We start from the raw sequence: 72,089 nt of genomic DNA, 5'->3' as shown, positions 1-72,089 counted from the left end.
ACACACATCCAACAAAGGCATTTATTTAATGCACACCAAAAAAGTTAAATACTACATAAAATGCACATTTTGCAATTCAGTTCAATGCCATCCATGCCCTAAATGATGTTTAAACTCAACTGACACCACATAAACAGTTGTTTCATTTCATGCACTCATGAGTAGCTCTTGGCCTACTGGATGAAAGGCCTATTGGGAGACTAGGCCACAAGCTTGCAGGTCTATGGCAAAAGCACATTGGCTGGCTCCACAAAATGGCTGCCAGCCACATGGCCAGGCCGCCCACAGCAACAAGAAAGGAAAGACAGACAATGCAGGCCAATGGCAAAAGCAAACTAACTGGCTTCAAAATGGCCACCAGTCACATGGCCAGTCTCACAACAACAAGAAGCCTAGGCCAAAAGGAACAAAGGAAACACATGCAGGACTATATGGCAAACAGCACACTTCTAAACTACCACCACAAAATGGCCACCAGCCACATGGTCACTCACAACAAGCAGGAGGCCTGGAAAACAATGAACTGAAAGAGAGGCATGCTAAACAACACAGCTTTAATACAATAAAATGCAAAAACAAAATTCCACAGGGCTAAACAAGGTGTGCAAGTTTCACAACAACCACACCACACACAACAAAGACATTTATTTAACACACACCAAAAATTTGAAATATCCCAAAAAATACACATTTTACAATTCAATCCAATGCCATCCATGCTCTAAATTATGTTTACATTCAACAGACAACACAGAAACAGTTGTTTCATGCACCCATGACTAGCTCTGGGCCTACTGGCTACCCACAATAAAAAATTTAAAAAAATGATAAAAAGTACAAAAGTTGTAGTTGCAGCAACTGCAATGCCCCGATCAAACAAACAACACCAACTTACTTAATTCTCAAATCTAAAAGTCCTCAAATCTAAAAGTTCTCTAATCCAATGATATATGATGCCGCAGACACAAAGGGTGATCCTTCCAGCTCCAAATCCAAATGAATAGTGAACAGGACATGCACATAGCACTGGGAGGAGCTTGTTAGACAGGAACAGGAAGTTGGAGAATCTGGTGCACTTCCTTCCTCTTCAAAAAAAAGTAAAAAAAATAAAAAGGACTCCTTGCACAAAAAAGTACAACCAAATGTCAATCTGAGGAGTTTTTTTAATCCAAATCATAGTTTTTGAGAAAGTTTTATGCTGCTCGAGAGATATTCTATTCCATATTGCAAATTTTGCGTGTTCAGCATCGCAAGCTTCACCAAACTTCCGCCGGATGTCCGATGGCGCATCCGAATGACATGTTCGCGATCACACACTCTAGCGGGATCGCGTGACCGGCTACCAAAATTTCGTGGCGCACCCAAACGGATATGGCCTTCTTTTTTCAGAAAGTCTTGAGCAATAATTTTAATGCAGTGTGCCAAACACAGGACCCTGAAATAGCCACCATCACATCACCCATGGCCTTAACTATATTACTGCCATTGTCTGTGGCAACAAAACCAATGTTAAGCCCTCTTGGGTGCAGCCATTCAAAGACCTTGCTGTTAAACTCCTCCAAAATGTTTGCAGCAGTATGAGATTTCTCCATGGCGAACATGGCTACAGTTGCATGTTTCCGAGTAGCATTAAAAATCTCAGCAGTCTCAACAACACCTGCTTCAGATATCTTTTCTCTAACCCCCACAAAAGAGAGCCAGTGTGGAGTGATGCACATGTAATCAGTGGCTTGGCAACTGGTCCACATGTCTGTTATCAGGTGGATATTGTGAACAGCACTCTGCTGCAAAGCTTGTCCAAGTAATTCCTGTACATCGTGATGTATTGCGAAAACAGCAACTATGGCGAAATAGGACCGGCTGGGAACCTTCCACTTTGGGCAGATGGCTGTCACAAATTCAAGGTAACCCACCCCTTCCACAAAAAAAAGGGAGACGGTCCAGCGCTAACATTTTAGCCAGCTTCGCATTGTACAAATGTGCCATTGGATGGTTGCGTTCCTACTGCCCCTCCGACCTAAGCATGCTGACAATGGAAGGCTGGATTTTTTTCCTTTCTGGTGCAGCTGATGCAGGTGACTTCTTGAACCCAGTTAGGCTCAACCGCGCACTTTTTTTCATTGCAGTACTCTGTTGCCTTGGTGTCTTAGCCTGATTCTTACTACGGTGCCACTGAGATGTTGCTGAGGATGTGGGCCAAACCACTACACTGCTGGGGACAGGGCTACTTTGTGTACCGGAGAAAATGTCTCCCTTTTGTTCACCTTCCACCGCTATCATATCTTCTTCTACTTCTTCATCCCCACCAACAGCAATGGGTGCATTTTTACTTTTTTATAGGCTAAGTAGGTGGACCTCCCACTGGATCATGTGGTGTTTTTTCAGATGGGTTGTTTGGCCTCCAGTACCATAGTTTGTACTAAGCTTACCCCGACCAACACCATGTTGACAAATTGAGCATATAGCAATGTTCTCCTCCTTACTGCTGACCGCAAATAAGCCCAAAACTGGGGAGGTGAACTTTCTTGTGCTGCTGGAGGTGCCACTTACAATGCCGGATGAATTGCAGGGTGTGCCTGGAATTTGACTGTGCAGTGCCAGTACCACTACCTACTGAGGTGGTGGTTGTACTGGATATAGGTCCCTACTGGGCCTTTGCAAATGCAAATATGGAAGTTGAAGGTCGTATTGGTGTTACCTGTGTTGCTAGTATCCGTGCCACATCCCTCACAGCAATTTGGGATGGGGTAATAATAATATCGGTCTCCATCTCCACTGGGGCGGGAGTGATCTTCATGATGTCTGGCTCGTCATCATCCTCCTCTTCTACATCTTCCTCCATAACTCTAAGGCTTTCTAGAACCTTCCTTTATCTAGGCCAAGTCGCGTGGCGTGCCTCACTCTCAGCCTGATCTGGTGGGTTCAAAGTGGTATCTAGATCATCAGAAGGGGGGCTTGAAGAAGAAGTTGATGGAGTAACCCTCCTTTTACTTGCTGGGGATCTGGAAGACAATGGATCTTCTGAAACAGTGGTTTGCTCTTCTTCCTCTGCAGGGAGCTAGATTTCCTGAACTGCCCCTACTTCGGGAGAACCAACTACTATTTTGGGCTGTTGTTGCGGCTGTTGTTCTGGCCATTGTTCCGGCTATAGTTGTGGCTGTTGTTCCGGCTATTTTTGCGGCTGTTGTTCCGGCTGTTGTTACCCACTTATCTGCTGAGTGTCCGCCTGCGTTGGTTGGGTATTACTTTGCTATAATGACATTTCAACATCACTGCCTGTTGGCGTTTGTGCAAGTAGACTGGCTACCTCTGCGACACTCATGGGCTTAGGTTGGTGGGGTGGGCCCGCTGATGCGGAGGTGCTGCTCCCAGCTTGGTCCCTGGCCACCGCTGATGCAGGCATAATTTTTTGTTGCCCAAAAAACATTTATTTCCCGGAACACCAGTCTTGGTAAGTGGCAGTGCCAATTCCTTCTCCTGTTCCTTCTTCTCACTGGCAACTTTCTTGGTCCTGGAAGACCTGGTATACCTTTCTTTGGGGCCATCTTCTTCCTTCCGATGTCAGCAGGACGCAGGTGCACAAGTTGCCGAGATGTTGTGGTCGCATGTGGACGTGACGTGGTGCGCAGCAGCTGGACTTCTGTCTGGCAGCACAACGGGTGATGATGACACCTCCTCCTCAGTCTTTTTGTGCACCTAAAAGCAAAGAAGCCAGGAGAAGAACATCAGTGAAATGTTGCATTTGTTGTTGTGGTTCAATTACTACTAGTACAAACAAACACATATATATATATAACTTAGTGTGTGGTGGTCACACTTGTTAGTGTTATATTATTACATTTTATTAACTCAGTTTAAATTATTTAAAAAAAACATAACAGTGTAGCCATTTGTGAGACTTTGACAACAAGGGCGTTCATGGTATACTGTGTACACTCAGGAAGGATAGGAAAGAAGAAGAACAAAAACAAAAATACAAATGTAATGGAAGTGGAAACTGTTTGGCATTCATTTGCTCAGCACGTCATTCAGGGAGCTGCAGCTGGCAAAGGGAATGGAAGCAGTAAGCCAAGAGGAACAAAGGAAAGACATGCAGGCCTATATGGCAAAAGCAGCACACTACTAAACTACAACCACAAAATGGACACCAGCCACATGGTCACTCACAGCCACAACAAGCAGGAGGCCTGGAAAACAATAAACTCATGCTGGCCTATATGGCCAGACAAAGGAGGCATGCTAAACAACACAGCTTTAATGCAAAAACAAAAATCCACAGGGCTAAAAAAGGTTGGAAAGTTACGCAACAACTACACCACACACACACACATCCAACAAAGGCATTTATTTAACACACACCAAAAACATGAAATACCACCCAAAAACACATTTAGCAAATCAGTCCAATGCCATCCATGCCCTAAATGATGTTTAAATTCAACAGACACCACAAAGACAGTTGTTTGATGCACCCATGAGTAGCTCTGGGCCTACTGGATGAAAGACATATTGGCAGACTAGGCCACAAGCTTGCAAGCCTATGGCAAAAGCACACTGGCTGGCTCCACAAAATGGCCGCCAACCACATGGCCAGGACACCCACAACAACAAGAAAGGGAAGACAGACAATGCAGATCTATGGCAAAAGCACACTGCCTGGCATCAAAATGGCCGCCAGCCACATGGCTAGGCCCATATCAACAAGAAGCCTAGGTCATGAGGAACAAAGAAAAGACATGCAGGCCCTCTATGGCAAATGCAGCACACTACTACACGACCACCACAAAATGTCCACCAGCCACATGGTCACTCACAGTCACAACAAGCAGGAGGCCTGGAAAACAATGAACTTAAGCAGGCCTATAGGGTCAGACAAAGGAGGCATGCTAAACAACACAGCTTTAATGCAAAAATGCAAAAACGAAACTCCACAGGGCTAAACAAGGTTTGCAAGTTACACAGCAACCACACCACACACACACACATCCAACAAAGGCATTTATTTAATGCACACCAAAAAAGTTAAATACTACATAAAATGCACATTTTGCAATTCAGTTCAATGCCATCCATGCCCTAAATGATGTTTAAACTCAACTGACACCACATAAACAGTTGTTTCATTTCATGCACTCATGAGTAGCTCTTGGCCTACTGGATGAAAGGCCCATTGGCAGACTAGGCCACAAGCTTGCAGGTCTATGGCAAAAGCACATTGGCTGGCTCCACAAAATGGCTGCCAGCCACATGGCCAGGCTGCCCACAGCAACAAGAAAGGAAAGACAGATAATGCAGGCCAATGGCAAAAGCAAACTAACTGGCTTCAAAATGGCCACCAGCCACATGGCCAGGCCCATAACAACAAGACAGGGAAGACAGACAATGCAGGCCTATGGCAAAAGCAAACTGCCTGGCTTCAAAATGGCCACCAGCCACATGGTCAGGCCCACAACAAGTAAGGGAAGACAGACAATGCAGGCCTATGACAAAAGCCCACTGCCTGGCTTCAAAATGGCCACCAGTCACATGGCCAGTCTCACAACAACAAGAAGCCTAGGCCAAAAGGAACAAAGGAAACACATGCAGGACTATATGGCAAACATCACACTTCTAAACTACCACCACAAAATGGCCACCAGCCACATGGTCACTCACAACAAGCAGGAGGCCTGGAAAACAATGAACTGAAAGAGAGGCATGCTAAACAACACAGCTTTAATACAATAAAATGCAAAAACAAAATTCCACAGGGCTAAACAAGGTGTGCAAGTTTCACAACAACCACACCACACACAACAAAGACATTTATTTAACACACACCAAAAATTTGAAATATCCCAAAAAATACACATTTTACAATTCAATCCAATGCCATCCATGCCCTATATTATGTTTACTTTCAACAGACACCACAGAAACAGTTGTTTCATGCACCCATGACTAGCTCTGGGCCTACTGGCTACCCACAATAAAACATTTAAAAAATGATAAAAAGTACAAAAGTTGTAGTTGCAGCAACTGCAATGCCCCGATCAAACAAACAACACCAACTTACTTGTAAAAATTCTCAAATCTAAAAGTCCTCAAATCTAAAAGTCCTCTAATCCAATGATATATGATGCCGCAGACACAAAGGGCGATCCTTCGAGCTCCAAATCGAAATGAATAGTGAACAGGACATGCACATAGCACTGGGAGGAGCCTGTTAGACAGGAACAGGAAGTTGGAGAATCTGGTGCACTTCCTTCCTCTTCAAAAAAAAGTAAAAAAATAAAAAGGACTCCTTGCACAAAAAAGTACAACCAAATGTCAATCTGAGGAGTTTTGTTAATCCAAATCATAGTTTTTGAGAAAGTTTTATGCTGCTCGAAAGATATTCTATTCCATATTGCAAATTTTGCGTGTTCAGCATCGCAAGCTTCACCAAACTTCCGCCGGATGTCCGATGGCGCATCCGAATGACATGTTCGCGATCACACACTCTAGCGGGATCGCGTGACCGGCTACCAAAATTTCGTGGCGCATCCAAACGGATAGGACAACTCGTCGGCGAATGCAGGGATCCCAGTAAGTCACTACCACGCACACAAAAAAGCATTTTTAAAGCGAGAACAAGGGAAACACTCCGCTACGCCGCGAATCGCGGAGTTTTCGGTAACTCCATGTTCTATGTGGAACGCGGGGTTACCAAAAATCCACAAACTCCACGAGGGGAGCGGATTTTACCACCCAGGGTTACATTAGATGCTTTGATACGCATGTGGACAACTTGTACTGTTAGTTTGTCATAACACATATATATAGTATGATCTCTTGGCAATATACGTTTAATGTATTAAACCACCAATTTTTCTGTGTTTACAATACACAAGCAGAGTCTAGGATGGATTGATGACACAGACATCTAGATTTTCAACCCAGGTCTTCAATGAAATGCCATACAGATCACCCGGTATGGATTGCTACTGTTTTTTAGGGGACCTTTGATGTGTTTAAATATCTCCAACATTGAAACTCAATTGCAAATATTTGTAAAACTACATTATGTATACGTGCCACAGTAAGGCATTGGTTTGGCGTAGATATTTGCTGTGGTCCCAAGAATGCATTAAATCCAGCGGGTCAGCACTCCAGTTGTTGGGAAGTTTGGGCTGCATGGTCAATATTCCTATCTTGATGGACTCTTCTTCCCACAAATTTCACTTGGAAAGCTGAAGAGCAGTTGGCAAGTATTTCGCTGGGCTCTCTCTCCCACTAGTGAAAATGGGTTACAAATACAGGTGATTTATTGCTGACTTGCGTTGAAAATATTGCTACTTTGTGTTGTTTACTGCAGCTGTGAAATAATACCCTACTACAATGAAATTGAGTCTGGTTTAATGACAGCTTTGGTTCCAAAATGAGTACATTCATTAATGCTGTTGTTATTTTATGAAAAAAATTGTGAATGAGTTGCTGATACCAGCTCAGAGCGCTCGTGTTGCCATGACTGTGCGTGCCGTGTCGTGCCTTGCATTAAATAGGAGATTGTTCAGGTGATAGTTTATTTTGAATATAATAACACTCTGATATTTGGCACTGTCTGAAAGGGGTGAGTAAGAGAACATCATCTGAAAAATGGTGTTGTTCTCTCTTTGTTTATTGTTCCAAGATTGGCCACCTATTATCACCCTGTATCTTTCACGTGCAGACTATGCTTTAAACTGAGAATTGTTTAATGATGGTTCCAAAGCGATTTATATTCTTGAGGACAGTTGTTATTCCCTATAGCAAACTCCTGATGTCTTGAGAAGGCGAAGGGCCAAATGAACAAACAGGAACTGCTACGAGGGGGTGAGATCTATTAAACGTGAGCTCTACCCAAAATAGAAAGCAAAAATAGGTTTGGGAAGAGTGAAAGAATGCTGCGATTACTTATCAGTAATGGCATTACTTTTTCTTCGCCGTGAGGAATCACTGCGTGAGGCCCCTGTGTCTCACTTCCCAATCCTCTATAAGCTGTAAAAGCCTCCTCCTTACTTCCTGTTCTGTACCATGCCCATGATATCACACCTAGACTGGCAGACAGGGTGGGAGGGAGGGATTGATTCATCAGGGTGAGTAAAACCATTACCAGTTGTTATCGCAGCAGTACATCCTCGTCCCTCTCGCCATGATAAATCACTATGTGAGATGTACCCAAGCCACAAACCAGACCTAGACAACTGCACAGCATGTGCAAAAACCAAGTTTAATCAATAGAAGAACAAACTGTTACAACACAGATGCCAACACCTTGGAACCCAGAAGATCCGGCACCTCCATGCCCTGTACCACCAGATAATGGTTAATGGAGGTAGAAGGAACTGCCCAAGTGGGCATCCAACGAATCTGCTGCAAAAAGGAACCCTGAACCTCAGCAATATAAGCAGACACATCCCTAGCAGACCTCCCCTGGATCCCCAGAGGAGATGAGACATCCATCTGCTTGTATACCAGCAGAATAACAGATCTGATCCACCTGCTCAAGGTTTGAGTAGAATGCTTACCCCTCTTATGATAGTGACCAAAATTAACAAATAAAGTAGAGGCAACCCCAAAATCCTTCTTTCTGCTTTAGATGGACCATAGACTTCACCTTTGGGATAAACACAGGACCCAACCAAAGGAAAATCCTGTCATCAAAGACCCGAAAAAAAGGAGGGAGAAAAGACAGGGAATCCAATTCCCCTAAGTACCGAACCGAAGTCAGAAGTCGAATCTCCACAGATGACAAAGTTTCAAATGGGATATTTGAGAGCCTGTAAAACCAACTGCAAATCCCAGGGGGGACACACCACCTGCAGAACAGGACAGAGATTCCAAAACACTTTACAAATCCTGGAGACCGCCCCTGATCATCCACCAGACAACCCCATGGAGACCGAAAAGCTTTAACGGCCACCGACTGAACTTTAAGAGTGGCAGGACTGAGGGTCAACTGGAATCCATCCTGAAGAAACTCAAGGACCTGGGGCAGAGACACAGAAAGGGGAAGCAGGTGCTTCCGATCACACTATCGTTGAAAAATCTTGCGGTGGACTGGTGAACAAGCTCCTGGAAGCCTGGACAGAGAAAGATACAGATTCTGAAAGACCTTAAAAAATCAATACCACCTGCTCAGTCTCAAAGAAGTCAACTTGATTTTTGCCAGAGTCTTGACCTGGAGAACCAGAAAAATCAGAGGAGAAGACATCACGGGGAGCTGCTACTTTTGATCCGTCCTCATTGTCATCAGAAGAGGAAACCAGATAGAGCAGGGCCATGCCTGTGCCACCAGAATGACCTGAGCCCTCTCTCTCCAAACCAGAATCAGAAACGTCTGGATTAAAGGAAACGGAGGAAAACCAAACATCAAGCCAAACTGCCAAGGACCTGTTAGAGCACCCACTCCTGATATCAACTCCTCCCATCCCCTGGAAAAAAGTGGGGGGAAGGGCATTGCAAAGACTTTCAAACAAATACACCAGGGGCAATCCCACAGTTGACACACCCTGACAAGTATCTGGAGAGAGAGACAAAAGTCCTGAGAGGAAGGAATCTCCTTGCTCAGGCAATCAGCTTGAGAATTCAGAACTCCCTGAATGTAAATGGTTCGGAGAGATTCCACATGGGGCTGAGCCCACAAACACTTCTGATACACAATTTGTGACAATGACCGGGCTCTTGTATTTTCCTGCTGAATGGCATATGACTTGGCAGTTGTACTGTCTGTATGAATGACAACGTCCTTGCCCAACAGAAGGTGAGAAAAGTGAAGGAGGACTAGATGAATAACCGCTATTTCTCTCCAAAAGGATGACTGAGAACTCTGGTTAACATCTCATAACCTGACCTGAGTGGGCTCCTGAAAATTCCCCTCAACCACTTTCGCTGGCATGCATTGTGATGACCGAAGGAATACCCTTCAAGATGTTGGAAAGAATGAGCCACCACTCTAGTTACCGTTGGAACACAATTGTCACTGTAAGCAGACACAACATATCCTGTACATTGGAAACCCAAGGACTCAAGATGAGTCTCACGAAGACTTTGAGGTGCCACCTGGCCTGGGGAACCGAAAACATAGTGGCAGTCAAATTGCCCTGAATCTTCATTCAGAGCAAGACCAACTAAGAAGGAGCCGACAACTTGTCACACAAATGAGAGTGAATCTTGACAACCCTCGATTGAACAGTGACCATTCACAGATATGTCAGGAACCAGGCTTCTATAAAGAGATGATCCTGCACCGGAGTCAGATGAACTTTCTTTGCAGTCACCAAAGACCCATGATAAGACAGAAGATCCAGTACAGTGGCCACATCAGAAGAGGTCATATGAGGAGAAGCTACCTGGACTAGGCAGTCATCGAGGTAGGGAAAGATGGAAATCCCCTGTAGTTGAAGAATAGCCATCAAAGGAGCTACCACCTTCATAAAGAAACAAGGTACTGACTTCAGCCCGAAGGGTAGCAATTGGAACTGAAAATGTGCTGTACCCATAGCAAACCTCAGAAACCGCTGATGAGTCAGGTGGATAGGAACATGTAGGTATACATCCTGAAGGCCGATGGTCACCACAAACTCTTCTGGATACATCAGAAGAATTAGATGCTGCAACAGCAACATCTTGAAAGAGATGGTAGCCACCCAGTGATTGAAACACATCAGGCCCACACAGGCCAAAACTCTCGCAACATTTTCTACACTAGGAAGAGAATCGAATACACCCCCTGACCGGTCTATCCTGAGACAGAGAGAGAATTGCGTTTTCTGCTGCAAGGCTACAACACCACCCAACAGGGCTTTCCTCCTTTCCAGATTCATTGGAACAGGAGTAGGGATCTAACTCGTATATGGAGGAGGTGACACAAAATCAATAAGATAACCGCTCCAAATGATACTCAGTACCACAAGCATCTGTAATGGAGAGAGCCCATGCTAGAAGAAAACCTCCTGTCCTGCCTCCCACAGGACCCAGATTTGATGAATTGCAAAAGTGAGGACCACTGATTCAAAGCTCCCTCTTTAGCATCAACATCCTGTTGTTTGTTCCTCCTGGGATGAAATCTCCTTAAACTGAATGAATAAGAGTGGGTATCCTTTGTAGAAGAGTCCCCAGTGTCCATCGGATTCCGAGGCTTTGCCAATTTCCTAGCAGATGCCCAATAAGACCAGGTATGTTTCTTGTCTTGTTGATGGGCATACCAAAGGGCTGTTTGGTAAGTCCATCCAGGCGCTCATCAAACAATCTGCTACCCTCAAATTGAACTTTCAAAAAAAGAGGATTTCTCCACTAGATCCACTCTCCCGTCCTGAAACCAGAGATTCCTCCTGGCTAATATTGCAGAAGAATAAGCCATGATGCCTCCGTGATAATGTCTGCAGACACACCTGCCAGGAACTCTGACTGCTGTTTCATGTGCAGCAAAATGTCAGCCACCTCCGCACCTTCCTGCATGGCTCCAGCCAGAGCCTCAAAGTCTTTAACCAAGTCTCCAGCAGTAGCAGCTTAGTGCTCAGATTTAAAGAGCGCAAGAATGAACTTGCTTGTTTGTGATCAAGGCTAGATTGGACAGCCAAAACGCGTCAGAAAAGAGTGTGCCCTTTGATTTTCCAATTAAACGCCTGGTTTCCTTTGAATTGACTTTGGCACTTCTGTTGGATATATAGATACTAATTTCATTATAAGACAGGCGGACAAGGGTGGCAACGTGGTCTTATGGCCACGTCAGCTGTACATGGAAGAAGCTGGACTACAACTAGCCAACACTGCGTGTTACAGAAAAAGTAATATCCACATTGTAAATACAGCATGGGATGAACATCATCGTAAACTTCTTGCTTGGAAAAGTGGGGGACTGATAACAAACGAAGAGTACAGTTTCTTAAAGAAAGAACATCCAGTTATCCCCACGTTCTATCCAATACAAAGGTGCACAAAAATACTGTTAAACCACCTGGCAGACCGATTATTTCTGCCATCAATAGCGCTATGGAGAACATTTCCAAATATGTTGATTTTTTCCTTCAGGATTGAGTTAGGGGATTAACATCTTATGTACAAGACACGTCGGACTTCTTGCGTAAAATTGAACATGTAGCGTAGAATGCAGATATGTTATTAATGACATCGCTCTACACTTCAATAAGACATTGTGATGGTTTAAAGGCAGTGGAACACTTTTTAAATCTGCGACCAATTAATTGTGCGTCGTATAATAGAATGCTGATATCAATGGTATCTGCATGTCTTGAACAAAATTTCTTCCTCTTTACAATCAGATTTACCATCAAATTAGAGGCGTTGCTATGGGGGCCTGCTTCTCCCCTAGTTACTCATGTTTGCATATGGGACTATGGGAGGAGCAGGTCCTGATGGGAGAAGTCAAGGAAATAATGTTAGAACATGTTATTGTCTATCTAAGGTACATAGACGATTTGTTCTTTATCTGGAATGGCACAGAACAAAGTGCGCATGTATTTGTGGAGATGCTTAACATTAATTGTTTGAATTTGCACTTTACATCTATGATTAACCATAGATCGGTATATTTCTTAGATGTGGAGGTTTATGTGGATAACAATTCGCTGGCAACAAGGTTATATAGAAAACCCACTGCAGGCAACACAATTCTCCACGCCTCTAGCCACCTTCCGCATCACCTAATACGCAGCATCCCGTATGGCGAGATGCTGCGAATTAGGCGTATATGTAGTTCAGATGCAGATTGTGAAATTGCACAGGAAGCTAGTAAACTTCGTTTTTTGGCAAGGGGCTATTCACTGAATGTGATAGACAGCGCTATTAGGAAAACAAGGAATTTACCCAGGGGTGAATTGTTGGTTCCCAAAGCTAAACGATGTTTATCTAGCATTACTACTTCAAATATCCAATCTAGGATTATTCTAACCTATAGCAGGCAACATCAGGAGCTCAGGAAAAGTTTCAATCGTAACTGGAACTTGGTGCAGGGAGATCCAGTTATTGGCGACTTAGTCGCTAATAAACCAACATTAACTTTTAGAAAATCACCATCTATGAGCACCAGCTTGGTCAGTAATAGCCCGGAGGTGGCCATTCCAACAACTTGGATGGCACAAATTAAGGGATTTAAGAAGTGTTTTATTTGTAAGGCGTGCAAATTTGGTTGTAGTAAAACCCATTACATTAGTCCCTTTAAATCTAAACCTGTCCTGATAAAGAAAAGATTGACGTGCAAGACAGAATTTGCTGTGTATATGCTGGAGTGTCCATGTGGGTTGAGGTATGTTGGTAGCACCAGGTTACCGGCCCACAAGAGGATACTCCAGCACATTAGAGCTATTATAGGTAAGGATCAGGCTTATCCTGTCGCCAGGCATTTTGAGCAGACACAAGACAGCAATCCAAATTTTCTCCACTATTTTGCGATAGACACGGTACCACCAATGAAACGTGGTGGCAATCGTGAAGGGAAACTGCACCTTCTGGAGACTTGCTACATTTTAGAGCTTAATACTAAAAATCCGGCTGGATTGAATGCTAGCGAAGATTTCTATACCTGTTTATAGCCCTCCAGTGGGCTCACATTATTACTGATATAAGATACGGAACAGCTTTGTATATAAAATGGTTATGGATTGGAGAAGTGAAAATAGAAGAAAAAAATAAAAATCCCACATACCATTGTAGGTTTTAGTAATGACCAATAGAGATGATATCTGGCATACCCTCATTTTATTTAAATATTGGGATAAGTTTTCCCTACATTTTAATATAATTTTTGAAGTGGTTAAATTTTAGGGTCTAACTTTGAGGATATTGGCTAAAACAAAGGCCCACTTGGGCACTACTGTGGACTTGAACATGAGAATTATTGATGAAACAGCATTATTATATCAATTTAATATTGTTGGTAAAAGTTCGACTCAGCATTTGCTAAAAAGAATGCGATGAATCCAGGAAATTCTATTTAGAAATCCTATATGTATAGATTCATCTATGTCGTAGCAGCCTAATTCATTATCGTGCATGTGTTTTTAAGGACAAACATCATTTTTTTAAACTGGTATGGATATTTACATGTATTTATATCTATGTATGTATTTATATATTTATATGTTTTTATGATGCATCAACACATGAGGCAATGCACAGTACTTACGATAATTATTTGTAGTAATTCTTTTCTGTTCATGGCCAATGTCGCAATAATATGATGCCATTTCCTGTATAGCACCTTAAATGCCGCTTCTTCCGTTAGCAACGCATCATGTGATCAAGACCCGAGTTGGGGTCGAAACGCATAATGGCGGTCTGGCTGGGCGATTAAATAAAGCATTTTAATTGGCACTATTTCCTTGGGTCCGCTCTTCGTCACTTTGTCTGAGTAAGGCAGTGTCAGCGGCGAGCTGCATTCATATATATATTCACTGAAAAAACCAAAGGTTTCACACACGTTATAGTTAGCTGGACATTTCTCTCATAAAAAACCATTGAAATTCCCCCGTTATAGTTAGTTCAGCTAACTATAACTCGCGCACCCGCAATCCACTGCTGATGACGTCACATATTACATGTCATTTGAGATGTCATCAGTGATGTCATGAGTGATGTCACTGACCATGTCATGAGTGACGTAATATGTGACGTCATCAGCAGTGGATTGCGGGTGCGCGAGTTATAGTTAGCTGAACTAACTATAACGGGGGAATTTCAATGGTTTTTTACGAGAGAAATGTCCAGCTAACTATAACGTGTGTGAAACCTATGGTTTTTTCAGTGAATTTGCAAGGTTTTTTAAATGCTAATTCCTAACTATAACGTGTGTGAAACCTATGGTTTATTCAGTGAATTTGCAAGGTTTTTTTAAATCTAATTTCTAAATATTTTTTTTTTTTTTATTTTGATGCCAGTACAATAAAAAGAAGAAGAAATTACATAAGTATTTACCAGATGGCACCCCTCCCCCACCCCACAAAAAAAGCACAAAACTTGCGTATAATTGCTGGAAAAGAAAAACACAGAAAACAGTAAACAAGAAATGAAAAAAAAAAACAAAGAAAAAAAAGAAAAAAAAAACACATACATTATCATGACTGTACAAGCCAAAGACTCATTTTTTCCCAGAGCTCTATTCCCTTCTTACGTCCCCTTCTTCCTTTCTTTGCATATATGGCGATTTCTAAGTAGTATATGGCAATGAAGCGGGCTAGCCATTGTGAGAACGATGGGGGCTCCGAATCTAGCCAGGAGGAAGCCACACAGAGCCTCCAGACAGCCATAGCAATAAAGATTAAGCCATCCCTTTTCAGGAGGGAGGACTCGGTCTGTGTTCCTAGCAAGATAATAGTAGGATTAAGAGTTAAGGGCTGAGCAGTAACTTCCCTTAAGAATTCCTGTATTCTGTTTAAAGTAATGTGAAGTTTTAAACATGTAGCGAAGATATGAATAGAATTGGCCCCATATTCCGCACATCTTGGACAAAGGGTACCTTGACCGGAGCCCCACTTAGCAATCTTGCTAGGGGTGAGATATAGAAAGAAAATGGTTTTAAAATGTTGCGACTGCAATTTAGCTGATATTAAAATATTCTGTGAGAGAGATAGTGAGTTAAAGAAAGTAGTGTTAGAAGTATCAATTTTGCTGGACCATTTATCGGCTATCTTCTGTAGGCTATATTCTGTAGGTCGTCTGGGGACTGTTTATTTATTGTATTATATAGTAGGCCAATTCGTGGCGGGACTGGCTTGCGCATGATGTTCAGAATGTCAATTTCCCTGAAGCCAGAAGACCCGCCTGCCTTCCTGGACAGAAAATCAGATACACAGTAATATTTAAAAGCATCTTCCTCTTTGAGTTTGAACCTGATCAATAGTTCCGAAAAAGGGACCATCCCTTCACAGGTAACAAGGTCTCCTAATTTCAGTGTACCCGCCTTATGCCACTCTGAAAAGTAGTCCCTGCCGAATATGGCAGGTAGGTTAGGGTTGTTTAATGTAGGAGTGTAAAAGTTAAATCTACCGAGCCCAAACATTTTACGGATACTACGAAAGGTTTTAAAAGAATTTAGTAGTGTCTTAAACCTCACCCTTTTGTAGTATCCGTAAGTGGTCTCCCGAAGTAGACAACCCCAAGTCTGTTCTCCCAACAATAGCTGAAAGGGCGTGGGGAGGCCCGTTATCTGAGAAGGTGGAGTCTCTTTTAGCAATTCTGTACTGTATTGTAGAACCGAGGCCCAGTAATAGAGTGTGATATTAGGAAAGGTCCAACCCCCACGCTCCTTTGGTAGACAGAGCTGCCTTAGTGCCCTCCTGGGTTGGGAGTAGGCCCAGATAAACTGTGTGAAAATTTGTTGGAATTTTAACAAATTAGATTTGCTAAACTCCAGAGGTATTGTACGAAAAAAATATAAGAGTTTGGGAAAATATGTCATTTTTATGACATTGCATCTGCCTACAAGGGTTAAATGCAGATTATTAATTTGTTTCAGGGCCTTTTTTGTATGTAATGCCAAAGGGGCTAAGTTGTCAGAGACAATTTCGTCTAAGTTTGATGAAATAGAAACTCCCAGATATTTGGCCTTAGAGACAACTCGAAAGTCTGTCCATAGAACATGGCTGTTTATTATTATTTGGGTTTTGTTTTGATTCAGAGCATAGCCAGAAATCCTCCCAAATTTTGTCGCCTCACTTTCAAGAGCTGCTATGGAGTTAGAAGGGTCAGGTGAAATAATGGCCAGGTCGTCGGCATAAGCCATGATCTTAATGCTTCCTTGGAGGTTGGCTGGAAGGATCTCACTGTTCCTCTCTATTTGTTTAATAAAGGGGTCAAGGTAGAGGGCAAACAGTAATGGGGAGCATGGGCAGCCTTGCCTGGTGCCTCGGAAGATCTTAAATTGTCCGGTTAATTGTCCGTTGACCGAGACACAGGCTGTTGGTTTAACATAGAGAGCTTGTACTGCCTGCGTAAGCCTAGGTCCAAATCCCATTCTCTTTATTACTGCCCACAGATATTGCCAGGAGACCCGGTCAAAGGCCTTCTCAGCGTCCAAAAGTGTGAGGGACATCGGGTCTCCGGAGGCCTGTGCGGCGTCGAATATAGTAATAGCCCTTCTAACATGTTCTGTTGTCCCTTTTGTCGGGATAAACCCGTGCTGCCACTCTGAGACCAGCGATTCTACCACAGAGGAAATTCTAATAGCTATTATTTTGGAGAAAATTTTTGAGTCACAATTGATGAGTGTTATTGGCCGATATGAGCTCATTTCTATAGGGGGTTTATCCTTCTTTAGGAAGATGGCTATTCTGGCCATGGACCAGGATGCAGGTGGTGAGGTTCCATTAAATGTAGAGATTATTACTTCTGTGAAGATAGACTTGATCTGAGGAGCAAAGAACTTGTAAAATTCGACTGGGATGCCATCTGGCCCAGTGGCTTTCCCATCGGGCAAGCTGTTAAGGGCCTCCAAAATCTCATCCCATGTGGGAATTGTATCTAGTCTATTCATGTCTTCTAAAGGAAGAGATTTGAGATTAACCTCGCTAAGATAGTTGGTGGTCTCAAGGGCGATTAAGTCCCTAGGGCCACGGATCTCTTCAGTGTATAGCTTGGAGTAAAAATCCTGAAAGCCATTTCGAATATGGTCTGAGTTGTTAGTCTCAACCCCTGATGTTAGTTTTCTAAATATAACGTGTGTGAAACCTACGTTTTTGAATTTGTTTGTTTTTTTACATCATTTTTTTTCTTTTTCTTTTTTCCTGTAAACACTATTCTACCTATGTATATATTCATGGTTTTAATGCATTCTTCAATATAGAAAGATTCACCTTTTTTAAATAAATGGTTAGATATAGTTGTATAACATAGTTAATATCTTCAACAAACCTTTATCTTTTTTTATTTTAATTTTTTTTAATTTTTTACCGTGCGCGTACGGTAAGCTTACCGTAAGCGCACGCTTCGCTTTATGTACGGTGAGCGTACGTAATATTTATACTCCGTGTGCGCATGCTTACGCACCTTGCGTACGCGTCCGTACTTCGTACGCGACGTGTAAGCGCATTCTTCATAAGCGCACGCGCACACGTTACGCAGAAGTGTACGAGCGTGCCTGTAATGCGCATGCGCGCGTGCGCGTGTCTTTCGTACGCGCATGCGTACTTTTACCATACGCGCTCGGTAAGCTTAACGTGCGCGTACGGTTGGTCATGTGATCAAGAAACAACACTTTTGATTAGTTTAAACTACTTTCAGTTCCAGAATCTTCCTACACCACACCCATTCCCCTCATTACTGCTTGTGATTCCCTAGGAGAAGGAGCTGAATTGTCTATTGGATACAATGGCAGAGCAGCAGACTTCTTCTGAGAGTGAGCAGGGCAGCAGCATCATCAGATCGAGAAGGAGGAAACAAAAGAATTCTTTTGTTTGGGAGTATTTCACTTTTCCAGAGGGGCAGAAAAAGGTAAATGCTCCATTAGTCACCTGCTCACTTTGTGAGCGTGTCTTATCTAGAGGTAACCCAAGTAAGAAGTATTCCTTTGGTAATCACACTATGGTGAGACACATTAGGGATGAACATCCCAGGACTTTTGCTCGACATACTGAAGCAAACCCTTCAGTAAGTCACCCGAGCACACCCGCAGAAGCTCAGCCGAGTACATCTCCGAGTACATCTTCAGCAGCTCAGCCGAGCACTTCCTCTGCGGTGGGAGCATCACCCTCTTCTGCTCCTCTAGAATCGAACCCTCGATTTAAGAGGGTACAAATGAGGTGCTCCAGATGTTATGGTCTAATTGTTCATGAGGAGACCAGTATTTCCCTAATAAACAATAAGATAGACCAGCACATCTGTGGTCCTTGTTAAATATTCTCATTCTTTCTTTCCTCTGTCCCTGTATTAACACAACGGCTCTTTTAAGAGCCAACCATACCTCACAACTTTTTTTTAATTTTTTTGAATAATTTTAAAAAAAAGTTTTTTTTACCGTGTGCACATTTTTTTTAAATCAAAAAAAAAATGTATTCACCCTACAAGGTCCTTGAGGGAGTACAATGGAAATAAAAAAAGCAGAGAGAGGAGAAGTGAAAAAAAGGGAGCATGAAACTAAATGTGTGATAAATACAGAAATTTCACACTTACCTGACCAACAAAATAACTTATTTATTAATAAATGGTTTATTTAAATTGCTAGAAAAAAGGTTTATTTTTTCCTAAATTTTCTTTCGCAATCTGAAAAAAAGAAAAAATTATTAATATTTAATACTACATTTTAGAATACAAAAGAAGAATCACAATTCTAATATTTATATAAAAAAATCACCACATACATCCCCTCTCAAACTCATATCTCACCTTTAAAATTAGTTAGTTGAGAAAGAAATGTGGCACTCAAACAGCAGATTATCAGAGTCAGAATCTCAGAGCTCTACACCTCTCTCCTCTCACCAGAACCAGTAAATGGCAATGTTTCCCTCTCTTTTTTCACACATATACATGTTAATGTAAAATCACAGTCCTTCCCACATTTTTTCTAATGGAAACACACATTTCTATTGGTTGCAAATTTCAACCCTTTCCAAATGAACCCTTCCCCCAACTTGACTTCTGCCTGCTACCATAGCAACAGCTCATGGAACACAGGTGTCAAACCTAACAGCAAATCCAAATTAATCTTCTGTGGGAACACAATTTTCTGAACCAATACAAAACATGCTTCTAAAAATGTACACATACAGCCTAGTTTTAACTGTAAAATGATTTGAATCAGCCAATGAGTTCTTTTTATTTAAAAAAAAAATGTATGCCTCCATTTTACAACTGTCTTTCATTTCATATTGCCATTCTACTGAAAGACATCTCCTGAGTGCATCCAGATCTCCTTGAAAGATGTTCACAGTGTGGATTGTAGGTCACAGCTATGTCTTCTGGAGTGAAAAGTATGCAGAAAAAAGAGGTATGGTGAGAGACCTTGCTTTGCCAAATGTAGAAATTAAATGGAATCATCAGAGAGGGTTAAAGTGGCACCAATTAATGCCTTTGGTGAAAACCTTTCTACATCTCCCACAGCCTAACCTTATTATTGTGCACTGTGGTGGAAATGACCTAGGCACTTTAACTTGGGTAGGTCTGGAAATGCTTGTTAAGGACACCTTTGTGCAATTGATGTCGCTTTTTCCTCAATCTGCCTTTGTATATTCTAATATATGCCAAAGGCAAAAGTGGAACTGGTCCAACCAATTTTGTCCACAGATTGACAAAGCAAGAAAGCACGTCAACAAATCTATTTCTGCTTTCCTCAGAGACAATGGTATGGGTTCTATATACCACAACATCTTGCGTTACAACATGAAAGGCATTTATAGAGGAGACGGTGTACATTTCACTGATGAAGGCAATAGAGTCTTCCTCTTGAACTTTAGACTCTGCATCGGTACTTACTTGTAGGTACCACAAAAAAAAACACTTCATAAACACAACGGCTCTTTTTAGAGTCCCCTAATATCTAAACACTTAAATTTGATTTTTACTTCTATTCTTGGGCATCATAAACGAAAGACAAATAATTAATTGTTTAATTGAGCATAAATGTGAAATTACAGTGGATTCATTTACTATTTTAGTTTGATGAAATAACACAGGATTGTGATTTCTATATGTTGCCAACAGCATACAATTGTGTATATATATGTAAAAACTACGAGTCTGTTTTCTTATACACTAAATTTGTAGTTGAAAAGTCACGTGTGAAGCAAAGTTAAATGGCCGCTGAATACTTTTCTCAACGTCAGTGAACAAGGGTGCTACGCACTCGAAACGCGTTTGGCGAACGGCTGACTGAGGAATAAAAGATTTGCTTAAAACCACACAAGGCTTCGTTTTTCTTCCGGATATATTGGGGAAGATTTCGCTGCAATTTTGAAGAGACCGACTTCCGTGCGGTCCAACCAACGAAGCAACTCTCGTTCAGGAGGAGGTATCTCATATACGGAAGTTACCAAGTCATATATATATATATATATATATATATATATATATATATATATTACCTACTGGCGGTCGCCAGTAGGTAGTTATAGTTAGGACCACGTTTCCATAGGAAATCCGCAACATTCTATTTTGAATAACTTTGGCGCCGGTCGACGAATCCTCGCGAATGTTTCAAAATAGGTGGGGCGCTACGCTCCGCTCTTACCCTGAAAGTCTCGGGGGGATTCGTCAAGCGGGGGCTGAGATAAAAGGGGGGTCCCAAAACGCGTTTTTCCCATGCATTTTTCCATAGGACCTTTAGACAGGGCTACAGCCCGAACGGCTGAACAGAGTTACTTGAAATTTGGCAGAGAGGTAGTCTACAGGTCAAGGAAGTGCCTTTTGTAGGTTTGGTGTAAATCTGTTCAGTAGATCCTGAGAAAATAGCCTTTAAATCAATATATATATCTGTGGCAGCTTACGGTGCGCTTACCGTGCGCTTACGGTAAGCTTACCGTACGCGTACGGTGCCGTGCGCGAGCGCGATTCTGATTGGCTGTTAGATCTTAGTAAACATTCGAATCGGTCGAAACCAGGAAGCGGCGGCCGCCATTTTCTCTCTCGCACTGAGAGTGATTTTTAAAATATAAAGCCCAAAAACATGATAAGGGGCTGTTTAGACAACTACCACACACATAGCCATGTTGAGGGAGTCCCCAAAGATCCCCCAAGGCCAAAAACGGAATTTTTATTTTTTCGATAATTTCGCCGATTACGCTTACCGTACGCGTACGGTAAAAAAATATAAAAAAAAAAGAAGTATCCACACTCTCTCCACCCCGTGTGCAATTGGTTCCCGAAGGGCACTAATTGTGCATGGCTTATTACACGTAAGATAAACTAAAATATTTAACAAAAAAATAATTAAAAAAAAAATTATCCACACTCTCTCCACCCCGTGTGCAAATGGTGCCCGCAGGGCACCATTTGTGCATGGCTTATAAAATATACGAAAAATTAAAATATTACCTTTCAAAACTAAGTGCATCATATGTCCTCCATGTGCGCACGGTGCGCGAAGCGCATCGTGCGTACATGGCCCATCTAGCGTAACGTGGGCACGCGGTGCGCGTAGCGCACCGCGTGCCCACTGTGCGTGCATGGCACTAACTGCGTAAAGTGGGCGCACGGTGCGCGAAGCGCACCGCGTGCTCACTGTGCGCGCACGGTGCGCGAAGCGCACCGTGCGCGCACGGAACGAACTGCGTTAAGTGGGCGCGCACGCCACGAATGGCGTAAAGTAACTTAGCATTTAAAAAAACGTACAAATTCACTGAAAAAACCATAGGTTTCACACATGTTATAGTTAGCTGGACATTTTACTGATAAAAAACCAATGAAATTCCCCCGTTATAGTTACTGTAGGCAACTATAACTCACGCGACCGTAATCCTCTGCTGATGACATATGTGTCTTTATGAAAAAAAAAAATTGTAATATATGTATAGCTAAAATTTAATGGAAGAAGACATGGGCAAATAAGTGTCTAAATACAGTATTAGCATCAGCAGAGGATTGCGGTCGCGTGAGTTATAGTTGCCTACAGTAACTATAACGGGGGAATTTCATTGGTTTTTTATCAGTAAAATGTCCAGCTAACTATAACATGTGTGAAACCTATGGTTTTTTCAGTGAATATATATATATATATATATATGTCTTTCAACAGGATAGGATCTGAGAATTCCCAGTAAATAATACAGCGGCACACCAAAGGACGACACAATAAGTTTTTTATTGTGTTAAACGATAAAAAACGTATTGTGTCGTCCTTTGGTGTGCCGCTGGATTATTTACTGGGAATTCTCAGATCCTATCCTGTTGAAAGACATTCTAAGCAGAGTTGCGACCGCTGCTGGCACCGGCGTCGAAAGGAAGGGAGTGGGGATTTCGCAACGACTCCTTGGAAACACATATATATATATATATATATTCACTGAAAAAAACATAGGTTTCATGCACGTTATAGTTAGGAATTGGCATTTAAAAAACCTTTGAAATTCACTGAAAAAACCATAGGTTTCAGGCACGTTATCGTTAGGAATTAGCATTTAAAAAACCTTAGAAGTTCACTGAAAAAACCATAGGTTTCAGGGGCTTTATAGTTAGCTGGACATTTCCCCTGTACAAAACCCTAGAAATTCCCCTGTTGTAGTTAGTTCAGCTAACTATAACTCGCGCCCCCGCAATGCACTGCTGATGACGTCACATATTACATCACTCATGACATGGTCAGTGACATCACTGATGACATCACTGATGTGGTTTTTTCAGTGAATTTCAAAGGTTTTTTAAATGCTAATTCCTATCGATAACTTATCTCTAAAGATATCATGAAAAGCATTCTTTTTTAAAAGTAGGGTGCACATTAGTTTTGTGGAAAAGCATCTTTGTGATTGGTTAAGAAAAAGCAGTTTCAACGTGGAGTACATATCATAGGATAAAATTTGCTCAGCTCAACCACACCTGCTACTTGCATTTGGAAGGCACTGTTCAAACTTAAAACAATCGTCAACTCTTAACCTGCACGTGTCGTTAAATATTCAAGAAAATGTTACAAAAAATATCGTTAAGTTTTAAAAAATTGATGAACTTTTAACCTGCACATGTTGTAGAATGTTCTAGAAAGTGTGTTGATAGAATACGTTGCACTTCTGACTTCTATATGTTGTTGAATATTAAAAAACGGTTCATATGGAAAATTAAAAAGAAACCAATAGAGAAGTTTTGAAACCTAAAAGAATCAAGGACCTATTCTAATTTATTCTTTACATGTATTTATGTGTGCAGCAACAAAATTATAGACACAACAGCACTTTAACGGAAGTAAAGTTGAGATAAACCTAAAACACTATTCAGAAGTTGGTGCAAACTGCAGATATCACCAGTATTCCAGCGATAAGTGCCCCAAAGTTTAACACCATGGTGGACTCCATCAAATAACAGTAATAAGAACAAGGAAGAGTCACACAGCAGTTAAGAGAACAGCCAAAAACTTTATTATTTTTTTTTTCAAACTTTATTTTTTATAATATTAAATATATAAACGATAAACTATTTTCAAACTTTACTTTTTTTATTAACATATATATGAACAATAAACTAATAAATAAAATGTAACAACAATAATACAAAACAACAAGGCGGAACACTCCTGTGGGGACCATGGATGTCGATGACAGACCTGGAAAATCAGAAAGATTGTTAAAAAAACAACAACATGGTATTCTCAACAAAATACCACAAGGAACAAATCACATATATATAAAATGCATACAGCTAACAAAATTTTATAAGTTTAACTTACAAAAACTGTAAATGTTGCCGCTTTAAAATATTTACCGAATCTGAGGATTTTTTTTTGCAGAAGGCACCACGCCCACAGCGTTTTTCTTCAGTGGTGAGGACATTTTTTACTTTTCCCAAGGGGCAAACAAAGACCAATGCCACCTTCGTCACTCGCAAGATTTGCCAAAGAGTTCTGTTACGGGGGGATCCTAACAAAAAATACTCGTGCGGCACAGCAAGTATGATGAAACATCTAAGGACCCTGCAAACAGATGAGAAACACTCCTGTTCTGTATCTGTAAAAAAGAATCACAAATAAATGTATATTAATAACTTTCAAATGTATACTATTCCATTACTGTACAAACACATTTTATATAAAATCTGACTAAGAAACTATAGCCCTGAACCACAAGTGTGACGATCGTTAAAACACTACATGCATAGTGCATACTACTTTGAAGCAGTTCATGCCCTAAAGCCTACCTCACTAAAAGACTACATGCTAACTGACTAAATGATTACAGTACTATAAGGAGACACACTGGGTGAGTGACAGGGTGTTTGCTAGAAGAGTGTGAATACTAACTAGGGAATAGAAGGTGTGAAATACAACTGTGTAGGTGATTAGAGGACTGCATCCATACTGCATAGGCATTTAAAGCAGTCCATGTGCTAAGGCCTGGCTCACTGCATGACTACTTGGGTACTGACTGAATGATTAGAGTGCAGCAAGGAGAGTGCCTAGGTGAATTTATAAGTGCTAGGATTTTCGCACAGGGAATGGATTAGTACTTGGTACTGAATGGGTCACTAGAGGAGTGCAAAGGCAGTGACAAGTGCTGGACTGTATGGATAATAACTAGGAAATTGAAAGCGTGAAAGTCAAGTGTCTAGGTGGTTAGAAGACTGCATGCATAGTGCATAGGGGTTTGAAGCAGTTCACGTGCTAAGGCCTGGCTCAGTGTATGAATACTTAGGCACTGACTGAATGATTAGAGTACTGCAAAGATAGTATCTTGGTGAATTTATAAGTGTTTGGGTTTTAGCACAGTGAATGGATTAGTACATGGTGCTGAATGGGTCACTAGAGGACTGCAAAGGGAGTTACAGGATATTTCCTGGAAGTGTATGGATACTGACTAGGGAATTGAAGGTGTGAAAGACAATTGCATACGTGGTTAGAGGACTCCATGCATAGTGGATAAGGGTTTGAAGCAGTCCATATACTAAGGCCTGGGTCACTGGATGAGTACTTGGGTACTGACTGAATGATTAGAGTACTGCAAGGAGAGTGCCTGGGTGAATTTATTAGGGTTTGGCGCAGTGAATGGATTAGTACATGATGCTGAATGGGTCACTAGAGGAGTGCAACAGCAGTAACAGGGTGTTTGCTGGAAGTGAACGGATACTGACTGGGGAATTGAAGGTGTGAAAATCAAGTGTGTAGGTGGTTAGAGGACTGCATGCATAGTGGATAGGGGTTTGAAGAAGTCCATGTGCTAAGACCTGGCTCAGTGCATAAATACTTAGGCAGTGACTGAAACATTAGAGTAATGGAAAGAGAGTGTCTTGGTGAATTTATAAGTGTTTGGGTTTTGGCACAGTGAATGGATTAGTAAATGCTGTTGAGTGGGTCTCTAGAGGACTGCAAAGGAAGTGACAGGATGTTTCCTGGAAATGTATGGATACTGACTAGGGAATTGAAGGTGTAAAAGACAAGTGTATAGTATGTTAGAACACTACATGCATACATGCATACTTGCAGCAATCTATTTGGTACTTAGAAACTGACTAAATAATCAGACTACTTCTAGGACAGTGCTTAGGTAAAACTTTTAAATTTTCAGTTCTGCCACAGTGAACAGAATAGTACATGGAACTGCACCTTAGTGTCAAACCCTGACTCATTTGATCAATGCATAAGCAAAGACTAGCTTCTAATGCTACTAAAACTTGACAACATGGGAGGTTTTAAATTAGTTATCTGTCAGCAAATACACGATGTTACCAAATGCTTCTCTCACAGTGGTTCCCAAATGCACACAGACTCACAGTGTGATTCTAGACAACAACCACTATACCTAGGAGTTTACCAAAAATCATTCACTACTGTGGAAGTGGTAAGGGAACTGCACACAATCTTCATATTTCAGGACTGCACTTTTATGTCAAAGCCTGACTCATATAATCAAAGCATAAGCAAAGACTGGCTTCTAATGCTACTAAAACTTGACAAAATGACTGGTTTTAAAACAGTTATCTGTCAGCAAATACACGATGTTACCAAATGCTTCTCCCACAATCCTTACCTAAATGCACACAGACTCACAGTGTGATTTTAGACAAGCAACACTATCCTAGGAGTTTACCAAAACTCATTCACAAGTCTGGAAGAGTTAATGGTACTGCACACAATCTACATATTTAAGTACAGCACATCAGTGTCAAAGCATGATTCATTTAATCAACGCATAAGCAAAGACTGGATTCTAATGCTACTAAAACTTCACAACATGACAGGTTTTAAAACAGTTATTTGTCAGCAAATACATGATGTTACCAAATGCTTCTCTCACACTGATCCTAAATATACACTAACTCACAGTGTGATTCTAGACACGCACCACTATCCCTAGGAGTTTACCAAAACTCATTCACTACGGTTCATATGGTAAGGGAACTGCACACAATCTACATATTTCACGACTGCAATTTACTGTCAATGCCTGACTCATTTAATGAAAGCCTAAGCCATAACTGTCTTCTAATGCTACTAAAACTTGACAACATAACATGTTTCAAAACAGTTATCTGTCAGCAAATACACGATGTTACCAAACGCTTCTCTCACAGTGGTTCCCAAATGCACACAGACTTACAGTGTGATTCTAGACAAACAACACTATCCCTAGCAGATTACCAAAACTCATTCACTACAGTGGAAGTGGTAAGGGAACTGCACACAATCTACATATTTCACAACTGCACTTTAGTTTCAATGCCTGACTCATTTAATCAACGCATAAGCAATGACTGGCTTCTAATGCTACTAAAACTTGACAACATGACAGGTTTTAAATTAGTTATCTGTCAGCAAATACACAATGTTACCAAATGCTTCTCTCACAGTGGTTCCCAAATGCACACAGACTCACAGTGTGATTCTAGACACCAACCACTATACCTAGGAGTTTACCAAAAATAATTCACTACTGTGGAAGTGATAAGGGAACTGCACACAATCTTCATATTTCAGGACTGCACTTTTGTGTCAAACCCTGACTCATTTAATCAAAGCATAAGCAAAGACTGGCTTCTAATGCTACTAAAACTTGACAACATGACCGGTTTTAAAACAGTTATCTGTCAGCAAATACACGATGTTACCAAATGCTTCTCACACAATCCTTACCCAAATGCACACAAACTCACAGTGTGATTTTAGACAATCAACACTATCCTAGGAGTTTACCAAAACTCATTCACTAGTCTAGAAGAGTTAATGGTACTGAACACAATCTACATATTTAAGTACAGCACATCAGTGTCAAAGCATGACTCATTTAATCAACGCATAAGCAAAGACTGGATTCTAATGCTACTAAAACTTCACAGCATGACAGGTTTTAAAGAAGTTATCTGTCACCAAATACATGATGTCACCAAATGCTTCTCTCACACTGATCCCAAATACACACTAACTCACACTGTGATTCTAGTCAAGCACCACTATCCCTAGGAGTTTACCAAAACTCATTCACTACAGTGCAAGTGGTAAGGGAACTGCACACGATCTACATATTTCAGGACTGCACTTTTCTGTCAAAGCCTGACTCATTTAATCAAATCATAAGCCATAACTGTCTTCTAATGCTACTAAAACTTCACAACATGACAAGTTAAAACAGTTATCTGTCAGCAAATACACGATGTTACCAAATGCTTCTCTCACAGTGGTTCCCAAATGCACACATACTCACTGTGTGATTCTAGACAAACAACACTATACCTTGCACTATACCAAAACACATTTCTTCATCTAGAAGTAGTACTACATTTTAGTATAGAAACATAACATAACTCATTTCACAAATTCATAAACAGTGACTGGTTTCTAATTCTACCAAAATATAAAAACAGCAGTTATCTGTCTACAAACACATGAAAAACACAAATGCTTATCACAGAATGGTTTCTACATGCACACACATTGTAGAGAAAAAAAGTACTCCCTACACTTTAGCAGGAGAAATACATTAGTCGTATTAATATCAAAATAGTCTACATACACCCCCTCACAATTAAATAACTCATCTTTCAAGTTCTTTTGTAGATTAAGAAGTATATCAATCACTCGCCATATTTTTTTACAGAATCTCTGCACTGTGCACCTGTCAGCAAAAACAAAGAATGGAAAAGTTTCCCTTTCATTTTCCACACATATACATGTTAACATCAAATCACAATCCTTCACACATAAACTCAAAAGCAAACACACATTTCTATTGATTAAACATTTCAACCCTTTCCAACTGAAATACATTTCAACCCTTCCCCCAATCTGCCTTCTGCCTGTTACCATAGAAACAGGTCATGGAACACTGCACTGAGCTCACAGGTCACAAGTTCAGCACACAATGTTGCTAATCAAGACAGGAAGTGTGCTTGACTTTTCAACATATCAGCTTATCATATATAATGTTCCTTACAATCTGTTTTGTTAACCAATAAGAATCATACCTTTAAAAAACAGAAATATACACCCTACCTTTCAGTGTAGAAAATAGTCAAACAACCAATGATTTCTTGTCTTTTTTCCAAAAACATTGCCGTGGACCCGCGCACCCAACTCGTGAGAATCCGTGCACCCAACGCGTTAGGATGTGCGCACCGTGCGCATATTTCGCCCCAGGGGGTCTTTCTGGGACCCCCTAAGCACCTCTAGAGGGTCAGAGTATTTCCACTCTGCCCCCTTTATATGTTTTACACACTTATTCCCCTTGCTTCTTCAGCCTCGCTTCTTCCGAGGTAGAAAATGGCCACCAACAGTTCCTGGTTTCGAATGTAGAGAGACACTCGACAGCCAATTAGCATTCAGCGTGCGATCGGGAGGGTGCGCGCTCGGTTTGGGGAGGGTGCGCGTACGGTGTGTGTACGGTCCGCAGATCCTACGCGGCCATATATATCACTAACTTTTTTACCCTAATTTTCTCAGGAACTGCTGAAAAGATTCACACCATTTATGCAAAAGGCATGAGTCTGAACTGAGGACTACCTCTTTGCCAAATTTGGTGTCATTCCGTTCAGCGGTTCGGGTTGTAGCTGCGACAACAGATCCTATGGGAAATTGCATGGGGAAAGTGCATTTTGGGACCCCCCTTTTTTCTCAGCCCCCGCTTGACGAATCACCACAAAACTTTCAGGGTAGGAGCGGAGCGGAGCTGGCCACAAGTTTGGAAAATTTGTGAAGATTCGTCAATCGGCGCCAGACTTATTGGGAATAGAATGTTGCGGATTTCCTATGGAAAATAGGTCCGAACTATAACTATCTACTGGCCACCGCCAGTAGATAATATATATATATATATATATATATATATATATATATATATATATATAAATAGTACAGTCTCCACACTGTCACGAAAGAAAAGGAGAAACGGACCCTCACGGCTCAGGCAGGAAGATTTTATTTCATTTGACTCTCCCTCTGCGACGCGTTTCGAGCACTGAGTGCCCTTGATCACACGTATATATATATATATAACAGCCACAAGTCCTGGAACAATCCAATGGGATCCAAAAAAAAGCAGGTACGGACCACTTCGTGGAAAATAATTTCTTTTTATTGACGGTGCAGATTAAAGTGCATAGTGCATTTTCAAGCAAGTGCTCAGCTCAGCCTGACGCGTTTCGACTGCCCACGGCAGTCTTGATCACATGACGCGCAGGACCAATCAGTGACTTTATATAAGCTGACCAATTACATCACCGCTTAGACAATTGCCAACACAGTTTGCTACTAAACATAAACATGGGACTTCAATTTGAACTATACAGATATTACACTTGATCTCAATGTATTTGCCAAACTTTGTTAAATGCAAAAAAGTTTTCACCTAGATATGCATAAGACATGTAATTCTAATCATCCAATTGGAACATAGTGTTCTCATTACACAATAAATATAGAATTCTATCATCAAACATTGTAGATCGAATAATTTTTCAATGAGAACATAGTGTTCATTTGTTTTACAATTCACAATCGATCAATTTCTCTTTAATAGAAACCATTATAACTTCTGTCAATATTTATATCAATAGGTATAAAGCATTTTTAGTTGGCATCTAATAATTGACATATTTGCCCATGTATAATTATATATATACAGTGCATCTTTAAATCACCAGTTCCTTAAAGAATATATTTGGCATACTCAGCGGTAATTATAAAGACTAGTGCAAAATAGTGCAAAACCCATTACTAATGGTAAAGTGCATAACAAAGTAAACTTATATATCTAAAGATTTGATAAATGTAAAATACATAGCAGCTTGTAGTTGACGTTTCCAAGTTTTTCCATGTTTCAATACTCTAAAGTGTAATGTTCATGCAGATACACGCAACATTTTCTCCAAAACATTCTTATCGATGGCATCTGATGAAATGAGGAAGTCAGAATTATTTTCAAATTAGAATTTAAATACATATCTACAGATGTTAAAAACTACTGAATAGTCATCTAAAGTGCATAAATTTGTAAACATCATTAATTGATCAATAGTTGGCAGACACAAACCACACATAATTTGCACAACTTTAAAAAGATATATATATGTATATATTCAATGAAAAAACCATAGGTTTCCGGCACGTTATAGTTAGGAATTAGCATTTAAAAAACCTTAGAAATTCACTGAAAAAACAATAGGTTTCAGGGGTGTTATAGTTAGCTGGACTTTTCACTCGTACAAAACCATTGAAATTCCCCCGTTATATTTAGTTCAGCTATAACTCGCGCGCCCGCAATGCACTGCTGATGACGTCACATATTACATCACTCATGACATGGTCAGTGACATCACTCATGACATCACTGATGACATCTCCAATGACATCACTGATGACATCACTGATGACATCATCCTTGTGATAGAGTGCAGACCTCCTCTCCCCCTAATATACCCTTTGATACACACATTCAAAAATAGAAACAAACATTTTCAAAACAATGGACATACCAATACCAGTTACAACAACCTATTCAGCAATTCTAAGATCCTCATACATGTACTCACTCATCATATGTACTCAACCCCCGGGTCATGGCCTTTTTTATTTTTTTAATTCTTTAGGAAGGGGGCTGCGTTGCCCCCCTCCTCAGGCCACTTATGGCCCCGGGGACCCCATCCCCCGGGGCCGGCCTTTGTTTTTTAATATTTTTAAAAAATATATATTTATAGAAACACCTAGGCCATGCTGGACAAACCGTATGTACCTATCACCATGACGATTTGCGTGATATTCATTAAAAGGCGACTATGCATATAATGAATCCACGTGGAATGTATTTACACCTCTAGTGAAGCACTGACGTGTCTGACGCCCTACCGTGCCTAATCCCGGCGCCTCCGCCGGTGGGTACTCTACAAGTAGACACCCTTGTCGTTTATTTATACAAACATGGGTAGCTATTGACGGGCACATTTAATACACACGCACACCAAGCCATTCAAAGGCGATTCGACAAACATTCGACCAAACTATGCAAGAAACCCCCCTCACGGTTAATAAAAAACACATCCACCGCCGGATGTGTAATACTTTTTATTTTACTCTCTGGAAAGGAGACGAACCTCACTTGAGAGTCACAGCGTGCTCCTGGCTGAGCCCAATGCTGTGTTACACCCACCAGTACCCGCCGATTGCCTCACACCTCTGTGTTGTATTCCACCAGCTAGTGCGTATGCTATGACACTCTCTAGCCCATGTGCAATGTAACACCACCCCGTGAATATGTCATGCCACACTTGCCTTTGCACGGGTTATATTGCCCCATCTAACGTGCCTTCCTCGAATGTTTACGAAGATCTATCAGCCAATCAGAATCGCGCTCGCGCACGTCACCGCACGCGTACGGTAAGCGCACCGTAAGCGCACCGTAAGCTGGCTCAGATATATATATTGATTTAAAGGCTATTTTCTCAGAATCTACTGAACAGATTTACACCAAACCTACAAAAGGCACTTCCTTGACCTGAGGACTACCTCTCTGCCAAATTTCATTTAACTCTGTTCAGCCGTTCGGGCTGTAGCTCTGTCTAAAGGTCCTATGGAAAAATGCATGGGAAAAACGCGTTTTGGGACCCCCCTTTTATCTCAGCCCCCGCTTGATGAATCCCCCCGAGACTTTCAGGGTAGGAGCGGAACGCAGCGCCCCACCTATTTTGAAAATTTGGCGAGGATTCGTCGACCGGCGCCAAAGTTATTCAAAATAGAATGCTGCGGATTTCCTATGGTAAGAGGGTTAGTTCAGCTAATTAATAGTAATAATGTTTAAATGCTAAGTTACTTTACGCCATTTGTGGCGTGCGCGCCCACTTAACGCAGTTCGATGCGTGCGCGCACGGTGCGCTTCGCGCACCGCGTGCCCACGTTACGCTAGATGGGCCATGAACGCACGATGCCCTTCGCGCACCGTGCGCACATGGAGGACATATGATGAGCATCGTTGTGACAGGTAAAATATATGTTTTGTTTTGCTGTATTAAGCTATGCTCTAATGGTGCCCTACGGGCACCATTTGCACACGGGGTGGGGAGAATGTGGATATTTGTTTTTTTTTTTTATTATTAATTAACGTACGCGTACAGTAAGCGTAATCGGCGACATTTTCGAAAAAATAAAAATTGCCTTTTTTCACTTGGGGGATCGTTGGAGACTCCCTCGACATGGCTAGGTGCTTGGGAGCTGTCTAAACAGCCCCTTTACATGTTTTTGCACTTTGTTTTCCAACCCCCTGTCAGAGTGCGAGAGAGAAAATGGCGGCCGCCGCTTCCTGGTTTCGACCGATTTGAATGTTTACTAAGATCTAACGGCCAATCAGAATCGCGCTCGCGCACGTCACCGTACGCGTACGGTAAGCGCACCGTAAGCTGGCTCAGATATATATATTGATTTAAAGGCTATTTTCTCAGAATCTACTGAACAGATTTACACCAAACCTACAAAAGGCACTTCCTTGACCTGAGGACTACCTCTCTGCCAAATTTCATTAAATTCTGTTCAGCCGTTCGGGCTGTAGCTCTGTTTAAAGGTCCTATGGAAAAATGCATGGGAAAAACGCGTTTTGGGACCCCCCTTTTATCTCAGCCCCCGCTTGACGAATCCCCCGAGACTTTCAGGGTAGGAGCGGAGCTCAACGCCCCACCTATTTTGAAAATTTCGCGAGGATTCGTCGACCGGCGCCAAAGTTATTCAAAATAGAATGTTGCGGATTTCCTATGGAAACAGGGTCCTAACTATAACTATAACGGAACGAACTGCGTTAAGTGGGCGCGCACGCCACAAATGGCGTAAAGTAACTTAGCATTTAAACATTATTACTATTAATCAGCTGAACTAACTATAATGGGGGAATTTCATTGGTTACTTATTGTCTCTGCCCTAGCAGTGGTCTTAAACATGGTACCCTCAATTACAGGATTTTGGTTCTCTAATTGCAATACGTTTGGTAAACCGTGCTGGATCGCTTGGGTGGATAGATTATAATTATCCCTATGTGATGAGGGAATGCTCGTAGTGATAGGAGTCGTGTTTGGAGTTTCGAAGCGAACTCTAATTGAGTCAACATCCTCTTTCAATTGTATCAGCTTATTCTCGATACAAGTAAATCTTTCATCGAAAAGGGAAGTCAGGTGTGAATGCCTTCCATATGACTCCCTAGATCTTGTGGAATGGCTTTTGGATTGTTAATAGGGGAACCAGGCGAAAATTCGGGGCGGCTTGGACTTTTTTTTGTTCGAATGTGTAGCGAGGTTGTACCCAATAAACTAGCACCAGGGCTGGCTGTTTCCTTTCCCTCTTTGCCCTGTTTACCTCCCTCCTGTTTTGCTCCCATAGTTCGTCCTTTCTTTTGTTTAGTTTGTTCCCGGGTTTGGGGGCCTTTCCCTCTTAGAATAGGGATATTAATCTCCTTTTCTCGTACGTTGGGAGATGGTAATAGTGGATACGCAAGAGGTGAGGAAGGTATTAGGGGAGTGATCTTGTTCGTTGGTAGAGAACTATTGTCTTCCTCCTCCCTAGACAAAGGAAATTGTAAGGGGTCAAGTGAGAGTCTGCGCTCTGTTAACTGGATCTCATGTATAAGGAGAGATTCTGCTCTTATCAGGAAAGCCTAGAGAGTGCCCACAGTGCTCTTTGATTTCTCCATCGTATTCAAGTGTTTACCAAAAATATCAACAAATAATGGACACTGTATGATCAAGGCCCCCAGAGGACTGAAACGCGTAATGGCGGCGGTGCTGGGCACGGAATAAACTTTAAAAGCACAGAATTTTGGGTTCGCTTCGTCCTTTCTGGTACGAGAAGTGTGGGACGAGATTCGGACATATATATATATATATATATATATATATATATTTTTAGATGTACAGGTTTACATAAAAAATGGAGAAATTGCCACTAAACTACATCGCAAAAAAACTGCAGGCAATGCTATACTGCATGCTACCAGCGCTCACCCCCAACATCTCATACAAAGTATACCTTATGGTGAGATGCTTAGGTTAAAACACATAAGCAGTAATGATGATGACCTACAGACTGCTCAAGCAGCCAGTACAAAACGATTTCTTGAGAGGGGATATTCCAAGAAAACAATAGCTATGGCCATTAAAAGAAGCAGTATAATTCAGCAGGGATAGCTCTTAAATACACAGACAAGTGCCAACATCATTAACAGTATTCAAACTCAACAAGAATCTGCACAAAATGTGGAAACATTCAGATTCATAATTGAGTATAGCAAACAAGCAAAGGTTATCAACAATATCATTAAGAATAATTGGCCTCTTGTATTAAGTGATCCTATCATAGGCCTATATTTCCAACTAAGCCAGCAATCACATATAGCAAAGGGCCCTCAATGAGGGATGAATTGGTCCACAATGACCCATGGAATTGCAAAAAGGCGACTTGGTTAAATCAGAGAAAGGGCTTTTTCAAATGTACATCATGCAAAGCATGTCAATATGGAGAAAACAAATCTTCATATAGAACACCTTTTAATGACAAAGAAATATCTATACATCGAAATTTGACATGCAAAATGGAATATGTGATCTATGTGCTGGAGTGTCCATGTGGCCTTCAATATGTTGGGAGCACGGTTCTCCAGGGCCACAAAAGGATACTCCAGCACATGAGAGCCATAAAAAACAAAGATCAAACTTACCCCGTGGCACGTCACTTCGAAGAGTCACATAATGGAGACCCTAAAGGCTTAAAATATTTTTTGATCGATTGCGTAGAAACCAGGTATATTTTGCAATTAGACAGTAAACAACCATTGGGCCTGAACGGAACGGAGGATCTTTATACTTGCCTATAAATAAAGTCGTATAATTTATGAGTCTGAAACAAATCTTTTAAAAAAACAAGTAATCCGCATTTATGCTTGGAATAAAAAGAGAAAGCAACAACTATCTCTCTGTCTTCATCACAGTTGCACTTATGGGTTTTATAGTTTTTTTTATATATACACAAGAAACAATACACACGTCACAATATACACAATTAACATTGTTGAATATATCGCAAAAGAACAAAATTGGATAATCAGGATTTGGTCATAGATATTATTAGTACTATTAAATGACACTAATTGCCCAGCATGTTTCACTGACACAGTCCCCTTTATATATACATTCGATCCCACTATGGGAAACACCATGATGATAATGATTGGTTTGTTATAAATGTGACACTGTGTCAGAAATGCAACCATGATCCAATATTAGAATTGTTACATGACATCTTATGCGGTTCTTAAATTATTGATTATTTATTCATTGTATTGGAGTCAGTGATGGTTTTAGATATTTATATATTTATATATTTATTGCTACAAAAGATTTTACAACGATGGATATTTATTTATTTATTGTTAACAATAGGTAGCATCTATTGTAAATAATATTGTGTGCATGGATATGTGTCCAGTATTTAAGCAATTTTTCTATGTCCATTACCACTTCAAAGGCGATATATATAAGCACTTGTCACTTTAAAAAAGAAAAAACGCACATCAGGTGAAAAAAATGGTTAAAAGCCCAGCAGAGACTGTTACTAGCATCATGTGATCAAGGGCCTGTGGGCTCGAAATGCGTAATGGCTGTGCTTGTGAGAAGACAATAAAGCAAAATATTAAGCACAAAATTGTGGTCCGAGCTCCTACCTGCAGCGGCAAAACGAGTGCTAGAAGAGGAGTGGAAGTAATATATATATATATATATATATATATATATATATATATATATATATATATATATATATATATTACCTACTGGCGGTCGCCAGTAGGTAGTTATAGTTAGGACCCTCTTACCATAGGAAATCCGCAACATTCTATTTTGAATAACTTTGGCGCCGGTCGACGAATCCTCGCGAATTTTTCAAAATAGGTGGGGCGCTACGCTCCGCTCCTACCCTGAAAGTCTCGGGGGGATTCGTCAAGTGGGGGCTGAGATAAAAGGGGGGTCCCAAAACGCGTTTTTCCCATGCATTTTTCCATAGGACCTTTAGACACAGCTACAGCCCGAACGGCTGAACAGAATTACTTGAAATTTGGCAGAGAGGTAGTCCTCAGGTCAAGGAAGTGCCTTTTGTAGGTTTGGTGTAAATCTGTTCAGTAGATTCTGAGAAAATAGCCTTTAAATCAATATATATATCTGAGCCAGCTTACGGTGCGCTTACCGTGCGCTTACCGTACGCGTACGGTGGCGTGCGCGAGCGCGATTCTGATTGGCTGTTAGATCTTAGTAAACATTCGAATCGGTCGAAACCAGGAAGCGGCGGCCGCCATTTTGTGTATTTCACTCAGAAAAAAAGGGTGATAACTTGAAAAGGGGGCAAGGAAGAGAGTTACAGACCCCCTAACATTTGTAAGGGGGTCAAAGAAGGACAGAAAAGTACAAAAAAAACATTTATTGATTTTAAAAAAAAATCGCGGGGTACGCGTACGGTAAGCTCACCGTACGCGTACGGTAAAAAATAAATAAAAAAAGAAATGAAATGCAGATTTAAGTGTTTAGATATTAGGGGGCTCTAAAAAGAGCCGTTGTGTTTATTAAGTGTTTTTTTAGTGGTACCTACAAGTAAGTACCGATGCAGAGTCTAAGGTTCAAGAGGAAGACTCTGTTCCCATCATCAGTGAAGTGTACACCATCTCCTCTATAAATGTCTTGCATGTCGTAACGCAAGTTGTTGTGGTAAATGGAACCCATACCATAGTCACGGAGGAAAGCAGAAACAGATTTGTTGACGTGCTTTCTTGCTTTGTCAATCTGTGGACAAAAATGATTGGACCAGTTCCATTTTTGACTTTGGCATATGTTAGAAAACACAAAGGCAGTTTTAGGGAAAAGTGAAAACAGTTGTGCAAAGGTCTCCTTCATAAGCATTTCCAGACCTACCCCAGTCAAAGTGCCTAGGTCATTGCCACCACAGTGCACTATTATGAGGTCAGGGTGTTGGATTTGCATGAAGGATTTCACCAATGGCATCAATTGGTGCCACTTTAACCCTCTCTGACCAATCCATTTAATGTCTACATTTGGCAAAGCAAGGTCTCTCACCATATCTGTTTTCTCTGCATACTTTTCACTCCAGAAGACATAGCTGTGCCCTACAATCCACACTGTGAACATCTTCAAAGGAGAACTGGATGCACTCAGGAGGTGTAATTCAGTAGAATGGTAAAAAGAAATGAAAGACAGTTTGGAAATGGAGGCATACATATTTTTTTTATAAAAAAAAGAACTGATTGGCTGTTTCATACCATTCTAGAATAAAACTAGGCTGTATGTGTAAATTTATAGAAGCATGTTTTGTATTGGTACAGAAAAATGTGTTACCAAAGAACAGTACTATGGATTTGCTGTTAGGTTTGAAAAGTCAAGCACTCCTGCTCTTTGGAAATGAAACATTGTGTGGCGAACTTCTGACCTAACTCCACACAGCAGTGTTCCATGAGCTGTTGCTATGGTAGCAGGCAGAAGTCAAGTTGGGGGAAGGGTACTAGGCAGAAGTCAAGTTGGGGGAAGGGTACTTTTGGAAAAGGATTGGTTTTCAACCTATAGAAATGTGTGATTACATTTGAAAAAAAGGGGGAAGCACTGAGATTTGAAATTAACATGTATATGTGTGGAAAAAGAGAGGGAAAGTTTGCCATTATCTGGTTCTGCTGAGAGGAGAGAGGTGTACAGAACAGAGATCCTGGCTTTGATAATCTGCTGTTTGAGTGCCACATTTCTTTCACAACTAACTAATTTTAAAGGTGAGTTTAGAGTTTGAGAGGGGATGTATATGGTAAATTAAGAAATGAATAATAGAATTGGAATTCCTTTTGTTGAAGTTGTGTTTATTATTTTCTGTTTTGGGAGAAATTTAAATGTGAGGAACATGTAAAATAATATGGACTATGTTTTCACGATAAATTAAGGTGTACTGGTAAAAATAAGGAATACTTTAAGGGTTTGAGGTTGCACTCAGTAATGCAAATACATTCAGCATCAGTAAGGCTGGTTGCCCTTGCTGGATTGTAGTGAGTCACCCAGGTTACACATGTTGCTGGTCTCAGAAAGCTGTTTGGTATTGCTCTGGTGATTTTACATTTGCATTAGATGGAAAGGGGGAGGTATTTTTTTATGCAGAAGCAGACTCTTAGCACACAGCCAGCTGCTTATCCTGTGGAATCATGGATAGTATTCACAACCGAGTGGGGTTTGAGGTTTCAGTTAGTGATGCAAATACATTCAGCATCACTAAGGCTGGTTGCCCTTGCTGGAGTGTAGTCAGTCACCCAGGTTACACATGGTGCTGGTCTCAAAAAGCAGTTTGGACATGTGCTGTTTTCAGAATCTGAAAAGTGGATTCAAAATGTGTCAGTCTGTAAAAGTGTTTATCACTTGCCAAAAAAAAGAGTAGTAAGTGTGCTTTCAAATTGGCAAAGAAATTTCGTTTTGTGACTAATATGAAAACATGACTCTGTGTGCAAATAGGAATTACAGGCAGAGATTTATTGCGTATTGCTCTGGTGATTTTACATTTGCATTAGATGTAAAGGGGGAGCCATTTTTTTGTATGCAGAAGCAGACTCTTAGCACACAGCCAGCTGCTTATCCTGTGGAATCATGCATAGTATTCACAACCGAGTGGGGTTTGAGGTTTCAGTCAGTAATGCAAATACATTCAGCATCACTAAGGCTGGTTGCCCTTTCTGGAGTGTAGTCAGTCACCCAGGTTACACATGGTGCTGGTCTGAAAAAGCAGTTTGGACATGTGCTTTTATCAGAATCTGAAAAGTGGATTCATAATGTGTCAGTCTGTAAAAGTGTTTATCACTTTCCAAAAAAAAGAGTAGTAAGTGTGCTTTCAAATTGGCAAAGAAATTTCGTTTTGTGACTAATGTGAAAAAATGACTCTGTGTGTAAATAGGAATTACAGGCAGAGATTTATTGCGTATTGCTCTGGTGATTTTACATTTGCATTAGATGGAAAGGGGGAGCCATTTTTTTGTGCAGAAGCAGACTCTTAGCACACACCCAGCTGCTTATCCTGTGGAATCATGCACAGTATTCACAACCGAGTGGGGTTTGAGGTTTCAGTCAGTAATGCAAATACATTCAGCATCACTAAGGCTGGTTGCCCTTGCTGGAGTGTAGTCAGTCACCCAGGTTACACATGGTGCTGGTCTGAAAAAGCAGTTTGGACATGTGCTTTTATCAGAATCTGAAAAGTGGATTCATAATGTGTCAGTCTGTAAAAGTACTTATCACTTGCCAAAAAAAAGAGTAGTAAGTGTGCTTTCAAATTGGCAAAGAAATTTCGTTTTGTGACTAATATGAAAACATGACTCTGTGTGCAAATAGGAATTACAGGCAGAGATGTATTGCGTATTGCTCTGGTCATTTTACATTTGCATTAGATGTAAAGGGGGAGCCATTTTTTTGTGCAGAAGCAGACTCTTAGCACACAGCCAGCTGCTTATCCTGTGGAATCATGGATAGTATTCACAACCGAGTGGGGTTTGAGGTTTCAGTCAGTAATGCAAATACATTCAGCATCACTAAGGCTGGTTGCCCTTGCTGGAGTGTAGTCAGTTACCCAGGTTACACATGGTGCTGGTCTCAAAAAGCAGTTTGGACATGTGCTTTCATCAGAATCTGAAAAGTGGATTCATAATGTGTCAGTCTGTAAAAGTGTTTATCACTTGCCAAAAAAAAGAGTAGTAAGTGTGCTTTCAAATTGGCAAAGAAATTTCGTTTTGTGACTAATATGAAAACATGACTCTGTGTGCAAATAGGAATTACAGGCAGAGATTTATTGCGTATTGCTCTGGTGATTTTACATTTGCATTAGATGTAAAGGGGGAGCCATTTTTTGTGCAGAAGCAGACTCTTAGCACACAGCCAGCTGCTTATCCTGTGGAATCATGGATAGTATTCACAACCGAGTGGGGTTTGAGGTTTCAGTCAGTAATGCAAATACATTCAGCATCACTAAGGCTGGTTGCCCTTGCTGGAGTGTAGTCAGTTACCCAGGTTACACATGGTGCTGGTCTCAAAAAGCAGTTTGGACATGTGCTTTTATCAGAATCTGAAAAGTGGATTCATAATGTGTCAGTCTGTAAAAGTGTTTATCACTTGCCAAAAAAAAGAGTAGTAAGTGTGCTTTCAAATTGGCAAAGAAATTTCGTTTTGTGACTAATATGAAAACATGACTCTGTGTGCAAATAGGAATTACAGGCAGAGATTTATTGCGTATTGCTCTGCTGATTTTACATTTGCATTAGATGTAAAGGGGGAGCCATTTTTTTGTGCAGAAGCAGACTCTTAGCACACAGCCAGCTGCTTATCCTGTGGAATCATGCATAGTAATGACAACCGAGTGGGGTTTGAGGTTTCAGTCAGTAATGCAAATACATTCAGCATCAGTAAGGCTGGTTGCCCTTGCTGGAGTGTAGTCAGTCACCCAGGTTACACATGTTGTTGGTCTCAGAAATGTGTTTGGTATTGCTCTGGTGATTTTACATTTGCATTAGATGGAAAGGGGGAGCTATTTTTTTATGCAGAAGCAGACTCTTAGCACACACCCAGCTGCTTATCCTGTGGAATCATGCACAGTATTCACAACCGAGTGGGGTTTGAGGTTGCACTTAGTAATGCAAATATATTCAGCATCACTAACGCTGGTTGCCCTTGCTGGAGTGTAGTCAGTCACCCAGGTTACACATGTTGCTGGTCTGAAAATGTTGTTTGGAGATGTGCTTTTTTAAGAATCTAAAAAGTGGATTCATAATGTGTCAGACTGTAAAAGTACTTATCACTTGCCAAAAAAAAGAGTAGTAAGTGTGCTTTCAAATTTGCAAAGAAATTGCGAATTCTGACTAATATGTAAACATGACTCTGTGTGCAAAGAGGAATTACAGGCAGAGATTTATTGCGTATTGCTCTGGTGATTTTACATTTGCATTAGATGGAAAGGGGGACCTATTTTTTTTGTGCAGAAGCAAACTCTTAGCACACACCAGCTGTTTATCCTGTGGAAACATGCACAGTATTCACAACCGAGTGGGGTTTGAGGTTTCAATCAGTAATGCAAATACATTCAGCATCACTAAGGCTGGTTGCCCTTGCTGGAGTGTAGTCAGTCACCCAGGTTACACATGTTGCTGGTCTGCAAAAGCTGTTTGGACATGTGCTGTTTTCAGAATCTGAAAAGTGGATTCAAAATGTGTCAGACTGTAAAAGTACTTATCACTTGCCAAAAAAGTAGTAGAAAGTATTCTTTGCAATTGGCAAAGAAATTTCGTTTTCTGCCTAATTTCAAAGCATGACTCTGTGTGCACACAGGAATTGTTTTTAGATATTTAATTTGTGAAGGTGTTATTGTGATTTTCATTTATAGGAAAGGGGTTTATAGTATTTTAAGATTTGAAAAGATCATAAAAAATGTAGTAATATATTTAAATAAAATAAAGGATTTTTTTTTTAGTTTTTTTCAGGTATTGCTGAAGAGCAGTGAACAAAATTTAAGATGCCTACAAAATCCAGACTAAAGAAAGACCACAAAAAAAACCTATATTTGAAGACAACTGGAGGACCTAAGTTAGTTGGAGATGCTCATGTTGGGAAAAAGAGAAAATCTTCTGGTAAGCAGACAAAAGATTTTTTAAAGAACATCTTCAAAAAAAGGAAAAATGTACAAAATGTCTGTACTGGAAAGAATGTTTTCAATAGAAAAGAACAGGAAAAAATTGAGAATTTAGTTAATGCAAATATACCTTCTGCAACAATAAAGATTAACTTAAACAGAAAAACAGCGTTTAAAGAGATACGTAGAAAAATGTTTCAGAGAAGAGTTATGTCCAATTTGATAAAGGATGTGAAGAAATATAAGAAAAAGGCAAAATATTACAAGAGAAAAAAGAAATTGAAGCCATTGCAGCAAAGGCATTAGAATTAAAAAGGAAACTATTCATTTTAATTTTGAATAGGATGCGTACATTAGATAAAATGGTTAATGTACTGAAATCACAAAGCAAAAGGAAAAGAGTAGTGAACAGAACAAACTTTTGTAAAGTGTTTTTAGGAGAATGGATGCATAGTTCAAGTAGTGAACCTTTTTTTAATGAAGAGAGTTATTTTCAAAGTAATAGTTTGCTGCATGCAGTTGACACCAGAGGTCGTGCTTATGAAGTGAAAAATGGTTGCATAATGGAGAAGGAGATAATGGTTCCAAGAGTTGAGGTACAAGTGATGGCGGATGAGGCTATGGGGAGACGTCCAAAAGCCCCAGTGTACACTTGGAATTGTAGTAGTATTTGCACTGTGCGTCAGGAATCTATTGATAAATTTCGTGAGTTTCTAAGAGAATATAGTAAAAAAAGTGTAAAACAGAAGATTAAGGTGCTTCAAAGTCTAGATCCATGCAGAGTGAGAGAGAATACTGGTTTGCAGGGTCATTCTCTGGCTTGTCTATCTAGAAAAGTGTGTAATAGTGTTTTCCATCATTTTAGGATGCTGGCTGTTCATCATACTGAAATGAGAAAGTTTGTGAGACGGTTGTATTTTGCTAAAAGTCCAGCAATAAAGTTAGATGAATTGAATAGGGCTCTGTTCCATGGATCGGTATCAGATGTAGAGAAGGTTGTTGATGAAATTCAGTTTTGTTACTTTGGTCCTGAACAAGACAGTGCAGAAAAGGACACAGTAAATGAGGAAGAAGTGGAAGAGAATGTAGAACCCTCTGTAAGTAAAACATATAATGATCACATAACAAAATTTGCAATAATCTCTAATGAAAGACCAAATATAACTTGTATTTGTTGCCGCAGAACTCATTATAGAAAACAAACTAGGAATGTTGATCTCTACAGAAAGAGTGAAAATGAAGATAATTATAAGTGGAAGGATTTTGCCACATATATATTTCTTGAAAATTGTTTTGAATTGGGTGAAGATCAGCGTATTTGTAAATACTGTTACAACAAGTTAGAGGAAAATAGAATGCCAACCAGAGCTGTACATAATAATTTAGAATTGGATGTTATTCCTGCCGAACTTTCTGAATTAAATACATATGAGTCTATACTTATTCAATGTGTTCATCCGTTCCAGACCATAGTACGTATGGAGCCCAAAACTGGTAAATTACCTCCTTCAGATTTACTGAGAGGTTTAAAAGGTAGAGTGGTGTATTTGCCCTTGGATTTGAAAAAAAATATGGAAACTATTGATGCAGATACTTTGGAAACTGAACCATTAGTTATTCTGGTTAATGGTGTACCTACAAAGAATAAGAAGATTTGGCAGGAGCTGGTAGATGTACGGAAAGTACAAAGAGCAAATTTGTATTTGAAAAGGAATAACAAATGGTATGAATCAATTTATATAGAAGAAGAAGAAGAAGATTTACAAGAAGACACAGAAACACCAACTGGACAAATTGAAAAAGTGGACAAGTCAAAGGAAGAAGAAATTTATGAACATTTTAGCATACATCCTCTTCATTCAAAAGAAGTTATGGGAGACAATATTGATCTGTTTCAGATGAAGAAAGCAAAAGGAACTCCCGTGAGTGTATGGGAGGAGAGCTTGGAAGCTCGATGTTTTCCCCAGCTGTTTCCTAAAGGAAAAGGAGGACGATACGATGAACGTCCAGAACAGATTCCAGCTTCTGAGTATCGGACTACAAGACTATATGCAGAAGATCCCAGATTTCGACAAAGTATTCCTTATTTGTTCCATCTTTTATTTGAAAGCGACTTGTCTGCACTATCTTATGCAGTAAATCACATTTTAAAAAGTGGAGTACATTTACAAAATGTGTCTGCTAAGGATTTTATGGAGAAAGTGCAGCACCGAGATGATCATTTGGAAACACAACTGATCAATCTGATGGCTTGTCAGCGTGGGACAAATGAATATTGGTACCGACGCCATGGTGAATTAAAATGCATGTTACGAAATTTAGGAACACCAACATGGTTCCTTACCCTAAGCTGTGCTGAGTACGCTTGGGATGATTTACTGGATTTTCTACGAGAGGCAAATTCAAACATTAAAAACATCGAATACAAGACAGCAGGAGAACTGTGCTCATTGGATCCGGTTAATGTTTGCAGATATTTCAATCATAGATTTGAGGCTATGATGTCCTTCATCTGCAATAAAAAAAATCCACCTCTAGGAGAAGTAGTGGATTTCTTTTGGAGAAAAGAGTACCAGGCAAGAGGTGCTCCTCATATTCATATGCTGTTGTGGATCAAGGATGCCCCAAAGTTTGGAACAGATACTGATGAAGCAGTGTTATCTTACATTGAAGAATATGCAACATGTGCTATACCAAAAAGCACAGAAGAGAAAAAGTTAAAGGAGCAAGTTTTACGTTTCCAAAGTCATCGGTGTGGAAAATACTGTCGACGGAAATACAAGAGCAAAGATAAATACTACACTAAATGTCGATTTGGATTTCCTAGACCTGTTCTTTCAAATGGAAGAGTAAACAGTTTTATGTCATCTGTGAGACATACTATCACAAAAAAATCACCTAAGAATACCTACAACCTAAAAAGAAAAGAAGAATCAAAAAATATAAATGACTACAACCCAGTCATTTTATCCATGTGGAATGCTAACATGGATATACAGTATGTAGCTGACAATTCCATTGCTGTTGCTCGATATGTAACGTCTTACATTACTAAATCTGAAAAAACTGAATTGAAAGAAATGTGGGAAGAGATTTCTCATGAGAAGACTGTCAGTAAGAAGCTGTACAGTTTCAGTTTAAAGATGTTATCGCATCTAGAAATTGGATCCTACGAATGTTCAGATAGGTTATCTTCTGCAAGTCTCTACTCGAAATCAAGAAGAATAATTTGGGCAAGTTTAGGCCTTGCAGCAATGAGAAATCGGGTACTGAAATCTGTTGGAGAAATTGAATATTTGGCCGAGAATGACCCAGAAAGTACAGATATTTTGAAATCAAACATGTTGGACACATATTATCCCAAGAGAAGTCATCATCTGGAAAACATGTGTCTCTATGAAGTGCTGCAGAACTACATTTATTCACGGAAAGCCGCAGAAGACATCAACAATGGAAAATATAAAGTCATTGGTGAGGAAGGATGTTTGGTGAAGCAAACAAAAGGAAGTTTGATAAATCACAGGAAGCTGAGTTGCGACACTACTGACAAAAAGGAATTTTACTACTTGGCTCTTTTACAGCTGTTTAAACCATGGCGTACAGAGGATGAACTACTGGGAGAATTTCAAAGCTATGAAGATTCATTTAATGCTTGCAAAGACAGCATACAATGCAGTACATTCACAACTTATCTGCAAATGTTAAATGAAGAAATTGAACAGGAAACTACAATTGCAGCAGAAGTACAGAAGACAGCCAAAGTTCAGGAACACTCAGTCAAGATCCCCTAGGACAACCAATCGTTGAAAATGAAGCATCAATAGCCATGAATGAAGTGGAAACGGCTATGAATCAAGCTCAAGAAGAATTTATAGACTTACAAAATTTGGAAAGACAACTGAATGAAGAGCAGCAACAAATTTATGAAGAGATCAGGAACAAAATTGATCACGGATTTCTACATGAAAAAAAAGAGTGCTCATGCACATCATTTCATCCTATCAGGATGTATGTAAGCGGACAAGCTGGAACTGGAAAAAGTTTCCTAATAAAAGTCATCAGAAGCTACCTACAGCAAAAAACGGATTCTACTTTGTCTTGTGTGGTTACTGCTCCAACTGGGTTAGCAGCATATAACATAAAAGGAATCACCTTACATCGTTTGCTATTGTTACCAGTGGAGCATGAGAACAAAATACAATACAACAAGCTAACTGGAGAAGCATGCTTGGAAGTTTCAAGAGTATTAAAGAAGATGCAAGTTCTCATTATTGATGAGGTGAGCATGGTATGAAACTTAATGCTTGCCTTTGTGCATTTAAGAATGCAGCAAATTCTAAGGACAGACTATGACGTGTTATTTGGTGGAAAACATGTCATAGTTTTTGGGGATCTTCTACAACTTACTCCAGTTAAAGGACAACCAGTGTTTAATACTGTGACACATGAAGACACAAAGAAGTCATTGGGAAGCATCGGTAATGCAAATATTTGGTCCTTCTTTGAGTACAAGGAACTTACTACTAATATAAGACAAGCAAACGATGAAGTTTATGGAAGTATTCTGAAAGATATCAGGATTGGACTACTCACAGAAGTTGGCAAAAAAGCATTACAGAGTCGGCTGCTACATAATTTATTTCCAAAGGAAGAAATAGTTGCAGAGAAGATATACAAGAACATTGCAGAAAAGAAAAGTGTCATCTGCTTAATGCCAACTCTACGTGAATGCTCAATATTCAATGAGGAGCTTTTAAAATTGGAAAAGGAAGATATCAGGAAATTGGAAGCAGTGGACAAAATTGAGGATGGAAGAATTACTATCACATTAACAGGCACACTGAAAAATAAATTGGATTCACTAGAGAAGAACATTTCCAAAACAGCTGGATTAGAAAAAAATCTATATGTTTGCATGAACTGTAGAGTATTTTTAAGGAGAAATTTGGATGTTGAAAAAGGTTTAGTTAATGGAGCTATGGGAAGAGTTGTGGGTTTTATTAATTATCAGAAAAAAGATGGAATTGAATGTTTAAAAATAAAATTTGATCAGATAGAAGAAGTTAAAGATATTTGTCGTTGTTCAGTTCGTTTCATGCTTGTGAAAGACTTATATGTACGTAGGAAGCAGTTTCCGTTTTCTCTAGCATATGCTGTAACTATTCACAAGTCTCAAGGATTGACTGTAGATTGTGCTTTTGTGAACATTGGTTCAACTGTGTTCAAAGAAGGTATGGCTTATGTAGCTTTGTCAGGAGTGAAAACATTATCTGGTTTATTCATGATAGACTTTGATGACTCAAAAGTTAGTGCTGATACAAATTGTGTAAAGGAGTATAATAGATTAAGAAGAACCTATGCTCCTCATTTAGGTCAGTATCCTGTGTTGGAGAAACGTGTAGTTTCTCGTAAAAGGAGAAATGAGAATATCTGTAATGAAGATGTAGAGAGGATGAAAAAAAAGAGGAGTGATGTAATTGCAAGCAAAAAGAAAAAGGAAAATGAAGAAGAGGTTGTAGGATGTCATTTTGAAAATAGCTCTGGTGTCAACTGCTACGCTAATGTAGTGCTGAATGTTGCATTTTATCTGGAAAGTGTGCAAGAGCAGATAATAGTAAATCAGAGAAAAAGATTCTGTTCTGAGTTGAGTCTCCTTTTTCAAAAGCTGAGTAATGATAAAACTCAAATAGAAAGTGCTACTGAAATTAGAAAACTTTTAGATGTATGTTCAGGACGAACACAGTTTTCTCAAAATGTACAGCAAGACGCACAGGAATTCTTGATGTTTTTTCTTCAGGTACTGGAAGAAGAAGGGGTTCCCATTGAAAATATGTTTGGTGTCTCTTATAAATGGGAACATAGTTGTGAAAACTGTTACAATACATGTGGCTCTAATGTTGATTCTGAAAGGTTTATTTATTTAACATTGCCAGAAAGTAAAACAGTCACTTTTGCTAAATTAGTTAAAGATGCTAATCATAGCATGGAATGCGGTGAGTGTCAATCTGAAATGTTTTCAACGTTAATTTTAAAGGAATACGGACAGTATGTAATTTTAATGATGCAACGATGTAAAGCTGATGGTTCAAAATTGGATACTTTAATAAAGAAGTTTACAGGACAGCAATTATCAATTTCAGGAAAAACTTTTGTAACAGTTGCAATAATTTTCCATGAAGGACCTACTGTTACTTCTGGACATTACACAGTTTATCTTAAATGTGAAAAAGGCTGGACACTGTGTAATGATTCCCAATTGATTTTCAAGCAACGTTTGCCTTTTGATTTAGCAAATTCCTATCTAATCTTCCTGAAACCTAAATTTTAGAGAGACTTGGCAAGATCTGTACAAAACAATTTTACCATTTTATTGGATTACCATTGGAATTTAAAAAAAAAATGATTTTACAAATTATCATTTGGCCTAATGGAAAGGTAACCAATTGTAATGTGGACTTTTTAAATTTTTAATGAAACTTTGGAAAACCAAAAATTTAGACAAAATCGGTAACATCTGCACAATTTAAATTTTGGAATGTTATTGGATTGCCATTGGAAATTTATTCAAAAAAGATTTTTAAAATTACTATTTGGCCATGAGGAAAGGTAAACAATTGTATTGTGGACTTATTTAATTATTAATTAATCTTTCGGAAACCAAAATGTTACAGAAAATCGGTGAGATCTGTACAATTTAAACTTTAGAATTTTATTGCATTAACATTGGAAATTTAATCAAAAAAGAATTTTAAAATTACTATTTGGCCTAAAGGAAATGGAACCAGATGTATTGTGGAGTTATTTGAGATATATTTTTGTGATTATACTTCTGAAACAAAAATGTCAGACGGTATTTTAAAGAAATAAGTATTGATATTAGATGATATTTTTTTAGAATATTATGCATTTCTATAATGTTATGTTTAAGTAAAAAGAGATTCTGGGCTTTTTTAAAACAATCTTTGAGATTGTTATTTTTTTTTTGCCCGCTGTTAAATGATGAATGCAATTGCTTTCACAATTTATAGTGAAATGCAATATATTCTGAAAACAGCAAAAAAAAGGCAAAACATTTTTGGGGGAAATATGTAAATATGTGTACTGTATTATAAAATGTTTTATTACTTATTAATACTTTTTTCTTTTTTTTCAGATTGAGATAGAAAATTTTCGAAAACTTGAACCATTTTTAAAGCAATTAAAATTAAATTTAAATTAATAAATAATTTTTTGAGTGGGTATGGTAAGTCCAAAATTTCATGATCCCTTTTTTCCACTTCTCTACAATCACATTTTCAGTTTTTCATTGTAGTCTCTCAAGGACCTTGTAATGTGATAATTGATTTTTAGTGTTTTTAAAAAAAAAAAAAAAAAAATTACGCGTACCGTACGCGTACGGTAAAAAAAAAAAAAAAAAGTTTAAAAAAATATATCAAAAAAAGTTGAAAGGTAAGGTTGGCTCTTAAAAGAGCCGTTGTGTTCATGCAGGGACAGAGGAAAGAAAGAATGGGAATATTAGTCGTTACGACAAATGTGCTGATCTATTAAATTGTTCACTAGGGCAACACTGGTCTCCCTATGACAAATTAGATCATGACAAGTGGCGCACCGAACTAAAACCCTCGCAAACCGATGGTTGATTTCCAGAGGACGAGAAAAAGGAGATGCTCCCCCCACAGATGAAGGGCTCAGCTGACCTGCCGAAGATGGACTCGGCACTGCAGATGATGGACCAGGCTGAGCTGCTGTGGATGTGCTTGGTTGACTTACTGAAGGGTTACCTTCAGTATGTCGAGCAAATGTCCTACCGTGTACATCTTGAAGGTGTCTCAACATGGTGTGATTCCCGAAGGAATACTTCTTGTTGGGATTCCCTCTTGAAAGTACACGGCCACAAAGCTTACAAGTCACTAAGGGTGCATTTACCTTTTTCTTGCCCTCTGGAAAAGAAAAATACTCCCATATGAAAGAGCTCTTTTGTTTCCTCCTTCTCTGCCTCAAGGTAGTGCTGCTAGCCTCACTCTCAGAAGAGTTCTGCTGTTCTGCCATCGTATCACAAAGACAACTCAGCTCCTTCTCCTAAGGGATCACAAGCAGAAATGAGGGGAATGGGTGTGGTGTAGGAGAGTTCTAGAACTGAAAGTAGTTTCAACCAATCAAAAGTTGTGTTTCATGATCACATGACCCACCGTGCGCGTACGTTACGCTTACGGAGCGCTTACGGTAAAAGTACGCATGCGTGTAAAAAAGACACGCGCACGCGCGCATGCGCAAAACAGGCACGCCCCTTCACTTCCGCGTAACATGCGCGTGCAGCGTACGCGTTACGCGCTGCACGCGCGTGACGTACGTCTACGCAAATTGCGTAAATGAACGCAAACAGCGTAGAAATCTTACGTTATGAAAGCAAGACGTGCGCTTACCGTACGCGCACGTTAAAAAAATAATTTTAAAAAAAAAAAAAGGGGAAAAAAAACCCACTATGTTATACTAATAAATCTTACCTGTTTAGTTTAAAAAAATGGTAAAAAAAATATATATATTGTAGAATTTTTAAAATTTAACCATAGTCTTTAAAAAAGGATAGAAAATTAAAATAAAAATATGTTAAAAAAATAGAAAAAAAACAACAAAAAAAAACAAGAATTAGCATTTAAAAAACCTTGCAAATTCACTGAAAAAACCATGGGTTTCACACACGTTATAGTTAGGAATTAGCATTTAAAAAACCTTGCAAATTCACTGAAAAAACCATGGGTTTCACACACGTTATAGTTAGGAATTAGCATTTAAAAAACATTAGAAATTCAATGAAAAAACCAAAGGTTTCACACGTGTTATAGTTAGCTGGACATTTCACTCGTAAAAAACCAATGAAATTCCCCCGTTATAGTAAGTTCAGCTAACTATAACTCGCGCGCCCGCAATGCACTACTGATGACGTCACATATTACATCACTCATTATTAATAGCATTATTAGCATTATTACTAACATTCTATATTTATTACAAAAGTGTGGAATGCCTGACGTCATCTTGATGTCATCAAAACTGTAATACCTAGAGCATTTCCTTTAGAAATTACATATATGAGAGGGTCTTATTCGCATAAAAATTATGGTTAGTGCTCTAAAAAACTAAAATGAGAACATATTTTCTGAGTTTTCAAATAGCGACAAAGAACTTTTAAATTATTTGTAATCTTTATGTTTTTTTATCCAGTTGACCACTTGATTAAATGTTGCACCTAGGGGAGAGGATGTGGTGTTACTTCCAGAGCTGCAGACTTTGCAACTGGGGGAACCAGGTTGGAGTTTCTGCTTCAGCTCAACATTCTGTGATTCTGGTCAAATCACTTAATCTCCCCATATCTACAACCAAAATGAATTTGATCTTGTATGATGTAACCAATGCTCATGTAAAGCACTCCAATACCTGGCAAGTCTGCACTATATAAAACTGCAAATACATAAAAAATAAGTGTTTTGCACACTTCTGTCATTTGGCTACATGTGGGCTACATCTGGGGGATATTTGGGCTGCATTTGGGCTCTTTTGTCTCTGGTGGCCATCTTGGGAGATTTATTTGTTATGAAGTTTCCTAATTTCCTCATTTACTGCAGTCTCCTCAGTAGGAAATACTTTCAGTTTTTTACTTTGGTTCCATCAAGAAGGCATTCAGATGTGTCACACATTTGCCATAAACTCTGAATGTTAGCACTCTAGTTGCTCATTAGATCACTGTAGTAAAGCTACTGCTCACCAGGGAAGTCTGCTGCTGGTTTTCAAAGTGCATGTTTCAGTCTGCATGTCAGAATTTTTTAATGCAATAGAAGAGGATTTGAGAAGACAAAATGTGCCCTAATTTTTCTTTCTGCAGCACTAATCATAATTTCTATGGCAAAATGAACCCCCTCATTTTGTTTCTTTGTAAATTAAATGTTTTAAGTGTTACCACTTTATTCCAATCAAAATGGCTTTGGGTGTACCATACTTTTGTCATAAGTAAGACTGTTAGCGCTCTAGTTGTTTGTTAGAACACTCTGGGATATTCTGTCATTGGGCTATACTTGGGCTACATCTGGGTGATATTTGGGCTACATTTGGGCTCTTTTGTCTCTGGTGGCCATCTTGGGAGATTTATTTGTTATGAAGTTTCCTAATTTCCTCATTTACTGCAGTCTCAGTAGGAAATACTTTCAGTTTTTTACTTTGGTTCCATCAAGAAGGCATTCAGATGTGTCACACATTTGCCATAAATTCTGAAGGTTAGCACTCTAGTTGCTCATTAGATCACTGTAGTAAAGCTACTGCTCACCAGGGAAGTCTGCTGCTGGTATTCAAAGTGCATATTTCAGTCTGTATGTCAGAATTGTTTTATGAAATAGAAGAGGATTTGAGAAGTCAAACTGTGCCCTAATTATTCTTTCTGCAACACTTATCATAATTTCTATGGCAAAATGAACCCCCTCATTTTGTTCCTTTGTAAATTATATGTTTTAAGTGTTACCACTTTATTCCACTCAAGATGGCTTCAGGTGTGCCATACTTTTCTCATAAGTAAGACTGTTAGCGCTCTAGTTGTCCGTTAGAACACTCTGGGACATTCTGTCATTGGGCTATACTTGGGCTACATCTGGGTGATATTTGTGCTACATTTGGGCTCTTTTGTCTCTGGTGACCATTTTGGGAGACTTATTTGTTATAAAGTTTCCTAATTTCCTCATTTACTACAGTCTCCTCAGTAGGAAATACTTTCAGTTTTTTACTTTGATTCCATTAAGAAGGCATTCAGATGTGTCACACATTTGCCATCAATTCAGAATGTTAGCACTCTAGTTGCACTCTGGGAAGCTGCAGTAGAACACAAAGAAATTAACTGACAGTCTCTGCCCTTGTTGAAAGTACATGTTTTACTGAGAATGTCAGACTTCATTCTCACTTGACTGAGAAAGATAATGTGAATTTACAGAAAATATGCTCTCAGTTTAGCTTATAGATCACCTTCCAAACCTCTGTGGGAAAAGCATGAGAAAATAGTTTTCTCTCAAACATGAATCATGATATCACAGCAGAAGGCTTTTTCACATGGTAAAATCACCTTAGAACACACCACAATTCCTAAAATGAGTATGGTACCATCAACAAATGATTTATAATGTTACTAAAGTCTTAAAACCTTCTATTAACTGCTATGCTTTTTAATTAGGTGCTATCATGTATATTGGTCCCAAGATGGCTGCCAACACTTCTTGGACGAAGTACTGACAGCCAATCAGATCTCACGATGAGATGTACGGTTAGGCTTCCCCCTGATATATCTATCATTTTAACTCTAATTTTCTCAGGAACTACTGAACGGATTTACACCATTTAAGCAAAAGGCACGAGTCTGAAATGAGGACTACCTCTTTGCCAAATTTGGTGTAATTCCGTTCAGCAGTACGGGCTGTAGCTGCGTCAATAGGTCCTACGGGAAAATGCATGGGGAAAACGCGTTTTGGGACCCCCCTTTTTTTCTCGGCCCCCGCTTGACTAATCACCGTGAAATTTTCAGGATAGGAGCGGACCGGACCTGGCCAAAAGTTTGAAAAATTTCGGGAAGATTCGTCAATCGGCGCCAACGTTATTCCAAATAGAATGTTGCGGATTTCCTATGGAAAATAGGTCCTAACTATAACTACCTACTGGCGACTGCCAGTCGGTAATATATATATATATATAGATATATATTATACATATATATATATATATATATATATATATTATACATATATATATATATATATATATATATATATATATATATATATATATATATATATATATCACGTGACTTTTTATTTACGCCTCTGTGTCCCATAATGCACTTGAAATGTTAGTACAATGTACTGACTTGTAAAGTTGCAATTTATATTGTGCTTAATAGTGTTTAAAGGACTTTACAAGAAAATATTATTCAAGTGCACATATTAAATAGTCACATTAGTCATGAGTTGCAGGGAGGCATCTTTATACTTGCTGTTGTGCTTTAGATAAACACAGCCGTCATCTCCATAAAACACATGTTATCCAGGAAAATGGTTAGAGGAGACAATTCTCCTCCATTCTCCCATTCACACCTCCATGCAATATAACCAGACAAATTCCATCATGTTTGCAGGCAGAGGCGCAACATGCTCCCCAAATAATCCAAACAGATCCAAACAAAATTCTCCACTTTGCTAGGAGCCCCCATCCCTGCAGGGCGGCTTCGTTCTGGACAGACATGGAGAACCCTGTCACTTCTAAATCACACACAGGAAGAAATATCGAAGCCCATGTCCTTGAAAACAGCGGTTTTATTTCACTCTGGGAGTCTGCATTCTCTCACTTTCCTCACTCGTTTCAGGTGTTAGTCAGCCTTGATCACAGGTGAGCACAATCATACTTAGAATATGGTAGGCCTTCAAATCCAAAATGCCATCACGTGACTTTTCATTTCAGCCTCTGTGTCTCTGGCTGGCAGTTTGGGCTGGACTGTTCCCAATAAGGCATAGAGTCAATACTGATTTGCATTTAAGTGGGTCTGAACTGAGGTAGCAAAGTGAGGTAAAATATGATGATGGATTCAACTCAGATCTGTGACTAGGGGTGAGTATCTGAAAAGTTTCAGTGCTCCGTCCATCATCATCTCCTTGTGTTTGCTTTGTTCAACCTAAGTTGGCAGCGTATGCCCAGACGTGGGTCGCTTGCTCACTTTGCCACTGGATTCAAGCTAGCCTGGCTGATGAAGGGTGTTACCCAGAAACCAGTCCCAGTTTGCTTGTTTCTGGTTCAGGGAAGGCCTGGCTTCGCAGTTCGGGCTGGACTGTTCCCATGAGGCACATTGTCATGACTGATTTGCATATAGCTGGGTCAGAACTAAGGCGGCAAGTGAGTGAAAGAATGATGATGGATTCAACTCAGATCTGTGACTGGGGGTAAGTCTCTGAAAAGTTTCAGCGCTCCGTCGATCATCTCTTTGTGTTTGCTCTGTTTGCCCTAAGTTGGCAGGGTATGCCCAGACGTGGGTGCCTTGCTCACTCTGCCACTGGATTCAAGCTAGCCAGGCTGATGAAGGGTGTTACCCAGAAACCGGTCCCAGGAAGCTTGTTTTCGGTTCAGGGAAGACCTGGCTTGGCAGTTCGGCCTTGACTGTTCCCATGAGGCGCAGGGCAAGACTGATTTGCATATAGCTGGGTCTGAAGTGAGGTGGCGAAGTGAGCTAAAGAATGATGATGGATACAACCCACATCTGTGACTGGGGTGAATGTCTGAAAAGTTTCAGCGCTCCGTCCATCATCTCCTTGTGTTTGCTTTGTTCGCACTAAGTTGGCAGGGTGTGCAAAGACTTTAGTCCCTTGCTCACTTTGCCACTGAATTCAAGCTAGGCTGGCTGATGAAGGGTGTTACCCAGAAACCGGTCCCAGGATGCTTGTTTCCAGTTCAGGGAAGACCTGGCTTCGCAGTTCGGGCTGGACTGTTCCCATGAGGCACAGGGTCATGACTGATTTGCATATAGCTGGGTCTAAACTGAGGTGGCGATGTGAGCTAAAGAATGATGATGGATTCAACCCACATCTCTGACTGGGGTGGATGCCTGAAAAGTTTCAGCCCTCCGTCCATCATCTCCTTGTGTTTGCTTTGTTCGCACAAAGTTGGCAGGGTATGCAAAGACTTGTGTCCCTTGCTCACTTTGCAACTAGACTCAAGCTAGCCAGGCTGATGAAGGGTGTTACCCAGAAACCGGTCTCAGGATACTTCTTTATGGTTCAGGTAAGACCTGGCTTGGCAGTTCGGGCTGGACTGTTCCCATGAGGCACAGGGTCAAGACTGATTTGCAAATAGCTGGGTCTGAAGTGAGGTGGCGAAGTGAGCTAAAGAATGATGATGGATTCAACCCACATCTGTGACTGGGGTGAATGTCTGAAAAGTTTCAGTGCTCCGTCCATCATCTTCTAGTGTTTGCTTTGTTCGCCCTAAGTTGGCAGGGTATGCCCATACGTGAGTCCCTTGCTCACTTTGCCACTGGATTCAAGCTAGCCTGGCTGATGAAGGGTATTACCCAGAAACCGGTCCCAGGATGCTTGTTTATGGTTCAGGGAAGAACTGGCTTGGCATTTCGGGCTAGACTGTTCTCATAAGGCACAGGGTCATGACTGATTTGCATATAGCTGGGTCTAAACTGAGGTGGTGAAGTTAGTGCAAGAATGATGATGGATTCAACCCAGATCTGTGACTGAAGGTGAGTGTCTGAAATGTTTCAACGCTCCATCCATCATCATCTCCTTGTGTTTACTTTGTTCACCCTAAGTTGGCAGGGTATGCCCACAGGTGGGTCCCTTGCTCACGTTGCACTGGATTCAAGCTAGCCTGGCTGATGAAGGGTGTTACCCAGAAACCAGTCCCAGGATGCTTGTTTCCGGTTCAGGGAAGACCTGGCTTGACACAGCGGGCTGGACTGTTCCCATGAGGCACAGGGTCAAGACTGATTTGCATATAGCTGGGTTAGAACTGAGGTGGAAACGGGAGCAAAAGAATGATGATGGATTCAACCCAGATATGTGACTGGGGGTGAGTGTCTGAAAAGTTTCAGCGTTCCGTCGATCATCTCCTTGTGTTTATTTGTTTGCCCTAAGTTGGCAGGGTATGCCCAGACATGGGTGCCTTGCTCACTTTGCCACTGGATTCAAGCTAGCCTGGCTGATGAAGGGTATTACCCAGAAACCGGTCCCAGGATGCTTGTTTCCAGTTCAGGGAAGACCAGGCTTGACAGTTCAGGCTGGACTGTTCCCATGGCGCACAGGGTGAAGACTGATTTGCTTATAGCTGGGTCTGAACTGAGGTGGCGAAGTGAGCAAAAGAATGATGATGGATTCAACCCAGATCTGTGACAGAGGGTGAGTGTCTTAAAAAGTTTCAGCGCTCACTCCATCAGCTCCTTGTGTTTGCTTTGTTCACCCTAAGTTGGCAGGGTATGCCCAGACATGGGTCCCTTGCTCACTTTGCCACTGGATTCAAGCTAGCCTGGCTGGTGAAGGGTGTTACCTAGAAACCGGTCCCAGGATGCTTGTTTCCGGTTCAGGGAAGACCTGGCTTGGCAGTTCGGGCTGGACTGTTCCCATGAGGCGCAGGGTCAAGACTGATTTGCATATAGCTGGGTCTGAAGTGAGGTGGTGACGTGAGCTAAAGAATGATGATGGATTCAACCCACATCTGTGACTGGGGTGAATGTTCTGAAAAGTTTCACTCCATCATCTCCTTGTGTCTGCTTTGTTCGCCCTAAGTTGGCAGGGTATGCTAAGACTTGAGTCCCTTTCTCACTTTGCCACTGGATTCAAGCTAGCCTGGCTGATGAAGGGTATTACCCAGAAACCGGTCCCAGGATGCTTGTTTGCAGTTCAGGGAAGACCTGGCTTGGCATTTCGGGCTGGACTGTTCCCATGAGGCACAAGGTCATGACTGATTTGCATATAGCTGGGTCTGAACTGAGGTGGCAAAGTGAGCTAAAGAATGATGATGGATTCACCCCACATCTGTGAATGGGGGTGAGTGTCTGAAATGTTTTAGCGCTCCGTCCATCATCAAATTGTGTTTGCTTTGTTTGCCCTAAGTTGGCAGGGTATGCTAAGACGTGAGTCCCTTGCTCACTTTGCCACTGGGTTCAAGCTAGCCTGGTTGATGAAGGGTGTTACCCAGAAACCGGTCCCAGGATGCTTGTTTATGGTTCAGGGAAGAACTGGCTTGACATTTCGGGCTAGACTGTTCTCATGATGCACAGGGTCATGACTGATTTGAATATAGCTGGGTCTAAACTGAGGTGGCGAAGTGAGCTAAAGAATGATGATGGATTCAACCCACATCTCTGACTGGGGTGGATGCCTGAAAAGTTTCAGCCCTCCGTCCATCATCTCCTTGTGTTTGCTTTGTTCGCACTAAGTTGGCAGGGTATTCAAAGACTTGTGTCCCTTGCTCACTTTGCAACTAGACTCAAGCTAGCCTGGCTGATGAAGGGTGTTACCCAGAAACCGGTCTCAGGATACTTGTTTATGGTTCAGGTAAGACCTGGCTTGGCAGTTCGGGCTGGACTGTTCCCATGAGGCACAGGGTCAAGACTGATTTGCAAATAGCTGGGTCTGAAGTGAGGTGGCAAGTGAGCTAAAGAATGATGATGGATTCAACCCACATCTGTGACTGGGGTGAATGTCTGAAAAGTTTCAGTGCTCCGTCCATCATCTCCTAGTGTTTGCTTTGTTCGCCCTAAATTGTCAGGGTATGCCCAGACGTGGGTCCTTTCCTCACTTTGCCACTGAATTGAAGCTAGCCTGGCTGATGAAGGGTGTTACCCAGAAACCCGTCCCAGGTTGCTTGTTTCCAGTTCAGGAAGACCTGGCTTGTCAGTTCGAGCTGGAGTGTTCCCATGAGGCAGAGGGTCAAGACTGGTTTGCATATGGCTGGGTCTGAACTGAGGTGGCGAAGTGAGCAAAAGAATGATGATGGATTCAACCAATATCTGTGACTAGGGGTGAGTGTCTAAAAAGTTTCAGCGCTCCGTCCATCATCTCCTTGTGTTTGCTTTGTTCCCCGTTTCCAAAGTCAGCAAGTCTGGCCGTTATGCTGCATCCTCTCCCAAGTTGTATCCCACATTCTCCTAAGAAAAGGAAAGGCTTGAGTAGCTCTGTTCAGCCATCAAGTTACTGATTCCGTTAATCATCCATACTGATGTACTCGCATAGCACTGAGTGACCTGGGTGGGTTATAGAATTGAGTGAGTATCATAGGGCCGCCGTGTTTTGTATTTTTTAAATACCCTGGTCCTTTCAGGTTATAATCTTGTCCTTGTACATTTATTATAAACTGGCATTCTCAGGATATTGTGGTTGACTGCTGGCTGTGTCTGGTCGTGTGTGGGTGTACATAGGCTTGCTTTGGGTTTGCTGCCGCAGTTCAGCTGAACTTATCTAGATCTGCTACCCGGATGGTAAGCTTGAACCAAATGGACCTGCAAAATCTCATAATGGTGATGAACGATGGCAACATGAGAAACCCTCTCCAAGAGTGTAGGTTGTGTAACCCACACTAAAAATAAAGTAGCTTTCAATGTTCTTGCAAATTATAGTATGAAATACAAATAAAGAATGCACCTGGCCAAATAATAAATAATATATACAGCAAATTACAAAAGGTATGGTCAGTTTCTGCACAGGTAGAGGAATTAATGGCTCGGCTCAGTCGGCTGTGCTTCATCAGGATTTAAACCTCTATGGTCTGCCCAGCACATGATAAACTGTAACAATTTAATTGTTATAACTCAAGACGGCTGTGAATGATGGCAAGATCAGAATATCACTCCACAAGATGGCTTTAATATATGGAAGGCTGACTAGCCCACGTCACCATAATATAAAAAAGCATCAAAGGAGTCAACAAATTAAAATCACATATTTGAATTCATTCATAAGGGACCAAAAACAAGGTAAACCGCACTGTGATACCTAAAATCCGTAGGAAGACTGACTTCAAAACGTAAGACTGCGTTACAAATAAAAAATACACAACTACAGGTAATGCGACAAATTTGCAAAAGTTGTGTTAGTTGAGGTGCGGGTACACTTTATGCTGCTTATATATATGCTGCCCAGATGTATTGAACAGTTGAATATGCACCCCTTTCAGGAACATTACATTACAATGCATTACTAGTGGACAACCCCGCTAACTCTTCACTCGCTGGTTGAGTCTAAGGTTGCCTTTGACCCTGTACAGTGCTCCACTGCCTTGTAGCTATGTGTGCGTTATAGAGGTATCACATACATACATTCATGCACACATACGCTCAGTGTGCATACTTCTACGTGCATTATGCAAACATTTGGAAGAACATACAGCCGTAATGTTACTGGTACATTTCATCCACTTTACATTTCATATACATTTCATAAACTTTTTTTGTCAAATTACCTTTGGCCACTGCAGTACACATACTTCTATCTATGTACAGTCTTACAGATGTACATTTCCTTTGTGAATCACGCCCGTTAAGTTTCCTTTACCCATTTAGTGAACAAGCATGTGCGCAGCACAGAAAGTGGGATTCTGAGTGCATTAGGGGGGAATGTTCACAACACGTTTACCAGGACAACACCGTCTAATTGCCCAATGTTCTGTCTGATGCAATAAACAACCCTTAACCAATTGACATTATGGGAGCAGCACGCGCTTGGATTGCACGCTTTGACTGCGAATAACTCCATTTGTGAAAGAGTTAGGGAACAGCAGGGATAATTTGTGCTGCCAGCAACACCAATGAATCACCTCAAAACACGACAGCACGTTGTTTGCTTAACATGGTAATAGCTGTTTTACCGCCATGGGGCATAATGCACTGAAATGAAAGTACTGTAAATGTATTGGCTCCAGATTGGAGAATATTGGTATAAAGACTGTGGTGGCATAAGTAGATTGTCTAAATCAGAGTTCCGGAACACCTGCAAAGTTTTATGTTTAATGTCTCTTGCTTCCAGTTTGATACCTCACCGTTTGTGCTAGGGACAGTGTACACATTTATTCATAAAATTGATATTTTTTGTATTTTACAGAGTTTTCGATAGCGCGAGCTTCACCCGAAGATAACGGGCATCAGAGGGTTTCACGCGAGCACCAGTTGCGTTAGATCAGGACACATGCATATTCGTTAGGCACAGGGAGATTAGGTGATTTGCCCAGAATCACAGGATGTTGAGACTCGAGCCTGGTTCCCCAGATTTGAAGTCGGCCGCCCTAGCAGTTAGGACAACTCCTCTCCCCAACAAAAAAACCCTGCAACTGGAAGCCATCACATGAGGACTACCTCGATTTGTCTCACTGAATAAGAGGGCAACTGGGACAAAACCCCTGGCCTTTTAGAGTTATTTCACATATATATAATGACATTTATTAAAAATATCTGTGTATTATGAAATGAACAAAGAGAGCTTTCGATAAATTTCAGAATTCGATTCTGCATGTCACTCATATCACACTTGTTCGATGTTTTTTTTCGAATGCAAATTATTTTATTTTGCAATTTAGGTAGCATAACAGTCAGGGAAATCCAGCTTTTGTGCAGGGTCACCCCTGATTTGTCAGATTTCTAAGCACCTTATTTGGGCAGGTAACATGGCTTTCAACACTGTGCTACTGCTATTTTGTATTATCTGTCGCTAAAATGGCCTAGGTAAAATAAATAGTTTTCACCCAATTATGATTTGATGGCGAGAGCAACATGTTGTTAACAGTGATGGAAAGTTACTAATTTTATAAAAATTTGTACTTAGGAATCTGTTAACCTGGTAACAGTAGAAGTGGTGGTATAGGTGATAGGTTACAGGCGCCTAGAGGTAAGTTCACCAAATATTATCAATTCTTACTATTAGTTTATATTGGTGCTTAAGAGTTAGAGAGAACCACCCGCCTCTCTAAAGTTTGTGGCGAAAGCAACAAAGAAATATGCATTAAACACCCAAGCACACATCAAATTGTTATTGAGAATTCTTCATATGTCATAGTATCATGCAAGGTACAAAGAAACAGTCCATTTCTTTCTGTTTTTTTCTTGTTTTTCCTTATATTTAATAGTTCTTCATGTTTCCAGTCATTATGCAGTTCCCAAGCCAACACGTGTTTCGTCGCCTCAGTTGTTTGTACATGCGCCTGTAACCTATCACCTATTCCACCACTTCTACTGTTACCAGGGTGGGGTGTTTAATGCAATCTGTTAAACTGAACTGGCTTAAAATCTTGGTTTAAAATCAGTTCCGGGATGGAATTAATGACTGAGGCAACAATGGCCTGGCTTTTGAACTGAGGAGTCAGGAGGGTAGCCAAGAACTGACTATTTACAAGGAGTATCTCAGGAAAGGACATTTGGCAGATTAAGGCAGCCTTCACATTTCTTCTCTTGACTTGCTTATCTTAAATGGGGCTGCCAAATCTGTCCTTCATTCATAGCACCCTCCTAGACCCTTAGCTGCAAATCCAAAAAGAGAGATGACCAGTACTAACCATGTCAGAGGGAAAGAGAGCTCAGACAATAGAAGTGCCAAGGCCTCTTCAGGAGGCCACTTCCGCTTGCACCACGTATTGTTTCTGTCAGTGCTGCCAATAACAGGAACAGGAAAAACACAACCATCACACACCTACAAGTGCGGCAATTCTGACTATTCCAGACACCAAAGCTATAAGAATGAATGTGGCGGCAGGTATCAGTCAGTTTTAAAGTGCATTCAATGAATGAACAACTGTTGTTATGCTCGTCTCTAAATGGGATAAAGAGGACAGCCATGCAGCAGATGGTCATAAGTGCCAGTGTTGACAATTAAATGCTGGTGCCTAGCACCGGCAACCACCGGTTCAAATTAAGCACTGGGGCTCATCTATATAGGGGGATGACTATGGACCTGCCTGGAATTCTTACAGATGGAAGAAGGGTTCAGTCATTCTGAATTTAGGGCTTCTGAGAATTTATAGAGTAATGCAAAGAGGAAGTGTTGCAAAAAGAGATGGCCAAAGGGTGAGCAAATGAACAGAATTGTATAAGAAAAAGTCACCAATTCCTGACTAGTGCACAGGATAAGACTGACACTTCAACACCACCTACTTAGAACATTCCTGACCAGAAAAAGAACACTCCTGAAGAAAAAAGCATTACTGGAAGAAAGAAGACTCACACTGCCTGACATCTGCCTGCCACCTAAGGCCGGGAACGCTCTCCAAGGGTCAGGTGGCTTACCACCTCTTTGCTTCCTTTCGCAACAGAAAAAACGGAACTCCAAGCTACAAAAAGGTCAAGCTTACCATAGAGAATTGGGCCCTTCAGACGTATCGACTGGAAAGTTTATGAGGCACTCAACCAGGGGAGAGGAGTTGGCCTAACGGCTAGGGCGGTGTACTTTGAATCTGGGGAACTGGGTTCAATCTTGGCAATGACGCCAAACATCCTGTGATTCTGGGCAAATCACTTAATCTCCCCGTGCCTAACCAAAATGAATGTGTGTTCTCATGTAACGTAACTGGTGCTATGTAAAGAGCTCTCATACCCGATTCGGGTCAAGTTCGCGCTATATAAAACTCTGCCCAAAAATAAATAAATCATGCACACTGAAAAACAGTCAGTGCCCATGCACTTGCAATTCACCCTTGTGTTTATTGGTGATCATTCTAAGTAGCCAGAAAATGTAGCAACTAGTTCAGTCACTAATTTTATCATAGAGGTTTTCAGTAAGAGCAGCTTCCCTGATATTTTGGTCAGCGATAATGTCAGCTAAATTATGTCCAATGCAATGTCTGAATTCTTGTCACGTTACAACATCAGACATGTGACAGGTGCTGTGAATGACCCACAGTGTAGTGGTCAGGATGAGAGTTTTAACCATTGCTTCCAGGATATAATTATTGGTGTCTGGAAGTAGATAAGCCTAGGAACAAGTAGGGAGGGAGGCTGTGGTCAAATAGAATCACATCTCATACTGCCAACGGCATTTTTTTGTTCATCCTACTGAAAGGTAGGCTTCCAGCTTCCGAAACCTGCCTTTCATGGTTAAGAAATCAAGGTAAAGTTGTATTCCCATGGCAAAAGAGAACATTGTTAATGTGGTGAGAGACAAATAGCTGATGTTCAATATTTGGTATAATTCCAGACTCATGCCAAAATTCACCAGCATAGAGGTGGGAGAGTGGGTTAGAATACATTATGGTGGCCATTACTGGCAAACCCTTCCACCCGTTGCTCAGGAGTCATACCGCCCAGGATATTGGCTATCACATGTGTGCTGCCCAGTTGATGCTCCCTCTTCCATCACCAGCAGAGTTAATCTTGTACACATGCAGACACCTCAAAAGCTGTGTCAGTATTTCCCATCTGAATGGGAAGCTACAGCAGAATTCAAGGATGTACTATAGGATTTGTGTATCCCGAGAGCTGAGGATGACCACAGGATTTCAGAAAACTAGGATTCACTACTGCAGAAGCCCACTTTAGGCATTGTGGGGCCATTTAAGACAGTGTGCATGCATTTGCAAGTCACTCTTGTGCTTATTGGCGATTATTCTAAGTAGCCAGAGGTAAAGTTTGTTCAAAATGTAGCAACCAGTTCAGTTACTAATTTATTCATGGAAGTTTTCAGTAAGGGAAGCTTCCCTGATATATTGGTCAGCGACAATGTAAGCATATTTACTTATAATTAGGGCTCCCGGTTATACGGTATTATTATTTTTTTTAAATTTCCATCTGTATTTAACCATATTTATTTTTTGTCAACTTTATCTGTATTTATCTATATTTATCATGGGTTTTGAGAAAAAAATAAAGCTGAAACTGGTATATTTCAACATTTATTCAATCAATAAATATGCACTCATGTTTCAATGCAATTATATGAATATATGCACATCAGCCATGTCCATATATATCTACTGCTGTTTAAACCTCTATTTTAACCCCCTTACCTATAAATCCACACAGTCATTGGCCTGGTAGTCATGGCAAAGTGTATTTTGAATCACTCAAAAATCACCCAATTTCGGTTGCTATCCACATTTAAAAATAAATGCAGACAAGAAAATACATGGTTTTCTATCTGTATTGATCTGTAGAAAACAGTAAAAATGGAAAACAGGGAACCTTATTTATAATGTATTATCTGAATTATTGTCATGTTATAACATCAGACAAGTTACCGGTGGCCTGTATGACCCACATTGTAAAAGTCAGTACAAGTGTTTTAACCATTGCTTCCAGAATATGTTTTTTTGGCCTCACGAAGTAAATAAGCCTGGGCCCAAGTAGTGAGTGAGAGGCTGCAGTCATATAGGTTCTCACCTCATACTGCCCTTCGGTCATTCAGCCTACTGAAGGGCAGGCTTCCTGTTTCCATAATCTGCCATTGATAGTTAAGGAGTCAAGGTAAAGTCAAATTCCCATGGGAAAAGAAAACATTACTAATGGGTAGAGAGACAAACAGCTGATGTCCAATATTTGGCACAATTCGTGAGTCATGCCAACATTTCCACACACAAAAGAGAAGTAGGAGTAGAGAGACTCACGCTGATGTACTCGTGGCACGTGCTTTTTATTTTAAAACTGGCAACAATTAGTGGCATGCTTCAACATAGGGCTTGCTAAACAACACCCTGTGCTAAACAATGCCTGGGGTGGAGCAAAATGGAGAGGGAAGCCAATACAAACATAAAATTGTAGGGATCAAAAATAGAGATAGACGTGCAGAACACAGAATCCAAAACTGGCTCAGGAATATCCTCCTACATATTTTATTCCTGGATTTCCGGTCAGTATAAAAAATAATTTTAGGATGTTGGTGTCAGAGATTTTTAGTAGACCCTCACTTCTTCTAACTACATATGTGTCAACGCCAACATTCACCAGCCTACAGGTGGGAGAATGGGTTAGAACACATTCTCAATTCATGGGTTTAAAAACTGTCTACAAGTTTTGTGAAGCTCATCAGAGGCAGTGAAGTTACTCTAGGAATTGTCAAATATGAGTATTAATTCATAGCAACTTTTGAACTTCCTTTTAAGGATGTCGCAAGCAAAGATTTTCCTAGTGATATGTCTGTGCTGACTGCCAATCACAACATAGCTACTTTTGGGGATAATAATTTTCCTTAAAATGAGATTGATGTCGACACACTTAGTAGTCTTGAATTAATGTCGGATTGCCTTATCACAGGGTCTACTGGATCAAACAAGGTTGCTGAGAATACTGTTGCATACCGATTTATTACTTTTCCAGAGTTCTTGGAAGGTTAGTTGGAATTAATTTCCTGTTAGTCGTTTGGAGAGGGGAGATGTGTTATATGCTCTCATAAACTTAACAATTATCTTTGCATTGTAGTACCCTGTCTGATTTTGCAGTTCCTTTTGCTTCATTTTATTTCTTCCTCTTCCTCCCCCGCTATCAATAATTACCATTTTAAGAGGGCCACCACATTCAGTATCATACAATGTTACGGCTGTGTTCTGCTGCTGAACGCTCAGAATATAGGAGCTGAAGTGCCAGACATCATGGGAGTTCTATGAATATTTTCTTTTGGTGGTTTGCATGTTTGCTGGGTATAGACCTAGATTTATGTTAAAGCAGAGGCAACAATTGTTTGCCATTTTTTCAGAGGTTTATACCCTGGTGAAATAACTTTTAATCATGTCAATGGACAAATTATGAAGGATGGGTGCAAACTTTTGCAGATTCTCAGAAAACTCCGCTCTACGTAGTGCAGCGGAGTTATTTCCCTGCTCGCGAATGATAAGTTGGTGAGCGCAAGCTGCCGTTTGGGTAGAATTTCAATCCGAGCAACAGGAAGATCAGCGCGAACAGCAATTTGCACTGCACTCCGCCACTTGCGGAACTCTGTGGAGTTTTTTTGTCACTTTGCCGTGTTCCGCGTAACGAAACTCCGCAAACTACGCCCAGGTTTTTGGCATTCACAAAGGTAAGTTATGAGTAGTAACTTTATGACTGGGAAGGATCCGCATTCAGGGCGGAGGTTTCACACTAGGGGTGGAATCTCCGCACTTGGGTGGTAGTCTATCCCGAGGGCAGAGATTCTGCTCCAAGTGCAGAGATTCCACCCCAAATGCAGAACCTCTGTCTGAGTGCGGAACTTCCGCAGTCATAAAAGATACTAGTTGTAACTTGCCTTTGTGAATACTGAAAAGTAGTAAAGTTAGACTTTTGGTCTAAAGTTAGACTTTTTGTGAATTGGGCACTCTGAGGTTTTCCCTCCTCGATGTGATATGGGCACTTGAAAGCTTATGATTTCATAGCTATTTTTCACAAAAGTATTACAGGCTAAACTTGTGCTTTTTGCCCCACATCTTGAGGATTCTAGAGGTACCCAAGGTTTTCAGATTACCCTGGGAAGACCTGAGAAAATAACCAAAAAATAGCAACATAAAAAATAAAATTGGAACAAAGTATTGTGCAAAAAAGCATATTTCTTTTCTAAAAATGTCATTAACACAAAGGTTGCTGTGGTAACATCAACATCTTGGACAAGAACACACTATAAAGGGTCTGAGGGAATTTTTATAGACTCAAACGGATTAAGTCCCCCAATTCCATTAATCACAAAACAAAAGAAGTAATCCATGGTCTATGGCTACAACTGTAACTCTAGATACAATTCTAGAATAAAAACACAGAAGATACTAATAATTCTGAGTGCAATCTAAGAGAAAAAGATCCAGAAAAGAAATTGATAGGAACCCTTTTGGGATTATTGGTCTCCCATCATTTCACCAACGTGACCAGTGTCATCATTTGGGGTACCAATCAACTCTTCTTTCTTCTGTCAAATTCGGAGGAATATCGAATGAGTTGTATCCTTTCATTAGGTTCTCATCAGAGGCAATGGAAAGATCATAAGAGAAGGTTTTAATTTTTCGATTTAAACCTTTCAAACTAATTACCAAACTAAAAGAATGCAGTGCAAGAAATAGTGTGAATAAAATAGGATTAGCAAGAGAAAACAGAAAATCTATTTTTTTCAATAATCTCAATTGCGTTCCTACGTAAAAGCAGTGCAGGAGAAAAAAGCAGTTTAACCAATTCACTGCTAATATATGTTCGACACGTTTCAGCCAATGGGATAATTCTCCTCGGCTTTCTTCAGGACCTCACTACAACAAGTTTTTGGCTACCGCAATTATTTTTCTTAAATGTCAAAGATAAATATACATACTGGTGGGATATATTTGCTCTTGTTCTGATCCTCAGTATTTAGAAGATGTATAGGACATCTAGAAAACAATAAGATTGCAAGTTCAGTAAAAATTATATCCGTGTCTCTTTATCAAAAAGTACAAAAAAGATCTCCACAATTGAAAATCCAAATGCTCACCCGTTAAATACGAGGACTAGACCTCACCTCACCGGGCTCCAGCTCTTGTCAATGAGGCCCCGCTCTATATGGCATCCATCAAAATGCCCGAGAATGAAATGGATACAAAAAACTATATTTAGAGCATATCTTTTTGTTGTTTGAATCACCTGGAACACTTATAGCCATTAAGTGCAAGTATAGTATATTATTTACGAATATATGTCACGAAAAAATAATAATAATAAAACATTCACCTTTTCATGGCTAAATTGGGAATGGCAACATGATGAACTACAGTCATCTTTATTATGCTTGTGTCATAAATACGATAGCAATTATTGTTTATTCACATATACCACTCCTATCTTGTAGTATACATAATTTCCACAACTTCATTGGAGATGTATTTACTGTACTTCTTATACCTGCTATGTCATATTTAACAGATGATTATTATCATAGAGAGGCAATCGCATGCTTACGCTGTCTCTAAACTTCATTTTAGCCTCCCTTATGATATATGTTTATGTGTTACTGTTATCTATAAATAGAGCTTTTATTCAAAGCACTTTTATATCACAGACGCCGTTATTCTAATAACCCAATTCTGTGTCAAGTCTCTCTTGTGAGTTATCAAGTGTATCTTCAGAAATATATACCCGTATTATTGCGAGTTGAAGGCATACGAGTAGTAATTCTAATCTGTTATGATAGAATGACAGCTCAGTTCTCTACAGATAAGTATGTCTTTAAGACTAATACTCGTTTCGTTGTTAGTTGTAAAGCATACAAGCAATAGTTCTGATCTAATAAAGTAAATCGAAAGCTCCGTATGGCAGATGATAATGCCTTGCTCTTCAAATGACTAAAACTAAGAGAAAACGAATAAGTGCTGTATCTAAGTTTCCCTTACCTGTCCGTCGTTACCTCGAGCTTGGACGTCGCTGGGATGGGGGTAACGGACAGGGGGAAACCTCTGATTTTATGTGTTAAGACACCTACAGGTGAAATGAGTTATCGTGCACCCATCGCGAAGGAAGCACGTCATAATAGACTACAAAATTACGTCATTCATGGCGGGAGTTGTAGTTTTACATGTTCTGTATCGCTAATGTACCTGATTAGTTTGTTATATGACGTTCTAAACATTGGTACTGAATTAAATTAAAATAGAATAGACGAAACGTAACATCTCTCGCTATCTTGATGTCACAAGTCTTTCCGAATTATGAGTACCAATATGTACATAATCAGATTATTTTACTTGTGTTCTTAAATTGCTCAATTCATCCCTCATATAGAATGTTGGAGCATATGATTTAATAGATTTTCATATCACTATTTAACTCTGGACCGTAAGTTCTCATTTGGTAATTAAAAACTACAAAATGACGTCATTCCACTAGGGATTTGTAGTTCAATTAAGGAAGACACAATCGAAAGCTAGGAGTAGTATACCACCAAAAATGTTTCGCCCACAGATCGTTCTTTTTTAGTCATATAACCAAAAGACACTTATTTGTTAATCAAGTATCTTGTCTCTCATAATAAAATTAAAATTAAAATAACTTGTATGTTTGTAATAATCAAAGAGCGAAGAACTGTCATTACGGTTGTAATTTTCTTATTTGTATTGTATTTCGAAATCAGTCAGAGAGTCATGTGCGAAAGTTATGCAAAATGATGCACATTAAGGCCAAACTTGGCTAACTTGTGAATATGTAATTTTTATCTGTTATAACATGTTGTATATAAAGACATCTGATTCCCCAGTCTCTTGTCTGTTACAATTACTGTTGTCATTTTTTTTTCTGTTGTCATTATTTTCTACATAGAAAGACCCAAGGTATAGCATCATTTAATCCTTGCGTGTCACTTGATAATGTATATATCCACTTCTCTTCTCGTATGAAGAGGAAGTTAGATATATCACTAATGTGTGGAGGAATATAAGGTTTCTCCAATACTGTCCACACAAAATCTTCTGCATTATGAGCTGAATCTACGAAATGTCTTGTCAGCTTGGTCGTCGTTTCTTTGCAACTAAATGTGCTCTTATGTTCCAACATTCGTAGTTTAACCTTTCTGGTTGTCATGCCCACATACTGTGAATTGCATGGGCATGTGATTAGGCATATTAAGTTATCACTGTTACAGTTGGTAAAATTTTTTTGAATCCATGGCCTTGTGGTTCCAATATTTACAGATTTCGACTGTCTTGTTTGTGGACAGATAGCACAAGATCCACAGGGGTACTGGCCTTGTACTGCCGATAAATCCCACAGTGTACCAACTACACGTGGTTTGGTGCCAAACGGTCGTGCGTGGACAAGTTTATCTCGCAAGTTTGTGCCTCTTTTCAATGAAAACAAAGGCAAGGGTATTTTGTCTGTACAGCAATTCAAGATCCGCCAATGTTTCCTGACACTCCTTTGAATACCATTGGTCAGGGAACTAAAAGTGTTTACAAATGTGAGGCGGCCTAATGGTGGTTTTGCTAAGGAGGGTTCTAATAAGACCTCTCGATTATTGAGAGCTCTTTTATGAGCTCGTCTAATTAATCTTTTAGGATATTTCTTTTCTTTGAGCTGTTCAGTGAGCTTTGTTGAGTGTTCTTCAAATTTGTCGATAATGGAACAGTTTCTCCGAACCCGGAGGAACTGTCCATGTGGCAGATTTTCCCGGAAGGATTTCGGATGTTGACTGTCAAAACAAAGTAAGGACTTTCGGGCCATCGGTTTACGATATAGTTCACTTTGCAGGCCAGTTGGTGTGCTATAGATAGACAGGTCTAGAAACGCTATCCTTTCTTTGTCTACTTCTACTGTAAATTTTAAAAAGTTATTCCTTGTGTTTATCTCTTCTAGGGATGGCTGTTGCTAAGTTGAGATTGGAGCACTCATTGAGCCATGTCTCCGTTAAAAGCAGCAGGTCTGGTTTAGTGTCCTGAAGTAAGTCAAATACATGCAGGTCATGTTTCTGCAGGGAGCGAGTGTTTAACAGCATTGCTGAGAACTCTCCTGACCTGGGTCTGATTTTATGGTAGAGGGTATGATTGGTGCAATTCTCATCTACAGCTGTTGGGAGCCCAATGGCAATGTGTACAGCAGGGGTCATCATTCCCCACCCAGGAGAGGGAGTAAGACAGGCAGGATACCTCTGGAGCCAGTTACGTGGAGTGGCATCATCATATATTAATCTGTACTTGATCTCCTGAAAGAAACTGGCATAATGGCTGGCACTGACTGCTTCCAGGCGCAGACAGGCTTACCAGTGGCCCATCCACACAGCGCCTCTCTTCAAATGCATGTGTCCAGGGACTACAGCATGCACTGACTAAAAATGGCGCCTCTCCACGGCCCAAAGAAGGAAAATGGCTAAATGATTGCGGAACCACCACTTTTTAACTGCTCCCTTCTCCCCGTGTTCCCCTCAAATTCAACAGA

Source organism: Triturus cristatus, chromosome 2_1 (assembly GCF_964204655.1).
Source record: "Triturus cristatus chromosome 2_1, aTriCri1.1, whole genome shotgun sequence".
Taxonomy (NCBI): Eukaryota; Metazoa; Chordata; class Amphibia; order Caudata; family Salamandridae; genus Triturus; species Triturus cristatus.
This window is presented reverse-complemented; position numbering follows the sequence as displayed.